Raw genomic sequence first — 72,089 nt, forward strand, 5'->3', positions numbered from 1 at the left:
AAACAAAATGAAGAAAGGCCCTCTTCTCATGGGGCGTCCATAGAGATTAAATCCGTGCAAACACAGTGATATAAACGATAAGCCTTGTTATGAGGCAACTACAATGTATTTGAGGAGCACCTTAATAAACTTGGGGGATAAAAGGAAATCTTCCCAGAAAGGTGACATCTCAGCTGAGATCTAACAGGTGAGTAGGAGCAAGTGGGGTGGAGTAGGCATTCTAGGTGGAGGTTGCCATATGTAACATCTAACTCATAGATGTTAATTATTAGTGTTACTGTTGTTATCTCATTCAGTGTCATAGGCTATAGAGTCAGTGAGATCCAGGTTCAAATCCTGTTTTTTTCACCTCAAGTTCTGTGGCCTTGGGTAAGTCACCTGATCTTCCTGGGTCTCTGTCTTGTTCTCTGCGTCACAAGGATACTCATACATAAATTGTAGTAATGTTACTGGAAGATGAGTTGATGGAAGCATGGAACCCTGCCCTGTGCCTGGCGTTTAAAAGTGCTACAACACATTTCTCTTCGTATTCTTTTCAAAGAGTTTAATGTTTTTCATCTCATGGATTCCAAAGTCTTCTTGGACACCCGATAACTTCCAACAATTAACATTTGCTAAAAGTGTGAGATGCTGAGCAAATATTCTATATGATTACATGAGAACAACCCACTGGCAGGCCATGCTGTGCATTCCTCCTGAGCCATTATACGGCGGAGCACACTGTTATTTCTAGGAAAACTCATAAAGCAAATTTGCAAGATGGTAAAAGTATGTTACAAATTACTAAGTAACCGTGCACTGCAGTTCTGGGCTTTGAACTCAAAGTCTGCACAATACCCACACCGCAGCTGACTTGAGGACTTTTCTTGAAAATGCATTGTCTAGATCATGAAGAAGAAAATAACTTTAAAATAGTTTTGATTCAGCACTTCAAGAGGATGGCCAGACCCCATCCAACTGGAGTAGGAATCTAAGCTTTCCCTCAATTCCCTTTAGGTCCGTGAGTAAATTGTAGTATGTTTGACACAAAATCAGTATCTGTCATGTGCTCTTAGGCAAATGATAATTTTCTACTGAAAACTATTTCCTTAGTGATGGTAAATCTTCAACTACTGTTGACAGATTCAATTTTTGCAAAGCACCCAAAAGTCTAGAACACATAAGGAAGTATGATTCAGCTTAGCGGATATTACTGAGCAGTCAACTACCTGTCGACTACCTGTCATTTGCTTGTTTGCGCTGATTCACCCCCTCCCACCAAACATGTTTGGCTCCCTGAGTCAAGTTCAGCCGGCGTGAGGCAGCTGAGGAGAGCAGCAAGTACGGAACGGCACTCCATTCAGATCCCTGGGGGATCTTTTCAGTTTGGGGTGCCCATCCCCCAGCTGCTGAGTACATTGACGCTGAAGGCACACGTTTACCATCTTCTCTGCTGAATCACCCTTTAGAGGCTGGAGCACCTCACCCAGAAGTGCCTCGGAGCTGTACAACCTTCCGGAACTCTTATCCGATCTCTGCCTTGCGTAGGGTATACAAGAGCCCACGTCCGTGCCTCTGGGCAGGACAAACACTGGGATGCAATTGGTAGCCCAAAGTCCCCTGCAGGGTCTGGCTATGCTTAGACCTCACCTGGAGCCCTAGCCCTGCTTGAGTCCCTCCTTTTTCCATCATGCTTCTCTGGCCATGCAGATTTCTCCTGAGAGGCTCTCCTAGTCGATGACCTGCACACAATTCCCTGCGTCAGGCTCTGCTTCCAGAGAACCCAGGCTGGGACCAGGGGAGAAACCCTTCAAGTTCTGCTTCAAGTGAGCCCCACACAGTGGTTCTGGCTCCTTCCTTAGTCAGCTCTCACCCTTGCAGCCTGCACTAGTTCCAGGTCCTCCTGGTCATTCTAGGTCCTACCAGGTGACTCTGTCTCCACGCCACTGTCAGCTACCTCCTGGAGGTTCACCTCTGCCAGGCAGCCTCGCCCGCTCAGCTGTTTGGCCAAATCCTTGGGAGGTCCCTCTTCCCATGTTCCGAGTCCCTGGGCAGTGCCGGCTGCAGGGCTTTGGTTCATCACGTGCTTTGGTTCCCAAGCCCGAGGAGTGGCAGCAGCGTCCTGTGGCTGTGATTTTCCAGGTTACCCCACCTTCCCCTGGTGTCTGCCTTTTCAACACCTCTGCAATTAGTTCTCTGCATTAGAGTCCCTCTGTTGAGCTACCTGGCGCAGGTTCTCTGTTCCTACTAGATCTGGACTGTTACACCAGAATTCTTGCCTGTGCTGGTTGCAGAAGATAGAACAACAATAAGACCTTTCTTTGCCTTCAGGTTATTCATAGGGGTTAACCTGACCCTTCCAACACAGGTGACCCCTGCTCTGATCAAAGGTCTATGGTAGGAATATGGAGAAGTAGCACACAAGCTACTTGAGTCAGGCTGGTAGTGAGGCGGGCACTTGGTAAGGAAAGATTCCCCTGGGAGGTGATGCTACAGCTGAGTGGAGAAGAACAAAGAAGATGCAGGATTGCTACTGTAAATTGGTTTTCCCCTAACTCAGAGCCAATTTTCCTCTTGAATAATAATAGAAAAGTTTGCGCATTCCACTGAAGCCCCACTTTATTACTTTCTCCCCTTGGCTGGTGGTTAGTCAATGAAGCTTTGAGCCATCCAGCACAGGGACATCAGTGAAGAGGGGGCGGAGCTTGTGAAAGTGAGCAGAGGCTGTGACAGGGGCACTGAGGGCTGAGATGGACGCGAGCAATTCTTGATGCTCGCCGGGGGAGATGGAGACGTGGCAGGGTTGGAGAAAACATTTCTGGATTGAGTGGGAAAGCTCAGTTCTACTCTTGCTGGTACCCTCTGGTCACTCTTTCTCCCTCTCTGTGTCTGAGCTTTCCAATCTACTGAAGGAGTGGTTTTATGGACTCTAGTGTCCTCCAGGTGTCGTCTGTGGCTGGACAGCACATGGGAACTTCTTATATATTCACATACCTGAGCCCCTCCCCAGACCGACTGAATCAGCAGGTCTGGGTTGGGTCCCACCGGATTGTGCTTTATTTAACAAGGCTCCAGGTGGCTCTGAGGCAAGCTGAAGTTTGAGACACCATGGTCTGGAAGACCTCAAGGTCTTATCTTGTTCTAAGGCTCTATCATAGAGCAACACTTGGTATCTGAAGTGGGAAAAGAAGAGCGACTTCCCAGCGAAGGAGAAGCGCTCGTGGTTATGAAAAGTTCACCATGTGCGCACCTGGATCTCTCTGCTTCATCTGGGTCTAATGATTTCTCCCTTTTAAAACGCCTACTTATGACCCTGAACTCTCCTAATTTTTCCTTCTAATTTGCTGATTCTTGCTCTTGGACCCCACCCAAAAAGTTATTTTTTTTGGTCACTGCTCAAAGTTTGGTTTTCCCAAGTCACCTGGCCTTTAGTGTCTCCCCAGCTCTCCAGCCAGCTTCGGGTATCAGGCTTGGCTCCAGGCCCGCAGTACGTCTGCTTCACCTGTCTTCATCACAGGGCCCAGGCTGAAGGGGCAGGAGCTGTCCTGGACCTGCACTTCTCAAGGCAAATCACCAAAGGCCAGGAGCCCAGCCAAACTGTGCCAGCACTTCAAATAATACCAGCATCATCTGCTCGTATTAAATACGCTCACTTCTTATTGCCCAAGCAAAAGTCAGTGAATCAGGAAAGTATAATCCACTCTAAAGGGAGGGGAAGGGGAGTGAAAATGTGCTGGAAAATAATCTGATGAAAGGTGCGGAACTTCACAGGATCATCACTGTCACAGCCCTTGGTGTGAGGTTCTCAGTTTCCTGCCAGGAATACTACAGGCCTCATCCTGCCCTGAAAGAGAGAGTTCAGTGAATTCCCCTCCTTCCCAGACTCTGCATTTCTTTAATTTTTCTGTAGTCCCCAGCCTTCCCCATCCCCAATGTGACACAAATTATGGAGGGCTTTCCCAAGCACAACCCGCTCGCAGACTCTGTTACAGATAAGGCAGACTGCGACCCCCATGTCACCATGGCCTCTAAGTCATGCTGAGCTAATTGTAAGCCCGCCCATTTCTCTCCCACACTAGAAAGCATATTCATGACACAAGTGTAGGGATTCAAATTCGTAAGGGAAATGTTCGTTCTAAAGCTTTGTGTTTTAACAGTAGTAGATGACTCTTAACACCTGTCATAACTGGTATAGGCACATCACAGTATTTTCTCACAATAGCAGGTGTAAGTCGCACTGACCCGTTCCTCTAGGAAGACCTCCTTTTTTACTGAAGTACGTCTACCTGCACAGTGGGGGAAGGATGGAAGTTGAATCAGAGTCTTCCCAGGAGCCCAGTTGTCTCAAGTTTCATCTTTACAGATTTCACAATAACTCCTAGTTCAGCTGATGGTGCACAGAAGCCGACTGAAGCAGAGATGGCCAAGTGTCACCCTAATACTTGTGTTTACTTCCTCTATAGCAGTTAATATTTTAGCTGGGCATGTGGTTGGTTTCTTAGTTTATAATAGTCAGGATTCTTCAGAGAAACAAAACCGATAGGAGATGATAGAGAGATAGATAGATAGAGAGAGAGAGAGATTATCTAGAAAGAGCTTTATCATAAGGTATTGGCTCAAACAATTATGTAGGCTGAGAAGCCCCATGATCGTTCACCCGCAAGCTGGAGACGCAGGAAAGCTTGGTGGTGTGATTCGAAGGTGTGAGAGCCAGACTAGCGATGGTTTAGATTCCAGACTGGTTCTGAAGGCCTGAGAGTCAGGAGCATAGAGGACAGGAGGCGATCAATGCTCCAGCTTAACCAGTCAAGCAAAGAGAGAGAATGAATCTAACCTCCTTCCACCTTTTTGTTCTATTCAGATCCTCAAGGGATTGGATGAAAACTACCCACAGTGGGGAGGGTCATCTGCTTTACTCAGCTCACCAATTTAAATGCTAACCTTTTCCAGAAACACATATCAAACATACCGGAAAAGAAATATTTAATTAGATATGTAGGCATCCCCTGGCCCAATCAACTTGACACATAAAATTAACCATCACACACTTCAAGATTTTATTTGCCCCTGTCTCCTGCAGCTAGTTCCTGGGCCATTGGGAGAAGTTGAAATAATGTAGCCACCTCCTCTTTCTCTTTCCCCATCCACTAGTACATGGGGTAGCATGGTGAGAGCTGGAGCAGCCATCATAGACCCAGACATGGAAGCTGTGTTGAGATGGCAGAACAAGAAGATAAAAGGAACCCAGGTCCCCAGTGCCAAGCTGCTTTATCAACCCTACACTGTTTATGCGCAGACTTTTGTAGGAGATAAAAGTAAATGTCTTTCTAATGTAAACCACATTTGTTCTATTTGGCCTTTCTTACTGCAGCCAGAACCTGTGTCTTAAATAATATACTAAACTTTGTGTCTCTTTATTCATAGCCAGTTACTTTGTATTCTCCTTAAGTATGAGCACTGGCCCTTCCATTTAACATTCAATGAAAAAATATTCATCGAGCAGCAAACACATGCAAGGCATTGAACTACGTGCTCTAGAGACAAGTGTGCCTGACCCTCCTTCTACCATGCTACCTGGGCTTTAGCCATGCATCCATCCCCAGCACACTTTCATGTCTTTACACCTTAGTACACACTCTCCCATCAGCCTGACATGCCTCCCTTCCCTGTTTTAGCCTGAAGTCTCTTAACTGTGAAAGGAAAATCAAAATGGAATCAGCATTGCTAAGAGAACTGTCTAAAATGGAGCCAAAAGCCACTGAGGATGCGTGACTTATGCACTTCTCAACCAGGATAGAATCTGGACTTTAGTCACTTGTTGTCTTAATGCAGGCGTCCAGAGCATCTGCACAATGTTCCAGAAACTCAAGATACTTATGGGACCCTTACACTAAATAACTCGTGATAATCATTATTCTTGCCAGACAATTTTAACAACCTTGTGGCTTTTGCCTTTATAAGTGTCTAGCTCTTTCTCTTCCTTGAACACTCTTTTGGTTTTATACTAATCAGTGTCTTTTGTATTGCAGTTCCTAAGATGCCAAATAAAGTTCTGGGTTCTTTGAAGCCTATATACTGATTATTGTTGGACATACCTCACCTGAACTTTGGTTTCCTCATCTGAAAAATGATTGCAAGCATCTTCTATATGTAAAGCCCACAGCTCTGTCCCTGGCCATAGTAGGTTTCAGCAGGAACTGGTGTGGGTTCATCCTTCCCCCATATGCTGTCCCCCGTGGTGGAGGAAGTTTCTTTGTGCAATTCTGGAGAGCTGGGATCTCACACAACTATTTTTCCAGGTGAAGCCCCCAAGCTAATGGGTGACTTACCCCACCTCCCTTCACAATGAAACTACGAAGATTTTTCTGATTGCTTTGTTCTTCCTTTTTATGAAGTAGCCAAGATAACAAACCTCATGCAATCTTGACTCCACGATACATTTCCAAGCTAATTAACAGCAGCCTCGATGGGGCAAGTTTTTTAGGAAAATAAATTATGTATATTCAGGTGTCTGGTTTTTACAACCATTAAACTGAACTGTTTGTGTCTCTTTATTGCTCTTCTTTTATAAAGACCATAAAAAAGAAGCTACAATACTTTAGCCAGGGGCCAGGAGGAAGATGCCTTTTCATATTTCTAATAGCTTCAGATAAAATATGTTCAAGCGCTCCCAGCCATCTGGCTACAAAATCTTGTTGAGAAGGCCTCCTTCTTCCCCACCCCTCATTCTTAAAGCATCAATTCTAGTTTCCAATTCCTTGGCTGGATTAAATTTATGAACTGTTCAGCCCTTTGGGTGATAAATTTGTTGATTGTGACCATTTCCTCTTTCCAGTTTCTAATTAACATGATTGGTATGGAATCTACAGGGACAGCTTAGGTCTTGAAACTTTCATCTTGCGCCTCAGGAGCTGAGTCGGCAAAGATTTCAGCAACTCCCTCCCTTTCTTTGATTGTTTCCCTACTCACGCACCTTTCGGAGCGTTTAACAATAGCTCAATATTATTTCCATCCATTTGGGAAAAAAGAAAACAAAACCCCGGATTTAAACTCTGCAGATGCAACTGGTAATTTTTCTTTAAAAAATTCCATCGAGTACAAGTAATTTTCTATAACATTTTCTTACTATGGGCAGCTTCATATTTGCATAGGAAAATAGACTGAGCCTCTAATCAGACGGTATTACAAGTGATTGCCATGCTTTTTACAAATGCCCAATGACATGGGAAAGGTAGAGAGTAATAAAGAAACGGGAACAGCTCTAGGGTGTTCACGAAGAGCTGATGGCCTTTAATGTCTGTGTTATTCTAACAGCCCACATCCCAATCCCAAGATGAGGGTGGAAGATCTAAGCAGAGGCCTGGGCTCCTCCTATTCCTTGTCATCCTGTCATCTTCCAAAATCTCTAGCCCGCCGCTGTCATCGTCTCCACAGCTGGGCGCTGTGGAGGGAATCCAGGTACATGTTTGTAGCGCCAAGCTTGCCTCTATTCTTGTCTCTGCTGCTTATAACCTTATTATTTTAGGTGGAGAAACTTCTATCCTTTACTCTAGTTCCAGCATCTACAAAGAGAGAAAAAAACAAAACAAAACATGGTACCCACCTCTCCCAGGTATGTCATGAAATAATACCAGGAAAATATCTAGCACAAAGCTGGCACACATGTTGCTGTCCAATGATGCAGCCGCTCAGGTCTGAGACTCTGGGTTCAGAACACCTGGGTTCAAATCCCAGCTTCACTTCTTCCTGGCTGTAGAGCCTTGGAAAAATTACTAAAATTACTTTAAAATTACTGGAAAAATTACTTAAAAATTAATTCTCTATAAAAAGAATAATAATCACAGAATGTCTTTTATTATTGTGAGATAAAATGAGGGAAAATGTGCTGAGGGCTTCAACTGTGCAGTGTAATGTGAATATAATTATCATCTAAGGCATTTTCAACAGCCTACTCTTACTTCCTTCAGCCAACATTTGTAGAACATCTGCTATGTGCCAAGCGCTCTTCTAAGTACTTGTCATGGCCCGAAGAGGAAGTAGAGCGTTCTGATTCAGCTCAGCATCTCTCATAGGGCAGCCTCTTCCGTGTGCTTACACTCTGGCCGGATTAAATCCCCTATCGGGAGTTCTTATTAAAACCGGCACCTCTTCTTTAAGTGATTGTCACTGTTAGAAGTTCCCACTGTACGAGCTAATTCAATTCCTCTTCCCTGTACTAAACCATATATGCCCCATGAGAGCAGGAACTGTGTCGGTTTTGGCTCAGTCACTGATGTTTAGTGCAGGGTTTGGGCACATGCCAATGGCTCAATCAATGTTTATTAAACGTGGAATGGAGGCAGAGTCTCCTCTTTTGAGGCCCTTGTATTTTGGCAAATTGTATGACAAAGTTATACATCAATCAGTGCTATCGAAACTCAAATGGTGAAGAACTCCTCCCTGGGAATTGAGGAAATCTTCTCTACATGCAGGATTTTGCTTATCTGAGATTATTCTTGTTTCCTTCTGTTTTCTTTCTCTTTTTTGAAGAAGGGAAGAAGCATTCATTTGGCTTTGCCAGGATGCTGTAATAGAAAGAACCAGGTTCTACTGTTGGAAAGAGAGGTTCAGACCTTATCTTTGTTGTTCATTTACTGTGTATCATCGAGCAAGTTACTTTAACGCCACACCCTCAGGTTCCTCTTATGTAAAACAAGTAATAAATCAACTTGGCTTTCTTTGGGCTTCAAACAAGACAACACAAGGGAGAGTGTTTGGAACTCTGCAAAGTCATCGTAAATGCTCAATAAATGTCCATCCCTTTCCCTTAGATGCCATCTCAACTCATAATATAATAATAGCTGCATACTAAAGTTTCTCATTATTTTATACACATTTTATACGATTGGTTTCATGCCATGTTATCTTACCTGGTTTTCACCCCAGTCTTGTGAGGTTGGCAGGACAGGAATCCCCACTTGCATGCATTAGTAATCACTCTGAGGTGTAAGAAGTAAAACGCCCTGTCTGAGGCCACAACAGCAAGTAGGGATGTTCCCAGGCCCCATGCCCCGAGGTACCAGGTCCACTCACTTTCCTCACCCCACATTTGCTACGTTAACAATGTCCACCCGACCTTCTTCTGTTCACACTGGCACCTGATACCTTTTCACTGCCCGGGTTTCCTCTTGTGCAAATGGAAACTGTAAACTCAGCTTTGCAGAATTATTGTGCAGAGTTCAACAGACAGCGTATGCAATGATGCCAGCACTGTTACAGGCCCGAGACAAGGCAGGATTAAACTTCTTACAACTTCACGTACTTGTAATTGTCCTGTGGCCAATACGTATCAGCGTAGCACTTAGCAGTGGTGTGAATATTCCCGTGTATAAGTGTTCCCATTGCCTACGTACATAAATACAGACACACAGAATTGGGAGGATAATTTTTTAAAGCAGGCTATTTGGGCATATAAATGAAAAAAATCACTCTGAAAACATTTCTCTACTTCCTCAAATTGAGGAAATTTTAACAAACGACGCTGCAAACTGAAGGAATAATGCAACGTCCCCTGAGGAAGCATTTAGGGAGTTGATGGGTAACCATCACTCGACACAAAACTCTGATTTGCTGAATGGTATATTCCTTCAGAAAGCAGGATTTCTCTCCAAAATTGTCAATGGAAGTGTTTCCACAATTAACAAGGTGCTGACACGTTGGCCAGTAATACAGAGAGTCAGCAGACACAGCTAACAGCTGGCCTGAAGACACTGGGCAAACAATTAATGAGCCCCTGCTCAATTCGGAAGAGAGAAGATGAGAGGAATAGCACGATAACCATATTTCTTACTGGCTTTGTCCAGAGAAAAAATCTGACCCCAGATTAAGGGGTTGTTTCTTTGATGCTCCTACATTCTGATGATCTCTGCAATCCAGTGGCTGCCGGAGAGGAGGCAGGCAGTTGTGTCCTGATGCCATGACTATCGGTACAGTTACGGAGCAACTCTACTGATTTTCACAGTTCAAAGGGCCCTGGAATCTGATTGAACATTTCAGATGAATGATCATGTGACTTCTGATCAGCTGATTATTAGGCAACCACTGGAGCTGGGTTACAAAGGAGAGATCAAACAGAAGGGCAAAAGGGAGGAAGGATGTATGTACTAGAAAGAGAGAGCACCTAACAAAGAGAAAAGAAGAGGACAGAGAAAGGGGGAGAAGCAAGGGATTAGAAGGAAGAGTAGGTCTCAGTTATTAAGAATTTCTTATGTACCAAGTTGTCAAGGATCTCACAAACATTTTCTCATTTAATACAAATAGAATTAAAAAGAGAATTCTAAGTAGGGACTGTTGCTTTAGATAGAAGGAGAGGGACCCAAGCAGGTTAAATAACTTAACCAAAGTCACCCAACAAGCAATTGGAGGAACAAGGATTAGACCCCAGGAGGGAGGCTAGGGGGAAGAAAAAGGAGAGGAAGGAGGAAAACTGGCTTTGGAGAGGGACTGATAGAAACCACCAGCTTCTTTGTTGGAAAATGAGTGGCTTTTCTGTCATAGGCAAATGGGCATAAACCAACAGCCACTTTAATTGCCCCAGAAAGTAAAAATTCCAATTAGAGGTGGGCTGGGCTAGAGATTCATGCTCACTGATAGGGATGGAGAACACCAGTTTGATGGGCCAGTTTGTTAGTAGGGACCACCGTGTGCAAATTCAAAAGACTGCAGAAGGATTTTATAAGCTGCCACAGCCCTGGGCTCTTTAACATGCCAGAAGGGAAAACTACAGGAAGCAGGGACATTAGTTAGGAATATGTCAAAGTTCTAAGTAATCACCCTTTTCTTGGGGCGGGAACTAAATAAGACAATAATACTGGAATCACAGTAGACGCATTCGTTTTCCTAAAAATAAATAAGAATGCAAGGAACAAAGGCAACGGGATTGCATAGAAGCCGCTCAGACTTCCTACAGTCCATGGAGGAAAGACTCTAATGGAAGGAGAAACACTGAAAAGGGACAAGGTGCAAATATGCCCCCTTATGTATTCTTCAAACACGCATGCCGGTCCCTATTGCAGGACCTGGGATCAGTCTCTGTGCTCAAGGATCTTATCATCCAGGTGAGTACGGAGCACCTGGGTGCTCGGATATCAGAGCTCGAGGATTTTGCCTCCTGACTGCCATTGTTTCTACTGACCCTAATGGTCAGCCTTGCTTCATCCAAATATTGTGGTTTGGGCGTCTTTGACAGAAGCTTCTTCTAAAACGGAAGAAACACATTTTCAAATACATCAAGCATGAGTGGGTTTATTCATTCAGTGCATGTCCACAGAGCCCTGGACAACGGGGCCCCAGCAGTGGACAAGGTCCTCGTCTTCATAGACGGGGACGCACCAAGGGACCCAGACAAAGCCCGAGGATCAGAGGAAAGGAATCGCAAGCCTGAACGACATGCCCGCAGCTCTAGGACGGAGGCTAAACGGGGCAGGCGGGCTAAGTTAATAGGGTGGCACCGATCGTCTCTCTGTGGAGGGGACATTTAATGGGTGCCACTGGGATGAGAACAGAGGCTGGGGAAGGCCCCCAGGTCGCGGCAACCGCACGGATGTGGTCCCCAAGTTGGAGACGTGAACACGTGTAGCGGGAGCCAGAGGCTGTGGCCCTCTATACATTTCTCTGCTATAGTCCTCACATCAATTTAAGCACAGAGATGACACGAAGTGAGGGGCTGGTCAGAGTATACAAGTTTTCCGTGAACACCCTGCAGATCACTAACCAGGCAATGCTGACAGTTGGGAAGCGATTTTAGAAGCTGCTGCTCTGTCTAGGCTCCTTGGTCGCCTCCAGACCCTAACACTGGGTTATTTCACGTCAAGCAGCCCTGCCTCACAGGGCTATGTCGTGTCACTGTACCGGTTTGGAGGTTGGGGGATGCTGCCTCGGTCCTCAGCTGTTTCAGCCGTCCCCTCTCCAGCCACACCATCTCAATTCCACCCCTGCTCCTTTCATCTTCTCTGAGCGCCTTGTCTGCTCCTGAGTTCCAAACACGGTGCATGGCTCACGGCTGATTTCCAGCACAACTCTGGGAAACGAGGAAATAAGGAGCATGTGATCCACGACTCCGCTAGCCCAGTCCCCTCCGCCCTCTCACTCCCCATCTCTGCCCCCAAGGCTTCCTCCTGTTATAGGGAAGAACAAATCTGACTCCATAGTAGATCTGTTCCTTTTGCTTTCACCTTTGTGCATTGTTGCCAGTACTTATTCATGTTGGCTCTGCACCTTTTTGTAAAAGAATGTTGCCTATAGCCTAAAATATACAAGATAGCCTATTCTCAAGGCTCTGACCTTTAAGAGTCCATTCATACGGAGGTCAAAACCTTTAAAACAGAGAATAACATTTGTTCTCTTGGAGGTTTACAGGACTTGACCTACAGTGGACTGCTGCAAGCAAAAAGGATTCCGGAATATGCAACCACTAACCAAGCCACTCCCTCACCCTGACTTTAAAAGTGCTTTGCTGAAACACTTCAGGGACTTTGGGATTTGGGGGGCACAAGGCACCCATCTCCTTGCACGGCCCTGCAATTAACCTTTCTCTGCTCCAAACTCCGACGTTTCCGTTTGTTTGGCCTGACTGTGCATGGGGCACATGAACTTGCATCTAGCAACGATCCTTCAGAAGCTCCTTCGTGCACCAGGCAGAGAGAGAACACTGGGAGGAAGTAAGCATGGCCAGGACTCGTCCCCCACCTGGACCTTTCCCAGGCGCCTCCCCACATTCCCTCTCTCTCTGCCTCCAAAGCGCAGGGCTGCCATGCTAATGAACATGTTCCCTTTGTCAGAATCAGCTTCCAAGTCGAATGTCACATTCACATAATTTGATCTCTCACCTTAAGAGGTGTTGCACATTTGGTGAGCAGGTTAATGGCATCCCTGGGGACTCATTCATTTGTACCATTAGAGAAAGCCAGGAAAGAGTTCTTAGCACAGTCACAGGTTCAGGGGGTGAGACTCAGAGCTCAGCCCCTGCGAAGGTCTCATAGTACGTTGTCAAAGCTCCTTTGCCCAGCAGGGTGGCAGGCTGGCCCCTTTTGTGTCATTGGCTGCAGGTGGTTCAGGAAGGGCTGTGGGCTGTGCGAGTTGCGATAGGTAGAATAAAGCCCTGCCCCCACAGGTGTCCAGAGATGTCCAGGTCCTAATCCCCCAACCCTCCCAAAGGATGGTCTTGATGCCCAGAACCTCGGAATATATTACCTTACATGACAAGAGGGACTTTGCAGATTTTATTGAGATGAGTAAGTTATCCTGAATCCTGATGCTGCTGCAGCTGACCCCTGGCCCACACTCTGAGTAACAGTTAGATCATTTCACGTGGACTTCACTCTAAACTGGGCGGACGAGTAGAGCTATCTCAGAACTTGGTCGATAACATGGCTAAGGTAACTGGATCCATTACTCTTTGGACTGGGCTGATTTTCAAAGTGAAGTTGCCATTAGCACCTGGGGAAAGCAAAACACATGAATGAATCAAGTGCAGAAACTCAGATCTTGTCAGTCATTTAGATGTTGTCAGTTCCTCCCTTTCCTATTCTCACCCAGCTATAGGTGGTCAAGGCCTTTCCCCTGCAGACACTGCCCCAGCTGGTCCCTGAGCCAATATTGAGCAAAGTGTATGCAAGATGGCAGTGATCTCCATGCCCCCAGCAGACGGATCCCAGAATTAGATCTCTGTCCTCAGACGGGGGCTGTTTGCTTTTGCTTGGCCTCTTGTGGTATGTCTGCACCAAAGCATGACCACCTGAATATTTCCCGAGGCTTTGGTGAGTTAGTTTCTAACTTGACTCTTGTTCACTTTGCCTCTTGCTCCTCCGCTGTCTGCACCTCCCAGCACAGGCCTATGTTCTCCACCAGGAGCCATGATGCTGCTTCGTGCCTTTGCTCAGAGCATGGATTCCCAGCTGCCGGAGTCTCTTGCTGCCAAGCTAGATCCATTATATCAACTTTCTACACTAAGGAATGTTCATGCCTCCTTGATACATTGTTACTGGGACCACCCATTCCCTCACCAGCCCCATAATAAGCTGTGTCCAAAACACTAAGTCTACCCATCCTGGCTTCTCCCTTCTCCCCAGCAATGTAACCTTAAAGTTACAGCAGTCTTGGTGGTTGATGTCACACCCCAGGGTCTAATGAAAGAAGCTTCCTTGTCCCATTGTGGCAGATCAAATGAAAAAAATTAGAAAAAATCCAAACTTCAATTCCTTTAATGGATGGAAATAGCTGAAAATCATTCTTAAACATGAAAGTAGTGATATGATGCATGGTAAAGTCTAAAGGAAGTTAAATTTTATTTATATTTAGTTGCCATGACAAGTTTGTGTGCAAACAGAGATTCAATTTGTTGTTTTATAAGATAAAGACATCTAAAGTCAGTACCTCTGGACATGATTGACTACATTCCTTGCAGTAAAATATTAATGTTGTTAGACCAAAAAAAGGAAATAGGAAAGGAATGTTGTTTTTTAACTCTGTAGGTACCATATCTCATATTTGATTAATTTATGCCTAAAAGCAAATACGATAATAGGATGAAGAACTACTGAATGCCAAGCTACAAATCCAGAAATTATTTTAAGCTTAGGTAATTCTCACTCCACTCATTCAATTCAAGTTCTTAGTCATTCAGTTCAAGTGTTGTGTCCACATAGCTCTGCTTCCATGGTTTGGCCTCACAGGGAAAGAGAATAATAAAAGGATTGAGGGCTTGAGCCTACCTATCGCCAGAACTTGGATTCAAGTCCTACCTTGCTTCTAGTAAGTGGGATCATCATATCTAAATTATGCAACTTCTCTTAGCTTCAGTTTCCTACTCCTAAAAACCAAAATAATCATATAACCAACCTCAGTGGTTATTGTGAGTGTGAAATGAGATTTTTCTGCAGAAAGACTCCAGACCACGTGCTGAGACTTTGCTAAGCCCCATCTAAACGGTTTTGTTTGGATAATCAAACCATCGTTTTATAATTTCTTTTTTCAGGCAGTCTTAAAGCCAGGGACACCTGAGGTGGGGTCCTAGATGTGCTGGAGGTGGCAGTGATGTGAAAGGCTCAGATGGGACTCTGACAGGGCCTAAAAGGCAGCCAGGGTGAAATCTATGATCATTACTCTTTTTGACATGGACAAGCCATAGTTTGAGTTTGGGAGCTGAAATGTCAGAAGGCTTTTGCAGCACATTTAAAACATGGAAAAGCGCATTCTGGAAGACTGAGAGCCCATGAGAGGTACGGAGCAATACCTCCTTGTCCAGTAGAATTTTGTGTGGACTTCTGTAAGCATGGTTGTGCTTGCCTGTCTTTCCTTGCTTACTTTTTTTTGCTCTCCCTTTATCTCTTAACTCATTTCTAGCAGCTCAGAACCACCTATTCACTCATCCATCCAGTCAATGAATGATGATCAAACGTGCACTACCAGGAAAGGCAGTGTGGCAAAATGGCGAGGAACATGGACTCTGGGCGCTGAGTGCCTGGGTTCAAATCCCACCTCTCCCAGAAGTTGCTGTTTGAATCCTTTTCAGTTGAGCTCCTCTGGGAGACCTTAGCAGGTGCGTTTCGCCACTAGCACCCAGGTGCCGTCTAGACAATCTCCAGACACACTGGGCCCCTTGCTGTTATTGAACGTACCCTCCAGGTGTATGTTCCATGTCCCCTCCTTTGGGAGGCCTCTTCTTGCCTATTTCAGCCACATGGAAATCCTCCTTTGCTAAAAGGCCCAGCTTAAAACCCTTCCTCTATGTAATCCTAGCTCTTGATTGAGTCTCCAGTGAAACTTTAGCCTCATTGGGTGACGATCATTCTTACCACTGGGAACAATGGGTGCCGCAGGGCCCAGTCCCTAGCTCACCACTGATCACACCACTGAAGCCACAGCACCCCATCACTTCTCTGCGTTCTCTCTGCAGCAGTTTTGTACAGCTTTTCACTAGACCAAGAATGATTTCCTTGTTCCTGTGTAGTGGGGTCAATAAGTTAATGAAGTACAAACTAGGGAGTTCGATAGACATATCTTTATTTTCCACATCTGATCCCCTTTTATTCTTGGCCTTCATCCCACTGGGTAGAGGAAACACACACTCACTTCACACACTTACACTTGCCAATAATGGGTAATTCATCCTCGAATTTTCTAAAGTCTCTGCTATGTAGAAAACTCCTTAGTTGTGCCAAGTTCCCCCTTTTCTCCCAGCCACAACGGGGTCTTGTGGAGAAGAAGCATCAGTGTTTTAGTGGTGATGCAGGTAGAGAGAATTCTGGCCTTAGCTTGGGGCCCTGTGTTTCTCAGGGTCCCCACAGTCTAGCTGGGGAGGTCCCTTTCTCTGCTCCTTACCAGGATGACATTTGTTGCTAAAATCCGGACTGGTGACACATAAGACACTAAGGAGGCTTTTTGTCATTCCCTGTCTTCTTTCCTCTGTTTGGTTAGGCCCATCTCAACACTGCTTCTCAGCGTTTGTCTCAGGACATCAGCCAGCAGCCGGAGCCTCAGCAAGTCAGCCTCATGCTAGGCTCCTGGCTCTCTACCCTCAGCTACTATGTGCCTCACTCCCCTGGGAGCCAGCAGAGATGCAGCAGACTAAGCCCTCGGGGGTGCGCTCTCTAACCCTCTCCCAGCCCTTCCTGAATCTGTCACTCAGCCCTTGCCATCCTGCCCAGCTGCCCCTGGTGCTGGTGTGGGGATATCCTATGAGGAGTCTTGTCCCAAAGTTCAAATGGACCAGTGGGTCCCAAGACCTCTGAATCTTGCTTTCCCTTCAACCTCTCTGTGTTTTATCTCCTGGTATGGCCATCCTGGACTAAGTTCAAAGAAATGAGGAATGCTGAGCCCTGGGATATAGGCGAACCCTTCCCTGACTCTCCTCTGAATGCCCTGATACCAGAGGCTTCCCTCTTGTATCCCTAGCCTCCTTAGGGTCAGCAGATACAATTTAACTGGATGTGCAAGTGATTTTCTTTCTGATATCTGACAACTTTACTCACCCTTCTGTGTGTGTTGGGGTGAGTGGGGGACTTCTCCTAAGTCCTAAGCATCTTCTCCCCCGATTTTGTTCGAGGTGGTGTCCTTCTTTTTCCACGAGTCACTAAACGTCATACCTTAACAGTGGACATGATACAGGAGAGAAACCAACTTCCTGAGAAGGTCAGGCACTGCTGGAGGTAATTACAAAAGTTACAAATAGCCCTGTGCTGCAATGTATGAAAGCTAATGGGTGGTTAATCTAAAGCTAGCTCTTTGGAATCAGACACATCTAAATTCCAATCTCAGGCAAATTTCCTCTTTTTTTCTGAGCCTCAGTTTTCTCAACCAAAATGGAGATAATTATAGCATTTATCTAGTAAGACTGATGCAGGAACTATATATATAAATATTAAATATATATATATATGAAGAAGTTATTGCATAGTAGGTGATCAATAAATGCTGTTGAATGAATTAATCTTCCTAATGGCTCTGGAGTCTGTCCCAGCCGTGTTAACAGGGGTAGTGTGACTTAGTTCAAGCTTCTATAGACTAAAGAAGACGCCCCTTCAGCTATTTCCTTGAGTGAGACTTTCCAATGAGCTACAGAAAGGAAAGAGAAAAGACATACACTGACCACCTATTATGCACGAGGCACATTATATGCATCCCTTTGTTTTATCCTCACAGGATGAACAGTGTTACTCCACTTTACAGATGGGAAAACCAAGGCTCAAGGAAGGACAGCTGGATGACTCCCAAGCCTGCACACTCCACCTGTGCTCCAGAAGGGCAGCCACAGGGCTTCCTCCCCGTGACAAAAGCCTACAGAGTGATGAGATGCAAAACAGGTGAACCTGCAGAGCAATTCAACCGGTGCCTTTGTCAAAAAACATCCACAGCTTAGCTGGTTGAGAAGCTGCAAGTTTGCAGAAGAACTGACGCAAATTGAGAGACCCGCAAAAATTCACTCCTTACCCAAAGTCCCCATTCTCTGCCTGCTGATCACATGGGGCTGGTCTCTTTGCCCTGCACTGTCCCCTCTTTAAACCCAGTCATACATCGTCTTTGTGTAACTGTTTCCATGGTGTGTCTTCAACCTGAGCACATGTATTTATTTATTTTTCTAAGTGAGATCATGTCTCCTCAGCTCTAAATTGAAGACAAGTTCCTTCTGTGAGTTTGTCTTCTCTACTGGCCCTGAAAATCCGATGTAATCATAGGAATACTGAGAGCCAACACTCAAATAGCTCTTACCATGTGCCAGGCATTGTTATGAGCCTATATAATAACTTATGAAACCCTTATGTCACCATGTGAGATCCTATCATTATCATCCTCATTTTACAGATGAGGACAGAGAGGCACAGAGAGGTTAAGTAATTTGCCCAAGGTCACACAGTTAGTAAGGAATAGAGCCAGGAATTGAACCCTTGGAGCCTGACTCTGGCTTTGTGTTCTGAGGGGTGTGAGGGATCCCCGGAAGCTTCTGGGGTGGGGTTTATGGACAGGTTAGAGTCAGACCTTGGCCTGGCCCCTCCCATTAGTGAGGAGCTTAACTTGTAGAGCCATGATCTAATCATTACCAGTACAGGCTTACTAGCTCAGGGCCCTGGAAATCTTGCTATATTATATTAATGCATTTAAAATGGCTTTCCATTATCTTAGAATAAAACTTTAGCTGCTTCTCATTGCCTTGGATACTTTGAAGTATCCCTTGCCTCCAGACTCTTTCATTTCTACTCATTCTCCCGCCTTGCATTGAACTATTACGCTGGGAACTCACGTCCATTCCATTATTTGTTTTTTGTTTGTTTGTTTTCGGTACGCGGGCCGTTCACTGTTGTGGCCTCTCCCGTTGCGGAGCACAGGATCCGGATGCGCAGGCTCAGCGGCCATGGCTCATGGGCCCAGCCGCTCCGCGGCACGTGGGATCTTCCCGGACCGGGGCACGAACCCGTGTCCCCTGCATCGGCAGGCGGACTCTCAACCACTGCGCCACCAGGGAAGCCCCCCATGTGTATGTATTTGACTAATATTTTCCATCCTGCCTTCTCCTTTTTTGTACATCTCGCACAGTTCTGTGCCCAGAGTTATCCCTCACTAAGTGTTTGGGGTGGATTCAAGGAAGGAAAGATATTGGTTTCTCATCACCAGGTCTGTTCTCAGGGATTTGGGGTCTCCAATTTGAGAGATGTTCAGAACACCTCATCAGGACTGGAGAGCCCAGAACAGACCTACACTCCCCAGATGAGTGTTTCCAGAATGAATGGAAGGTGGGTGGAGAGGTACTAGGGTGAGGCAATGTCTATTATTCGAATTTAAAAAGACAAGTAAACACTTAGTTCACACTACAAATAAAACCAGAGACACTTCCTCATCAGCAACGTTCACATTGTGAAAGACATCCCACAAAGCACCTGGGAGACCTTCCCCAATCAGCTCTGACATAGAAATCTCTCTGCACGGACCACTTTTGTTTCCTCCTTATCACGTTACCAGGATGGAGATGAGGCATCAAATCTGAAGCTCAGCTAGTGGCATCCCCACAGGGAGGCACCATGGTCCAGGATGAGAGTGTGAATTCTGGGGCTTTGCTAGGTTGGTCAGGACTTCCCAGGAGCAGCAGCGGGGCTTTCTGTTCCTTGTCAGTTCCCAGATGAAATGTTGCGCAATCTAGCTGTGTTTTCTGAAAGAGCTCCCAGTTGGGCAGTCCGGAGAATGGGTGGAACCCAACATTTCTACAAAACCACAGGGGAATGTCATGGTCACCAGACTCGGTCTTCTTCACCTGAAAGTCAGAAGGCTTGTCTCAATAATATCAAAAATATCAAGTGGGAAATGCTTATTTTCTATCCACACCTACCTTCTGTTTATATGCCTTTCAAGGAAAAAAAAAGATACTTTGGTCTAGATAATTATTATCATCTTCATCATTATAGGAATTAAAATATCACAGTGATGTATCTCAGCTGAGTCTTAATGACTGAGGAAGAAACATCCAGACAGGCAGACTGAGGGCATTAGAAGGCTGAAAATATCCCAGGCAGATAGTACAGAACGAGCTAAGGCATGCTGTTCCTCTCTTTCTCTCTCTCTCTCTCTTTTTGGTTACTTATTTTTTCCCCACGTCTTTCAATCTCTGCTTCAGCTATTCAACCCACTTTCTTTAAACTAATATGTTTCTGTGTTGATACTTAATTCTTTGGACTCCAACTTATTTCTGGTTAGCAGATGCTGTACTTGCAATTCATTCATTCATTCATTCATTCATTCAACAAGACATTAGTGTCTGCTACGTGTCTGTTACCTGTGAGGCACTGTGATAGGTACTTAAGGCAGACAGAAGAATAAGATCTGCTTTATGACCCCAGGAAACTCACAGTCTAGTAGAAGAAGCTAACCTGGATCTGCTAACTGTGATTATATGAGCCAGCCAATCAGTCATTCATTTATTCATGTATTCATCAAGTATATGTTGAGTTCCTACTGTGTACTGGGGATTCAATGAATGGATAAGAGTTAAAGTCCTTGCCATTGTGGAGTTTACAGTCTCCATGGGGAGAAGCTCAGGGGGTGATTGGGATCTGGGAAGATTCCAAGAGGATAGCTCATGGAGAAATTAGGGGTTGTGACAGAAGATTCTCTTCTCCTTCTTTGCCCACCTTTCTGTAAGCACTAACATCAATTTCTAGAACAGATATTGGTTACCCATAGCAACGTCTTAAGCAAGCAATGAAGAGTGGAGGAAAGCACATGTTCAATCCTAACATTAAATTATCCACACGGCCCTCTGAGTGTGCTGATCAGGAACATCAAATGAGCTCTTGGTTAATTAGAAATGCTCTAGTGCTTCATCACTAGAGTGGGTGTGTTGGTGTTGGAAGAGATCTTTAAAATTTTTATTTTGCCCTAAAATTTTCAAAATGTGTTATTTGCATAAACTAAGTTATTTATAATTTTGGAAGAAGAAAAGTACTTGGATTTTTTAAAAGTTTAATACAACGATTCCTTATCCTCTAGTTATCTTAGAATGGAGTCCAAACTTCTTAACAAGACTTACAAGTGCTTATATGATATAAGCTCAGTCATCTCTTGATCCTAACCCTTTCCAATGGCTTCTTTTGCCCTCATTTTATCAAAAAGCTTTCATATTCCTTGGTAGACTTTGTTCTCTCTTTCTCTTGGGACATTTCACATGCTCTCCTTTCTTTCTCCCTGTGACGTCCTTTCTTCCCATAACTCTCCTTCCCAAGTGTCCCCCTCTCCTGACTAACATTAATATCATTTTCTCCTCAGGTTCAGATGAGATTTTGTGTCTCCCAGAAATCTCTCTTAACCATAAACCCACAATAGGATGGTGTCCTTGCTATGGTGTCCATACCCTCTTATGATTCCTCATCAGAGTTCTAACAATATGTTTTTATAATACTTTATTGAAATACTTCTTTCCCCTACTAGGCCACAACAACAGGACTGTGCCTATCGTATTCATAAGTTTATTTCTAGGGCCCACTACAGTAACTGCTAACTAAATATTAGTTGAAATAATGAACACATCAGGATTATCAGTGAATATAATGTATACTGAAAATAATTGCACCAGTCAGCTACTACTGCATAACAAACTACCTCAGAACTCAGGGGCATGAAATGGTAAGTGCTCATTCACACATTCACACCTATGCAGGTAGTTGTGGTAGCCCTGCTTCAACCTGCAGGTCACGGGTCAGTTGGAGCAACTGTCCTCCACATGTCTCCCACTTGTTTGGGACCAGCAGGTCTCCTGGGATAGGTTTCTCTAATGGTAATGGTAAAAGTGCAAGAGGAGAAGCCCAACCATACAAGGACATTTCAAGCCTTTGTTTGTTTCATGTGTATTAACATCCCAGAGTCAAAATAGGTCACATGGCCAAACCCAACATTAATGGGTAGGAAATGTACTCTAACCACAGTGAGTGGATGAGGGGAATAGATAATGCTCAACAACAGTCCAACTTATTACAATCATGAGGGCTCAATCTATGATCTAGCCAACATTTATTCAATAGAACTTCCCTTCTTCATAGACAATTATTAATCAAATTTCACTCATAATGTACTATGCTAGGTTGCATAATTCATAATTAGAAAATACGTTTGGAATCTGCCACCAGCAGCATGCATGGAGGATAAAACATGTGTACAAATTATTGTTCTACAAGAAAGTGTAGGATATCCACAAAAAAGACTACATAGCATAATCATCACAGTAGAGATGTGAAGACTTTAGCATCAGGCAGAATCTTGGCTTCTGTCACTTGCCCCTTTCCCTATAAAAGGGATATGACAACAGCACCTATCTCCTAGGGTGGCCCCAAGATAAAGTGGCACATGGTGTGTGTGATGCCTAGCCCAGCATAAGTACTCTGAGCACGTCCTTTCTCTCTTTGCATCCTTCTGCTCTATAATGCTCTCACTAAGGTCCAGCTACAAAGTGCATAGCCCATAATATGGGAGAAATTGCGGTGTCATTCCCTGCTTCGTTTTATCTCTGTTCTGGGGACCACTTTGACCTGTAGTTCATTGGGATGAAATCTTCAAAGAACAAGACCTCATTTCTTAGAGTCTATTATCGTAAACATCTAATTTGGATTGCTTTCCCCCAAGCACATTAACTATCATTTAATGACTTCAAAGAACTTCTAATACATCTGTTTATTTATGCCTTTGTGTGTTCACCTTGCCATCTATCCCTGGGTGGTCTCACCCATCACATATTTTCAATTCTCACCTTCAAGTATGTGATCCCCCCATCTATGTCTAAATCCAGAGACCCATCTCTATTTGTCAAGTCTGCTGGGACATGATCACGCCCCTCAGATTCGTCCACTGAAGGGTAAGGAGGCTGAAGGATTCAGCTACAGGATCCTGCCCACGCTTCTGGACTGCACTTGCCTTCAGGCTAAGAAGGTTCCTGCAGCGTCAGAGAAGGCCTGGGTCAGAGAGTATGCAGACTTGAGCTCTGTTGGGCATAGTGCTGAAACATGAAAACACACCCTTAAATGGGCTTTTCTTTTTCTTCCTTTTCATTCTCCCTATTTCCTCACTTCTTCCTGGAAGAACATTCCAAACTACCCTAACCCAAGTTCTCATCTCAGGCTCTGCTTTCAAGAGAAGTCAAATTAAGACAGATGACATGAGGATATGGTTTTTAATCATCTCTCAGCTCTGTAGTCTCAGTATTGGTTCCATTCCAAGAGGTCTCTTCTCAAGAGCGCCTAAAAAATAGTGTGAGTCACGCTGATTGGTCCATGCCCATCCTGAGTTGAGTCTGGTGGCCAGGGTATCGGAATATGGTGATTAGCCAAGGCTGAGTTACGTGCTCACCTAGAGTTAGAGGTTGTGGTCAACTCCATCAAGGTCACACGTGCAGATGTATAGGGTATGCCTCCATGGAAAATCAGAATTAGATTACTAGAAGGAGAGAGAATAAATGCCAGGTAGATTAAAAGACAGATATTCATTAAGAAAGTCACCAAAGAGTCCCTTCATAGATGGGTACAACAGGTGACTCTGATAGCAGAAATGAATAAGGAGACCACAACATCTTTACCAGGGGAGTGATATTATTGGAGACTAAGGTTTGAAATGACCCTGAAAGTAATTGCATCCAAACTTCTCAAGTATTGAAGAAGTTCAGAAAGACATTAAGCCCACTTGTTTGATGTTTTCCAGCCAACAATTGCTAGTTCTGGATCAGGAACGCAAGACTCCAACCTACCGATGCTGGGCTAATTACACTGCAAACATTAAAGTGCTTATGATTATGCATCCCTCCCTTACACTGGCTGCTTCCTCAGGGAGACTGACAGCTCTGAAGTGTAAGGACTGCAGAATTATGCTTCAAAAATACCACATGGTTAAAAAATGATAGACCTGGCTCTAAAACAGGTCCATTTCTAGATTGACTAATTCAGCCCATTAAGTCTAATCTGTGTCCACAAAGAAAAATTTTGACTCCTGATTTCCCTAGCTTGCACAACTATATTTCTTTTCCTACACAGAGTGCCTGGGACAGTCCCTGACCCAGCTCTCAGCTTTCATGATGTACTTTCATGATAATTTAGGAAATAGTAGAGAAAGGAGGACAAAACAGATCTGGCTGGAAGCTTTCACAGCAGAAAAAGGTTTTTCTTTGCTTTTGAAGGACAGGTGAGCAATGGGTTGCCTGGGAAGGAGATGTGTATTGGGGGTGGGGAGACATAAGTACGAATGTTTGGGGTGGGCACCTGGTGTTGCTTTAAGAACAAAGGAATTGAGCTGAATGAATAAATCAATCAGGGAAGACCAGATTAGGGTGAAAATGTAATATACATAATGAACATCCTTGTCAGCAGAAAGTGTAGTCTGCAGAATGAGGCTATGGGGGAGGGGGGAGGGAGAAGGGGAGGAAAGGAAAGGAGACGCTAGCTTTAAGAGACGCTATCAAAGGAACAGAAACAAAAAGGAATTTGAGCTTTTTCTTAGAGTTATAAAGGCAACTGACAGAATGTAAAGCACAGGAATAGCACCATCAAATGCTGGGAAGAGGATAGGGAGGAGGAAGAACAGTAAAGCAAGAAATACAGTTCCAGGCTTCCCTGGTGGCGCAGTGGTTGGGAGTCCGCCTGCCGAGGCAGGGGACACGGGTTCGTGCCCCGGTCCGGGAAGATCCCACGTGCCGCGGAGCGGCTGGGCCCGTGAGCCATGGCCGCTGAGCCTGCGCGTCCGGAGCCTGTGCTCCGCGACGGGAGAGGCCACAGCAGGGAGAGGTCCGCGTCCCGCAAAAAAAAAAAAAAAAAAAGAAATACAGTTTCTAACATTGTACTTAGGGTAATGGAGGCCAACAATAGAATAAATAAAAGCGGAAATTGTATGAAAAAGAGGCTGTTTCTGAGTAGTGGCTCTAAAGTGAAAAGGGGGGAATATTCATTCCACCATGAGTTTTTCTGTGTTATTTGAATTGTTAACACGTGAACAGGTTGCTTTGAGATTTGAAAAATAAATCCTATACTTCAACAGCTTCCGCATTAGCATGGAGTGTGCCCCTCCACCGTGTCAGGCACTGTACTGGGATTTGAGAATTCAAAGATAAATAAGACAGAACAAAAGATTAAGTGTTAGAATGGAGAAATCTTTCGGGAGAAATACAAGACTGGCATTGGAGAGATTTCCCAAAAAGGTAAAATAGGAACCGGGTATTGAAAAATGAACAATTCAGGAAGGATACTCCTGGCAAAGAGACCAGAATATTCCAAATAGCAGAGGCATGGAATGCAATGAAACCTTTGAGCAACTTCAAATTATTCAATATCGGGGGTGCATTTGGCGCTGGATTTTATGGTCGCAGGGACAAATAAGCCCAAATCATGAAAGATGCATTATGCCACACTTGAGGGTTTGAACTGTGTCTTGAACTGTAGCCAGGGGCTACAAACTCAAATACATAGAACAATAGCTGGACAGATAATGAAAATAAGAGGAGAAGGGAAAAGACAAAGTGGATGAGAGCACAAGTCCCAGTGGGCACAAGGGGCAGCACATTGCTGCCTTCTGGGTGTTCAAACCCAGTGTCAGAGATTTTCTAGCTTTTCATTAAAGCTCAGAATCAAGATTTTCTGTGACTTTTTAAATGTTAGCAACTTTATTAGTCAGGCTATGCTGTGCTGTGCTGTGAAAACAAAGAGGCCCCCAATGCTCAATGGTATAACCTAATGACAGCTCTTTTCTCACTCCTACCAAGTCCAATATGGGTAGAACATCTCTCTTCCTTTTTGTACTTTTGTCAACAGAATCTCACGGTCTTCCAGGTCATTGAAGCAAGAGAGGAGGAAGTACGCTGCTGCTTAACCACCTTGGCAGCAGACGTTCATTAGCTGGAATGAGTCACTTGCCCTCAATATAACTTAGAGGAAGACTAGGAAGTATCACAGCACCCAGGGGTATTGCATGAGCACTTAACTGACAGAGCAACTAATGCAAATTTTATTCTTAAATACCACATGACCCTATTTGTAATGACCAGTGCTGGCAGAGAGGTGGCAGTTGAAGGAGACCTCTGCCCTAGTCAAAGATCAAGGTTTTGCAAAAAAAGTCACATTTTCATTTGCCAAAAAATAATTCCAGGAGCGATGTGAAGAGTTGACCGGAAAGGGTAATACTCTACAGGAAGGATAGTTTTTGAGATTGCCTTGAGAAGCAATATTGAGGACCCGAAACAGGACGGGAACAGTAGGAAGAGAAGAGAAGGATTAACTCTCTCACTTTACAAATAAACAGTAGGATGCCTAGACATGGTTTCTGTGAATTGCTCAAGGTTGCAAAGTTAATAAGCAGCTGTCCAGCACTCTTTTTGTTACATTGGTAGAATGGTAGAAAGGAAAACTAATGGAAATGTAAGATCTTTGAGAATTAGGCTTTGGGGAGCTTATCTAATGCAAACACTCAATACCATCAGATTTTGTTCATAACTGATTTTAAATGTGAACCCCCTCAAAGATATTACTTTCTTCTTAACTTGTAAGATCTTCCAATGGGTAAACATCAAACAGATAATGTATTCTTTTTCTTTTTTAACCATGATTTAGACTCCTTTCCTATTACCTTCTGGGAAATCGTCCACTTAAGAAAGAAATGTTTTTATCTTTCTCACCTCTAAACGTGTCCTAGCGCTGGAACAGTAAGCATTCTAATCTGCCTGGCTCCGGACCATCTGTAATGAGATTTTCTACTGGAGGATTCATCTCAGTCTCTAATGCTCAGAAGTAGTTAATCCATTTGAGCCTAAAGCAGAAAGAAAATAGAGAAAAAAGGAAAACTGTTGGAAAGAAGGGAGTGTTTGTGTGTGGGCGAGAGGAGATGGATTAAACGGAGCAGTGCTTTTCTGCCCTAAATCTTCAGAAAATGAGAACATAATGCATCTGTGTAAACGCATATTTAAAAAATTAATGTTAATTAAAAAGATCTAGTATTAATTAACTTTATAGCCAGCACTGGACTGGTCATTTTGCGTGATCACTTCAGCTCATCTGTGCTATTTCCCCATGTGGTGGTTAACACTATCCCCATTTTACAAATGAGCAAACAGAGACTCAGAAATGTACCACATCACAATTTAAACCCCAAATCTGAATTTTTGCTTCTTTCAATATCTTAACAGTAACAGCCTTAATATTCGGATTCAATAAATGTTTATCAAGTGTATACCTTGAACCCACGAACCCCAAAGCTGACACAGTTTATTTCATTTAATCCTTAAAATAACCTCGTGAGGTCATGTTATTCCAATTATTACAACAAAGGAAATTCAAGTGCAAACTAAGGAGAATGAGATGCCTGGTCTTTGTTCTGGGTGCCAGTGGAGATACGGGACTGGAATCAACTTTCTCAGGAAATGGGACTCTTCATTGTGGCATTTTTCTACTCTCTTGGGGGAAAGTCTTTCTGGTAATGAGTCTTTCTAAGTTTCCTAGTCTTTCCTGGTCTTTCTGTCTTTGCCTAGAAGACCTACTGAAAGAGAATATTTGAGAAAAATCATTTTGACAACCATTTGGGGACATATATGTCATCAGCGTGTATCTTTACAACAACAGCGTAAGGCATATGTGAACAACTTCCAGTATATTGATGTCCTTAAGGGTCATTGCTTGGGTGAAAAAGTAAATAGATTTGAGGGTGAAGTTGGTCTCTGGGGTATCTTTGTTATGAGGGTTTGAGCAAACATCTGAAACTTTCTGATTCTCATATACAAATATCCTTGTTGGAACATAATCCACATGGATTAGACACCTGGATGATGTAATCACAAGGTCAAATATACAGTTAAAAATATATACTACACATGTCAAGAAGTGGGAAAATGTGACCCAGAATCAAAACATAAAGTAGTCAATAGAAAGAGTTCTGAGATGATTCAGACGATGGAATTAACAGACAAGAATACTGAAACAGCTATTGACGTTATGTTCATGGAAAGGGTGAACATGTGAGTAAATGGGTGGGGAATCTTAGCAGGAAAATGAACATTATAGAAAAGAGCCAAATGGAAAATCTAGTACTGAAAAGTATAATACCTTATCAGAAGTGGAAAATTCCCTGAATGATTATACTGAGACCCTTATCTACTTATAGTACAAAATACAGAGAAAAGGGCGATAACATCTCCAGCTATCATTATAGATAGGTATATTTTTAACTTTAGTATTACCATCTTTTGCTTTATAAAGTCTGGAGCCCTATTGTTAGATGTCTAACTGTGATGGTTAACTTTATGTCAACTTGGCTGGACCATGGGGTGCACATATATTTGATCAAGTATTTACTCCGGTGTTTCTGTGGGGATAGTTTTGGATGTTTATCATTTAAATTAATATACTGAGTAAAGGAGGTTGCCCTCCTTAATGTGGGTAGGCCTCATCCAATCAGTTAAAGGTCTGAATAGAACAAAAGGGCTGAGCCTTCCCTGAATAAAGGGGCATTCTTCCTGCCTGACTGCCTGATCTACTTCATATTGATCACGAGAGACACAGCTAAAATAAAACTAGAGACAAGTTAGAACTACAGGTAAAAAACTGTGTCCATATTCTAAGCAATGGGATGTAGACCTAGGCATACCACTATTTTTAAAGTTGAATTTAAAGCAAATAGCGTCAATAAGAGTGAAGATGTTCACTCCTTAATACTGAAAATTACAAGACCAGTATTTGACACATAGTGGACATCAGTTAACATTGTTTAAATGAATTAAAAATATAGCAGAAGAAATAAAGAACCATGATTTTTTTTTACATCTTTATTGGAGTATAATTGCTTTACAATGGTGTGTTAGCTTCTGTTGTATAACAAAGTGAATCAGCTATATGTACACATATATCCCCATATCCCCTCCCTCTTGCGTCTCCCTCCCACCCTCCCTATCCCACCCCTGTAGGTGGTCACAAAGCACCGAGCTGATCTCCCTGTGCTATGCGGCTGCTTCCCACTAGCTATCTGTTTTACATTTGAAGAACCATGATTTTTTAATGCTTCCATAAAGAAACAGGTCAAGAACACTGAAGAGCTGGAAAGTATGTAAACTATGTGAACAATAAAATTAATGTAATGTAAAATTTTATACCCAACAAATAGAAACTAACAGGTTTTATTTCTAATGTACACATGTCTCTCCGAAAGTTGACCATATACTAAGTCACAAAAGAAGTCTTATAGTCTTAAGAAATTCAAATAATCACTATTATATACACCAGTGTTTCTCAACGTTTATTGTGAAAAAAAATCATCTACTAAACTTGTTAAAACACAAGATATCTGCCTCAATCCCTAGAGATTCTGATTCAGTAGACCTGAGGTGCAGCTTTTTAACTTACATTTCTAACTCTTACCTGCTGACAATGGTACCAGTCCCTGGACCATAATTTGATAGCACATTCTCTGACAACAATTTACTCCAAAATCAGTGATGAAAAAAAATATTTTTTAAATTAATATTTATTTATTTTTGGCTGCATTGGGTCTTCGTTGCTGCGCATGGGCTTTCTCTAATTGCGGCGAGCGGGGGCTACTCTTCATTGCAGTGCGTGGGCTTCTCATTGCAGTGGTTTCTCTTGCTGCGGAGCATGGGATCTAGGCACGTGGGCTTCAGTAGTTGTGGCACGCAGGCTCAGTAGTTGTGGCGCACGGACTCTAGAGTGCAGGCTCGGTAGTTGTGGTGCACGGGCTTAGCTGCTCTGCAGCATGTGGGGTTTTCCCTGACCGGGGGCTCCAATTCGTGTCTCCTGCATTGGCAGGCGGATTCTTAACCACTGCACCACCAGGGGAGCCTGAAAAAAAAAAAAAAAAAATATATATATATATATATATATATATTTTTTTTTTTTTTTTTTTTTCGGTATGCAGGCCTCTCACTGCTGTGGCCTCTCCCGTTGCGGAGCAGGGGCTCCGGACGCGCAGGCTCAGCAGCCATGGCTCACGGGCCCAGCCGCTCCACTGCACGTGGGATCTTCATGGACCAGGGCATGAACCCGTGTCCCCTGCATCGGCAGGTGGACTCTCAACCACTGCACCATCAGGGAAGCCCAAGGAGCGTGGTCTTTATGATTCTACCAACATATTTTACAAAAATAGGCAAAACTAACTTGTGTTGCAAGAAGTCAAGATGGTGGTTACTTTTACAGAGGAGGAAAAAGAGTGATTGAGAGGAGGTACAAGGGCAATTTCTGGGGCTGGTGATGGTCTGGTTCTATTTCCTGATCTATGTTTGTTGTGGTTATTAGCATATCTTCATTTTTTGAAAATTCATCCACCTTGCCTTAATAATTTATGCACTTTTCTGTATGCATGGTATACTTCCATAGGAAAAAAAATGCTAGAGAAAGACAAAATCTAAAGGATGCAGAAGAAGAAAATGGTAAAGATATGAGCAAAAATTAATGTGAGGAATAAACAAAAAGTATAAAGAAAATTAATAACCAAAAGTTGCTTTTTGAAAGAAGAAGAAGAAGGAGAAAGAGAAGCAGAAGGAGAAGAAGGCAAACTTGTAGCAAATCTGCTCAAGAATTTTTTTTTTAATTTAAAGAATAAATTTTGTTCCAGAAATAAAGGAATATTTATTTTTAAAAAGAATATTTCTTGGTCCTTCCCAGCTCGTGCTATAGCTGTATTTATTTGAGATCTATTTTCAAGTGCTTTTAAACTATAGCTAAGTTTTATTTTCATCCTTGTCACTAATCTGAAAGGCAATGATCTACTGTTTGGGACTCAACATTCTGGATTTGCATAATTAGAAAACACGATTTTCTTTAGAACCTCAAGATAAATATTTCAACACATTTGTCTTTTTCAGAATCATTACCAGTTTTGACACTGATGTCATGAAAAATACTAACTCTAAAATAATCACAGATATTTAATTTAACCTGCAATACATTTGCATCTAATCAGCAATAGCTATGCATTTAGCTCCTGGATTTCATTTGTAATTTATTAATTCCATCAGCATATACTGAGTTTCCAGTAAATGCTGGCCACAGGTCTAGACCCTATGATGCAGCAGTGCATAAAACATGACTCCTTCCCTAAAAGAGCCCTCATTCTATGGGGCAAAGACATCAACATACATAAATAATTACATTACAAAGTATTACGTGCCACCATAGAAATTTGTGTGGGGTCATGTTGTGGCTCAGGGGGGAAAATAATTGTTTAGAGGATGAGCTGAGTACTGCAGGAAGAAGAATTAGCATGCTGTCCTCAGCAGGTAAATGGTGTGCAGGAAAGCTCAGAGATCATTACAGGAATGTTCAGAGGACTGCATTTGTGAAGGACCCGGCAGCCATGCTAAGACACTCAACTGCAGCCTACAGGCAGAGGACAGCCTAGAGGCTCCTAAATAGGTGGGAGAGAAGGTCCAATGTGATTTTGAAAGATAATGTTCTGTTCATTCTGTTCTCCAGGCCCTGTGCGTGTCTCACCATTACCAGTCTACACTAGGAATGTTCTTCCCTTCTTCCTCCTCATGGCCATGCAATGGTCGGTGATTAGTTAGCTGTTTAACTATCGGCTGCCTGTCAGCATAAAAGCCGTACATCCAAGCAGCTATTCCTGAGCCTCCGACATTGTTTCTCCCACCAGAGTATTTACATGTTGTCTTATACCTATGCTTTGACAAGACCCACCCCACTGAATTGTATTCCTCTATTAGTCATCCTCGCTGGACTTGGGATCTCTGATGATGGTAGGCTGCCTTTTTATTTGTAGTCTTAGTGCCCTGAAGAGTTCTAAGTACATAGTGGGTGTTTGATCAAAGTTTGTTAAATGTACATGTCAATCACACAGTTTAAGCAAATGTCCTCTCAAATAACCATAGTCAGCCAGGCAAATTTTTATATCCTGAAATATCATTCAACAATAGTTTTGTCTGATGATTTTGAGTTCTTTTTAAAAATTCAGTATCTGTCTATATTGAAAGAAATTCATAAAGCTTTGAAAAGAAAGTCAAGAAAGAACTCTAACATTTACTGGACACGTAGTAGAAGCTGGCACTACGTTAGGAGTATTGCATGCTGTGTGATGGTGAATTTTAGGTGTCAGCTTGGCTAGGCTACGTTGATTGATTAAACAGCAGTGTAGATTTGCCGGGAATGTATTTTTTAGAGGTAATTAACATTTAAATTGGAAGATTTTGAGTAAAGCAGATTAGCTTCCCTATAGTAGGTGGGCTTCATTCAATGAGTTGAAGGCCTTAAGAGAAAAGACTGAGGAAAGACTTCTGCCTTCCAACTCAAGCTTGTAATATCAAAAGCATGGGCTCTTACCAGAAATTCCAGCCTGCCCTGCCAATTTTGGACTTGTCAGGACCCACAATTGTGTGAGCCAGTTCCTTAAAATCTCCCCGACACATCTCTTCTCTCTTTGACTCTCCCGGTTCTGCTTCTCTGGAGAATTCTGACTAAATCAACATGATGTCTTTTAACCATCACTACCAACTTGTGACAGCAGTATTTTCATTTGCCACACAAGGTCACTGAGGCTCAGACAGTTTAGGCATCTTGCATAGTGAGTGTGGCAGACTACTGTTCACCAACACCCATTTTTCCCAGGGTGACTAATGATTCTGGTTTGCTTGAGACTATCCTGGTTTTTGGATACGAGGCACCTTCAGTCCCAGGAATCCACCCCCCGCCGCCATCAGGTCATCTGGGAAAAGTGTAGTCCCTGCCCCTTGCAAAGGCCATGCAACTCACTTTGGCCAGTGTAACAAGGGCAGAAATAGGCTGCGAGTCGCTTCTGGGTGGAAGTTTAACTACCAGTGTTTAACTCTCCAGCTTCCTCTGCTGCCGTGGTGATAGCTGATGAATGTGTTGCATTAGATGTGAAGGCTGAGCCGTCATGGAGGACGACTGCCCTGGAGTAGCTCCCGGATCACCACTTATTACTTTGTGATCAGCCACGGAGATTTTTGTGTTGTTACTTCAGACTATGCTGCTCTACCTTGAATGGTGTAGTGGAAGTCTCTGCAATTTTTCCATAGCTATTCTATAATCAAGAGAAGGCGGTTTTGTTTATTTTACAAAACATAATTTTATAAAATATGTTGGGGAAGAAAACATATATTTTTGCATACAGCGAGAAAGGGACTAGTAGAAAAACAGAGACCACAGATGCCAGAGAAAGGAAGTGTTGGAGGGCAAGTGTAGTTAAAAGATGTGGTTAAAGAATGTAGTTAGAGAAGGGAGTGTGGAGAGAGCATGGGCTTACACCAGGGTTGGAGGACTGACAGCTCTGTCTCTGAAGGTCTGGGGAACAGCTGAGAGATAGTGACCCTCTTAGGACGAGGGAGGAGAACTTGCCATAAATACCAGTGTGCTCAGATGAGCACTGGACGGGGAATCCTTGGTAAAAACCCTTAACTAATTCTTTTCTTTGTGAAAGTCTAGGAGGTAAAGGTGCAGACAATGTGCTCACTGATATTTGACATTTTATGACTGGCAAATATGACCCTGGTATCATCACATATATACCCCCTAGATTTCCTTTATCACTGGAAGGCAAAGGAGAAAGTTTAAGATCAGTTCACAGAGCAGACACACACAAAAGATATGAACAGCTGTGTTATAGGGATTTTTAATCAGCAGAATTCATTATGGTAACTGAGTGGCTCTGTAGAGTTCCTGATTTCCTGCTTATCCCATTAACTACAGTATATTTGAATCATAAATGACTTGACTTTTAGTTTGTCGACAAGAATAGACGCCTAGTTAAATAATTACAGACAGTAAATGCTCTTTACTGCTAGTGAGGAAGATATGAGGCAAAACGATGTGAAGACAACACACCACCAGCAAAAGCCCTGTGGCTCTTTCATCCAACAGTTGGGAGAGAGTCCATGTCTGGAAGAAGACAGCTTTATTTGTCTTAATCTGAGAACCCCATCTAAAGGCAGGTGTCTTTCATTGTCCCCTTGCTGCCAGCACCCAAATAGATTTGAGTTTCTTCTGTTGTTTTTGCATGTTAACAGCATTTTTATTTACTTATTTATTTATTTATGGCTGCGTTGGGTCTTCGTTGCCGCGCACGGGCTTTCTCTAGTTGCAGTGAGCGGGGGCTACTCTTCATTGCGGTGCGCAGGCTTCTCATTGTGGTGGCTTTTCTTGTTGCGGAGCATGGGCTCTAGGTGTACAGGCTTCGGTAGTTTTGGCTCGCGGGCTCAGTAGTTGTGGCGCACGGGCTTAGTTGCTCCGCAGCATGTGGGATCTTCCCGGACCAGGGCGCGAACCCGTGTCCCCTGCACTGGCAGGCGGATTCTCAACCACTGCACCACCAGAGAAGTCCCTTAACAGCATTTTAATTAACAATTTTCTAAAAATGTAGTTGAATTTTTCACACTATGTGCTTTTATGTTGGGATATGCACATGTACTCAGGTTGAATTCCTGGAGGTCAGAGTTGGAAGAGTTCTTTCTAGATGGGCCAACATACTCGGAGAGTTCAGTATTTCATCTAAAGTCAAGTAGCCGTTTATTTGCCAATACTCGATGCCTGTGCGCTTCCATGCCAGGGGCTGGAGATGGAAGAGGCAGGTAGCATGTTTTCTACCCAACTCTGAGGCTAGTGCTGTAGTATCTTAACTGAGAACCAGTTCTCTGGGCCAGGAAGAGAGAGCCACTGCCTAAATTAGGTGGTGTCAAAAGGAAATTTGGAACATGGAAAAAAAAACTTGAACACAGCAGAGAGAAGGGCGTTTCAAGCAGAGAGGGATCATATGCAAAAGCCCACAGCTGAAAAGAGCGTGGTTTTCTTAGGAGGTAGAGAATTTTGACTATGTGTGAGAACTCTGACTACACATTGCAATAACCTGAGAAACTTTAAAGCATACGGATGCTGGGATCATCCTCAGACCTTCCTGCCTTATTGACACGTAGGTTGAGATTCAAACTTCCTCATACTTCTCAACAATAAACATTGAGTATATAGGGCTTCCCTGGTGGCGCAGTGGTTGAGAGTCCGCCTGCCGATGCAGGGGACACGGTTTCGTGCCCCGGTCCGGGAAGATCCCACATGCCGCGGAGCGGCTGGGCCCGTGAGCCATGGCCGCTGAGCCTGCGCATCCGGAGCCTGTGCTCCGCAACAGGAGAGGCCACAGCAGGGAGAGGCCCGCGTAGAAAGAACAGCCCTCCCAAAAGTCCCAGCTATGTATAAAACTTTGAAGGTCTTCTTATCGACGCCTGTGATTTTACAGAAAAAGAAGATGAGAACTAAAGGGAATTGATCTGCTCATAAACATACCAAAAATTTCAATCAAAGCTGGCATTTTCTGAAAGACATGTTTTGCCCTCTCCATTTATAGGATTAAGTACATTAATTGGGGCCCCGTAAGTATTAGCTGATAAACAATATTTATTGTAGAGCATAAAATATGTAATCTGATAACCAGCCACTTTTAGCCAATACCTATGTTCTAGGTCAGCTGTGCTTTTCTTGGTCTTGACTTAACCCCGCTTCTCTTGGAAAAAGTTGTTTCCACTGTGTATTGGTCAGCTCGGCCTGACAGAACGAAATACCACAGACTGAGTGGCTTGCAAAACAGGCATTTATTTTCTCACAGTTCAAGCCCGTGTATTTCACAGTGGATACAAGCAGATCTTTCAGCACAGGACTTTAAAAGGAGGTAAGGGTTAATTTCATTTGGATTATTGATTGTGTGATTTACCAGCTGTATACGATCGCCTTCCACTTGATGGATTAGGGTGTGTTTTGCTTAAACACACCTTTGAAGTCTGGCTCCTGCCCGACGGGCAGGAAGCAAGATGTGAAATAGACTCTATACACAACAGATCCATTTGGCTTTTCTTTCCTGGATGATGGAGAGTTTAAAAATAAGGCTTGAGTTATGAAATGCTCCAAGTATTCAATACCAGACTGTTTAAGAAATTAAAGATTCATAGGGCTTCCCTGGTGGCGCAGTGGTTGAGAGTCCGCCTGCCGATGCAGGGGACACGGGTTCGTGCCCTGGTCCGGGAAGATCCCACATGCCGCGGAGCAGCTGGGCCCGTGAGCCATGGCCGCTGAGCCTGCGCATCCGGAGCCTGTGCTCCGCAACGGGAGAGGCCACAACAGTGAGAGGCCCACGTACCAGAAAAAAACAAAACAAAAATAAGGCTTGAGTTATGAAATGCTCCAAGTATTCAATACTAGACTGTTTAAGAAATTAAAGATTCATAGCAGGCAACACAAAATAGAGAAATCATTCTGACTTGGGAATAAACAAAACAGATTTCTAACCCTGACTCCCTCCCATACTCGGAAAGAAGGTGGAATTGCATGTCCTCTTTGAGGCTCAATTTCCTTATCTGCAAATATTAACTTCATTTGTACTATGAGGATAAAATATATTCATTCAACCCTCCTGGATACCTAACCAGTAGCAGTGTTTTAAATATTTAAAAAGTAGTAAAATACGGGCACTGCCCAATCAGAATAGATGCTGCCCATTAAAAAACAACACATACATACTACTATATATAAAACAGATAATCAACAAGCACCTACTGTATAGCTAAGAAACTCTACTCAATACTCTGTAATAACCTATATGGGAAAAGAATCTGAAAAAGAATAGATACACGTCTATGTATAAGTAAATTACTTAGCTGTACATCTGAAACTAACACAACATTGTAAATCAAATATACTCCAATGTGAAAAATAAATTTAAAAAAAATTTTAAAAAAACAAATAAACAAAAAACCTCAAACTCCAAAAAACTATAGGTAAATTTCAGCTGACTACAGCCCTGGCCTGAATGAGCGTAAGAATAAGTGCTGGAAATACAGAAATTAATGGGACAGGGTCCATAGCTTCCACACCTCGAGACACTCAAAGTACTTGAGAGAACATCAGACACATGAGAAAATCAATGCAATATAGTATTCTAGACAGCAGGAGAGATGCCGTGTCACGGGTGAGAGCACCTGGCACAGATCTCGTTACATAGCAGGCAGTCTTCCCTCCACACTGGCCTCAGTAGGGAAATCAGTCTTTTGCATGGTGAGATCAAGTATCATTTTATGTAACATAAATGGGAGGAAGAGAGAAAAATAAGGAGGTGGAGAATACTCACTTAGATTTTGAATAAAAGGAAATCCATTAAAAAAGTTGAACCATCCAAGTCTTTACCTTGCACCATAGTGTATTAGCAGGTTACTCCCCACTCACATGTAATTTGCCACCGTTACCCAAACACAAGTTGTCTCAATAATCTAAAAATACTAATAACCTTTGATTACTAGTGATCCAGGCATTGCACTATTTTATATACATCATCTCGTTTAATCCTCTTTGAACCCACAATGAAGGTACTATTTTCTCTTGTTTATCAGATGAAAACTGAAGGTCAGAGAGGTAAGGTGAATTGGCCAAGGTCACTTGACAGAAGCCATTAAAGATGACTCCAGGGAACTTCTCTGGTGGCTCAGTGGTTGAGAATCCGCCTGCCAATGCCGGGGACATGGGTTCGAGCCCTGGTCCAGAAAGATCCCACATGCCATGGAGCGACTAAGCCCGTGTGCCACAGCTACTGAGCCTGCGATCTACAGCCCGCGAGCCACAACTACTGAGCCTGCATGCCACAGCTACTGAAGACTACGCGCCTAGACCCTGTGCTCCAAAACAAGAGAAGCCACCGCAATAAGAAGTCCACGCACCACAACAAAGAGTGGCCCCCGATCACTGCAACTAGAGAAAGGCTGTGCGCCACAGTGAAGACCCAACACAAACAAAAATAAGTAAACAACTAAAATAAATAAATTTCTAAAAAAAAGAAAAAATGGCTCCAGGTCACCATAGTGGATAGACCCAATGACCTCCTAGAGGTTTCAGGGCAGCCAGTCCCTTGCCTTTTTCTCATATAATGAGGATCTGTTGAATCAAAAGACAAAGACTCTTCTCTAAAATGGGGCAGAAGACAGTGTGATTCCAACCTTAAAGAGGAACCGTGTCGTACTAGGAAAAGTTGTAAGGAAATAAATATGTTGTTGTATCAGAAATGATGACTTAATTCCTCCCATTATGTGAATACACAGGAAGGGAGAGAGGGAGGGAGGGAGAGACAAAAAGATCTGTTAGGAATGGGGGGATTTTATTATTATCCTTGTATGTAAAGTGATTTATAATCTGCCCTGCTCCAAAAAATTATCTGAAGTGCTACCAACTTGGATTTCTTGGGTTGAATGTAGCACAGAGATATGCTTTTTAAATAAAAGTGCTACTAAATAGGAAAAAAGCACTCTTTATGGTTGCATGCTCAGACACCAAGATAAGTCCAGAAACTCTTCATCTTACGGTCTGTTGTGGACGTCAGGATGCTGCCGGCAGGTAGCAACGCAAGAGCACTGCCTCCTATTAATTCTAATCCAGATGTAAAACCAAAGTCCATTGCCACGTATAGGGCGGAAGATGCAAAGAGCAAAGCCGAGCTAGAGCTGGCATAGTAAACAGCGGCAAGGAGAAATAGGGTTGGGAAAACATTGGGGGGAGAATCCCACCAAAGGCTGGCTTGGCTGAAGGTGTAGCCTTACCATCGGAGGTTTCTTGCTGCAAGAGGTTTTCCGGTTCAGCTTGTGGACTTTGTCAAGCCTGCTGCCCATCAGCTGATAGCAAAGGGGAAACCAACGGTACCAGGAGCTTCCATTCCCAGCTGATTCCTCCCTTCATCGAAGTGATGAAATGATGGGAACATTCTGTCTTTTGGCTGTATCGTATAATACTAAAATTGCGCAAGCAGGGATGAATAATGATGAGCAGTTACATTCACACACATTATACCAAACAATGAGCACCCTCCAAAGCGGTGTGAAGCTGCTTAGAGTAAACATTCCAGCTACAATGAGTCTATTCAAATAAGATCAAAATGAACACTAGAAAATAACGGACTAGCCTTAGAAACAGAAGCCCAGAGCGTGCTTCAGACCTGAGCTTCCTGGCAGCACCCGCAGAAGAGATGATGGGCATAACTGCCAATTAAAGGGAAACATCATTATACCTGGCAAAAGGAAATCGTACTGATGGAAAAACTGCTACATGCCAGAAACTGACTACTTTATGCAATCATCTCATCAGACCCATATTTTAAAAAAGAAGATGGACCATTTATCCCAAGTCAGAACAGCAGTAAAGGAAGAGATAGATTTGAGAGAAGAGCATTCTGATTGTAATGTCTACCTGCTTTACATCACACAGAGGCTGTCTCTTCACAGGGCTGTAACCCAGCCATGACACAAAAACCAACTTACAAAGGTTAATTCAGTTATCCTAGTTGTCTTAATCTCATTGACTTTCAAAAGCCCATCTGTTAATTCACTTAACAAATATTCATTCAGTTTCTAATATTTGTGCAAGGAATACATGGATGAATAAGACAGTTTTGCCCTCTACCCTCAAGGAACTTAGAGTGTAGTGGAAGGAGAGACACAATGAATCAATTAGAACAGATAAGAAAAGTATGCTTTTCCTGATGATGGCAAAAATGAAGGAGAAGATGGAGATAACAAAGGAGAAGGAGAAAGAGAAGGAGAGGGAGGGGAAGAGGAAGGGGAAGACTTTCTGGGGTCTCTCATTCGCTTAATTTTTCATTTGGATTCCAGCAACTAATATACAGGCTCAAGCTCAAAACACTATCTCAGCATAACTACATGACTTCAGGTGGGACAAAATTCTCAAATATATCGCCCCTACTTTGCTTGGCTTTCAGAAACCCTCTCTGTGAACCGGTCTTGTGAACAGGAGGCTGTGCTGTGACTGAAGCAGAGCCTGGAATAGATGAGGATGAACTTCAGTTGAAGACAAGCTTGAGACACGGAGGACGGTCTCCTGGCTGGCGTCACCTTCTCACCCCTCAGCTGCTGCCGAGCGCGGGAGCATCTGTTCCTCGGTGGGGAAGGATGTAGCAGAGGTCAGAAGCAAGTGAACAAACACGACTTTGACAAGAAGAAAACCCAATTTCTTTCCTGGCACCCAGGCAGCTGCATCAGTAATGGCAAAGGGGATGGATAACCAAGATTCATTTGCCGCTTGAGAAAGTGCACACAGAATGGTCAACACACTTGTTTGCTTTTAATAATGATTAGACGCAAAGTGGAGAATGTAAAACTCTTGAAGCTGAAAGAAAACAGTTGACATTCTACCTGCTGTGAATTCGCAGTGTTTTTATTTCCACAATCTCTTCTGGAAAGAGTCCAGAAAGAAGTTGGAAAGCAGTGAGTTCTTAGAGCCCTGCAGGGAGATGGGCTGCCCCGCTTCCTCAGGGCAGCCAGAATGCTGATGTGTAGTGTCATGGCTCTGACCCTAGCGCCAGCCACCACCTGCACCCCCCGGGAAAAATGGTACCCGGCTGAATCTTGAGTAGACAGAACTGCCTTTTAATTCTGGGTCTACTCCCTGATGACTGTGTGACCTTGAACAAATTACTTGACGTCTCTGAGATAAGATGAGTCCAAAATCCATGGTAGCAGTGGCGCTGGAAAGAAGAAATTACAGAAGTGGGAAGCAAAGTAATAATAGTATGCAATTAACTGCCTCGCAGTTGGCTTACTGCCGTCCATTTATCAGTTATAATAATCCTTGTACCTAAGATAAACATCTTTAGCTTCATTTTATAGAGACTGAGACTCAGACAGGGTCAACAGTTGCCCAAGGCCACATAGTCAGTGGTACGGTCAAGATTCGAGCCCTAGTTAAAAATATTTTCCCTTGTTCCATCCACCCTTGTCTAATGCTCCTGCTTTGGGACTTGGTCACTGATTGAATGTGGAGGGAGTGGGTGAGAGGGAGGGGCCCAGGATACCTCTCAGGGTTCTGGGGTCAGTGGGGCGATTCTCTGGGAGGACGGGAAGGAGAAATGCAAAGTCCACATGGGCACCTAGGGTGTGTTTTGCTGTCTGATGGATAGCCATGTCTCCGTCCTCCTCTTTATTTCCCTAGCTCGCTTCTCCTTTAACATCAGCCTTCCCCAAAAGTTAGCTGTGCTTCTGGTCTCTATTGAGGCAGCTCCCGCTGTCTCCTCAGTGGAATGTAGCCTGGTTTGTACGTTCATCACTCTACTAAAGGTACTCAGCGTCCCCAATTATTGGAATATCATTTCCCTTTAGGTTGCCTGAACCACACTGTGCTTTTCTCTTTCTATCTCGCTGACTCTTCCGATGTCAGTCACCGTCTGTAGCTCATGATCCGGCTGCATTTGATCATCATCTCTAGGGTTTTGTTGTGAGCTCTCTCCTCTTCTCTCCCTTCTCTCCTTTTTTCTCTTCCCTTTTCTTCTGTTCTCTTCTCCACTCCTCTACCTCCCCACACGCTCTTACTAAGTGATCTCATGCACTTCTATGGAGGCAATTATTCAATTACATGCTAAAGGATCCCAAACTCTGACTCCTTGTCATGTCTAATTTACTTTTCCTTCGTACAGACACAATGGACCCTCTAAAAGGCAAATCTAATCATGACTGCCCTTAGCCCCAAACAGATCATGGCTCCTCATTGCTTAGAATAGAGTCAGTCCCTGAGATCTGGGCCAGGAGTCGCAGAACGGCCATATACCTCCCCACGTGCTCCCTTGCACTTTGCACTCTAGCCAGCTCGGTCATGTTGCACACCAGGACATGTGCATGTACCTTTGCGCTTCATGTGTGCTGAAACCATCTTTATCCCCATCTTCATCTGGCTAAATGTCTTTCAGGTCTCAGCTTTAAGGTCATTTCTTCTGGGAAGACTTCTGCCCCCAACTTTCTCCAAGACTTGGTTACGGCCCTACGTGTGCTTTCTTAATCATCAGAATCCTTATCCCAACACAAGTAATTGTCTATTGTTTTCCAACCAAGGCAACTGTACCTTCTTTTATAACAGGGATCAGGCATTCCCATCACTGCTTCCCAGTGCCTGTCTGGACTGAGAAGTCAACATCATTTTTTAATTTAAAAATAAATAGGACAATAATCAGTAGATGTTAAGGACTGAATTGTGTTCTCCCAAAATTTGTATGTCGAAACCCTAACCCCAAATGTGACTGTATTTAAAGCTAGGGTTTTTAGGGAGGTAATTCAGGTTAAATGAGGTTATAAGAGGGGGGCCTAATTCAATATGACTGGTGTCCTTAGAAGAAGAAGAAGAGAAACCAGGAAAGTGTGTGGACACAGAGAAAAAGGAAAGTGTGTGAACACAGAGAAAAACGTCATGTGAGAACACGAGAAGCTGGCCAACTGAAAACCAAGGAGAAAGGCCTCAGGCGAGACCAAGTCTAGGAGCACTTTGATCTTGGACTTTCAGCCTCTGGAACTGTGAGATAAATTTTTGTCTCTTAAGCTACCTCATCTGTGGCATTTTTTTTAATGGAAGCTCTGGCAAACCATTACAGTTAGTAAATGAATATAGAAGTCTGACAACGAGAAAAGGGCTCCGAATCAGAGACGTGCATTGGAGTTCCCTGTATTGAGATGATGACTGAAGCCAAAGAAATGGCTGAAATGACCCAGGCGATGTGTGTGAAGTGGAGAAGTCTTCGGGAATGCTGACGGTTACAGGTAGAGCAGAGAAGGAGGGTCCCTTGGAGAAGACTGAGCCATAGATTCCAAGGTGATAGGAGTGAAACCAAGAGGGTATGTCATGTTAGAAGACAAGGGACGTAAGGGTTGGGCTTGGTGGCATCTGAATCCCCAGGAAAGGCACAGAAGCATGTCCTGAAGAAGGCTGATGGGAAGGACATGGCTGCCTCGGAGTGGGTGGTTTCAGTGTTTGCTCTTCTCCCAAAATCCTGCCAGACACTTTCACACCACTAAGCCTTTGCCCATGCTCTTCCTTGTACGTGGAACACCTCTCTCTGTTGGTTTTCCTAGCAAATTTAAACTCATCTTTCAATGTGTGCTCATTCAGTCCACAAATACTTGTTAAATGTCTATAATGTTATAGATATTGTTTCAGAGTCACTTAAATGTCATTTCCATCATGAGGCCAATTTCGTGCAGATGGAAAGTCCTGTTTCTCTGTGCAGTCATAAAATCCCATCACAGCTTCCAACCCCCAATCCACTGAAATATGGACAACTGTTTACTCACTGTCTCTAGAATAAATTCTTGTTGTTGTTGTTGTTGTTTTTCGCTGTGCCGTGCACTTGCAGGATATTAATTCCCCAACAAGGGATCAAACGCAGGGCCCTGGCAGTGAAAACGCCAAGTCCTAACTACTGGACCGCCAGCAAATTCCCTTCTAGAATAAATTCTTGACAGTAGGAAATTTCTTTTATTTATCTCTGAATTTTTTATGGGTTGAGTTGTGTTTCCCTAACATTCATATGTTCAATACTTAAAATGCAACTTTATTTGGAGATAGGGTCTTTACAAAAGTAATCAAGTTAAAGTGAGTTCATTAGGTTGAGCCCTTCCAATTACAACTGATATCCTAACAAAAAGGGGAAATTTGGAGACATACATGCACACAGGGAGGATGTCATGTGAACATGGGACCCAAGCAAAGGAACAACCAGAAACTAGAGGAGCGACCTGGAATAGATCCTTCCCTCACAGCCCTCGGAAGGAGACAATTCTTTTGAAACCTTGATTTCAGACTTCCAGCCTCCAAAACTGTGAGGAATTCCTGTGCTTATCCACACAGTTTGTGGTACTTTGTTACGGCAACCCTGGAAAGCTAGTGCTTAATTTATGACACTGCGCTGTCTTTAAGTCAATTTACCTACTGACTCTGCCTTTTTATTTCTAAAGAAAATGTTTTTGACCTCTTATTTCATAACAGGAGTTGAGGAGGTAATGATGACCATCCATGGTTCCTGTTACAAAAGTGGTTACATTTACCTTGGTTGGAAAAAATAAACGTTATGTTGGGAGTATCGCTGAATGGAGGAATGAATTGAGTCTACACATGTAAGGCAAAGAACTTTCCATCCTTCTCCAGTTGTTATCAGTTAGAGAAAGAAAGGTCAGTTACCTCTCTCATGATAAGAATGGCAGTCTCATTTTATACTCACCAATTAATTAACTTTATAAATTGGGCAGAGTTTCCTCCAAAAAGTTCTGCAGTGATCCTGTCCAATTCCTACAGGTCAGAGCTTTTCTGGTTCCAACATCTACCCAATCAGCTCTTCCTAAAATTTGGAGAGATTGTAAATAATGGGGGTAGAACCACTCACAGAGGCATGAAATGACGGCCAAATTGCTCTTCAATTTTTAAATTGCTTTGACATAAGCGGCAACTTTGAAAAGGACAAGCTTAGTACGTGTCAGACCACCAGTGTACTGCGAGAAGATTTCAGGGAACATTTGACGTATGACATACCACGGTGTAGCTGGCAGCTGAAACGCGGCCACAGGAGAACCTGGCAGTAAGGGGAATTACTAAAGTGCTATGATTTGAGACGGATGGCTTACTCTCTTCTCCTCCTCCCATTGCAGACTCTGCTAACCAACAATTTGAGTTTATCTATTTATCCCCTGTACCAGGAGTGTCCTAAGGGAGAGCTAAAGAGTTCCTAGGAGATAATCTCATCCTTTGCTTCCTTCCTACCTGATTGCTTTCCACATTTACTAATTTTTAAAATACCTACCGTAAGGTTCTCTCTGTGCTAAGTTATGTGGACACAAAGGCAAATGTGACCCAGCGTCTGATCTCAAGCATCTCATAGTCCAGCTGGGAAGCAAAATAGTAAGTTTTCTCCCACTCTTGCCTCTGTGCGCCTGTGGTGAGGGGCACGTAATTGTGTTACAGCATCATTCATCTACCACTTTACGTGTGGTAGAGCTACGGGGAGGTGAATCCACCGGACAGCACATTCCCTGCCGCCTGGAGACACCTATGAGAATAAAGATGATCTCTAAAGAAAAGTGGTGATGAACTCCATACAGAAAGATATCAACAGTACCAAGTCACTTGTCCCTGCACTGATATACCTGGGATTCTCTAGTCGGCATTCTTTTTTTTTTTTTTTTTTGCGGTACACGGGCCCCTCACTGTTGTGGCCTCTCCCGTTGCGGAGCACAGGCTCCGGACGTGCAGGCTCAGTGGCCATGGCCCACGGGCCCAGCTGCTCCGCGGCATGTGGGATCTTCCCGGACTGGGGCACGAACCCGTGTCCCCTGCATCGGCAGGCAGACCCTCAACCACTGCGCCACCAGGGAAGCCCTCTAGTCGGCATTCTTACAATAAATTTTTAGTTTTGGTTTTTTGGGTGTTGTGGTTGTTTTGTTTAATTTACATTAGGCTGACTTTTTTTTTTTTACATTTCAAATTGAAAGAACCCTGGTTAATATGAGGATTGTACTGGAAGTTGGGATAAAAGTTTTCGGAACCAAATTGTGCAACTGGCTTCGTCCAGATAGGATAGGGGAATCTTCATCCCTCCTTCCATCCTCAGCAAGGATGCTGCAAACATTTTGTTGCAAGATAGCACAGCATCTGGCTACAGGTTTCTTGTAGTATCTTGGGAGCACAGTCTTGTGCCCCCCCAAAACTGGAACTTGAATGACTGGGTAGAAAACTGTCAGCATATGGGGTTGTAGGCGCTGTTTCTGAGTCTTCAGTAAACTTCCACCACAAGGAGACAAATTGGCCCATCTGAAGGCAGAAAGAAAACTGTATGCATCTTGGTATAAGAAACACTTTCTTGACGGCCTCAGCAATGCGAAACGGTAAAGGTCAGACAGTAAGGTATCCTGTAGGATTGCAAAACTAAGTTTTCTACCCCATGATAAAGTTAGCAGGAGCAAAATCAGGGCAGTGAGAAAAGTGACCAAAGATGAGTTTCTGAGGCCAAGGAGGATGGCCAGAATGCCAGGTCTGTTGATAAGCAATCAAAAGGGTAAGGTCCTGCTTCAAACATAATGACCAGACAGAGTTGCTGGCATCAGTCCTATAGTCTTTAGAAAATGAAACAGTCAGATAGCTGACTGGGATTTTAAGGGATATTTATGGCAACAAATATCATACAACAAGGCCTGGATTGCTAGTCCCTAGAATAAACCCCAGGCTCATTAAAGTATGTCAAGTAAAGGTTCAGCCTCAGATTGGGAATTCTCATAGTACTGCTCCTCTTAGAAAAGGCCAGAAATGATGCTAGGTGAGAGGCTTCACCCAGTAGGCAGGTCCTGTGGCAGCCACGTTGGCTGAACGAGGAACTTCGTCTATTGCAGACAAGACAACAAAGGATGAGCATTGCTATCTCTATGCATTGAAGTATTGTGGCCACTGCATTTCACTTCCTCGTTCTCCTTTTTCTCCATGGGATTCTTATTTTGACTATTCTCTTTTACCTCAGACGTGTATACTACAGGAAGCAAATAGTTATATTTGTCATCTTAAAAGCCTAACATTTGCAAAATCTTTGTAAGCTCTAACAAGTTAGAGAGAGAAGGGCAAACCATTTGGACTTGGGGATGTAGGCAACATCTGGACATGGTCTTGGAAGCAGTAATTCTGTCTATACTCAGTGTAGCTGCATTTTAGTAGGTGGGAGCATCTTGGGAATTTAATGCATGCTAACAAGTATTTGTAAGTATGCTGGCGGGGATCAAAAACTAGATTGTATACACTACACAAGTGTTCTTTCCTTCTGGTCATTAGAAATCACTTCTTTTGATCACCGCAGATAGGGGCACAAGTCCAGATGGAGTCCTCTCCTATTATTCTTCCTCTCTCGGATTATTTCAGGACCCATCTGAGTCTTTCTTTGGGATTTTCCTACTACAACCATTGAGGAAATTTGTTTTCTTGTTTTCAGGAGCCTTGGAGCTTCAAGGTTGAATCCCTGGACAATTTGATGACCAATTTATCCTTTTAGGGAAAGACAGAATTGAGAAAGGGACAGAGACAAGGTGAGTCCAACGTTGAGTTTCCACTTCTGGTCTCTGATGCCCTTGGAACCATTTTAGTTCTTGTGGCTCATCCTATAATTATGTGAACCCAGCAAGTAGCTTTCCAGTTAATTCCCTTTTTCATTAAGTTTGTCACTCCCGGATGAAGGCGTCTGGAAAGGTACCCTCATATTTTCTATGGTGTCATTGAACATTAGTGTAACATACTGGATTTTTTTTTTTAACTAACAGAAAAAGTTAATCCAAATTTGTAACTCATGGACCACTGTTAATACAGAGAAAAGCACCATAAAAGGAAGAATTTATATAAATCCCTATTAACAGTTTTCCAATTTAAACACTTATTATTCTCACAAACATTAGGACTCAGTGAGGTATCCTATACATTCACTCAGATAATAATATAATATTATACGGCTGAAAGGCAGGAAAGCATAGTGGTTAAGACCCTGGGCTTCACAGCAGACTAGCCCTGGGCTGGATCCCTACTCTACCATCTACTTATGTCATGGCTTTAAACAACTTAATTATCCTCTCTCAGCTTAATTTTCCTCATCTTTAAAATTAGCATGCTTTATGAATGTTGCAAGGATTCCCACATAACATAAGCAATACTTACGAGTAACAGAAGCAATACTTTTAGCATCACTATTGCACAGAGTTCATGATGAATAAATGGTATTCTCATGAGACTCTGTCATGTATTGAGATGTTGCACACGCTGTCAGAGATTCCTGCGGGCATCAGCAGCCACACATCCCTTCACGCAATGCTCTCTGGTCGTTATTCTGAGTTTTATAATATCTTGGTACTAATCAATAACAGAGCCTCTGCAACCCCTCTGTGCAATGCTGAGTGATATGGGCATCTCCGGATGATGCAAAAAAGGCCTGAAGCCAGTAGAGGCGCAAATAATTTAGACACTCAAGGACTTGCTTTCCAACTCACCCTTCCTCCTTTTCCATTTCATATGTAACCAGCATAACACAATTATGAAAAACTCAGTTAAGATAAGCTTGTCTTTAAAAAATAAACACACAGTTTATACCATTTCTTAGAACTAGTTTAGCAGAGGAAAAAAATTTCATAATACTATTAAATTTCCCATTCAACTTTCAGCCCGAGAACAAGAGCTGCTGGCAATAATTGCTTTTTTAATGGCTTGCTGCAACTCAGGGTAAACTCTGCTGTAATTATAGTCTTGCAGGGGAAGTACCTGATGATAAGATTTGCGGACAGAGCCAAAATATGATTTGTGCTTTCTGTCTCTTTCCATGGAAGACTTTCAGTCTTTTATTTCTGACATTTATCTAGTTAAGTCCATTTAGAGAAATGATCATTTTCCCCGAAAAGCTAAGCAGACGAATTGTAAGGTAAGAGGGCCACAGAATTCTTCTTCAACTCGATTTGGAGAAGCTCATTTACCTGCAAGTCGCACCCCTGCCCCGCTCTGCGTGTCTGCTTCATCTCACTCCGCAAACCTGCTTTTCAGGTTTCTCTGTGCACATGGCAAGTAAGCGGCCTCGTAGCCCAGACGTGAAATGACCTTAACTCTCAGTAGGCATATGCATCCAACTACATGGTTTCCAAACACAATGTTCCAGTTCTAAATGCCAGGGAAAGAGATCTAATTAGCCCTGTGTGTGCTAGGACCTCCGCTGTTCAATCAGTTCTGGCCAGGGAGGAAAGCTGATGGAGTATAAACATGTCTGCTTCATGAACAGCAGGAGAAATAGTCGTTGGATAAGAAGCTACGAGCTGAACAGATTCCCCAGAGAGGTCTCTTTCAACAAGATTATCCCAGTTCACTAAGGAAGAGACTGACACCCAGAAAATTTCAGTAAGTTATCGTCACCCAGTTGATGAGTATGTAGATTTGATCTCAGGTCTCTCTGACTATGAAGGTTGTGATTTCTATGAAATTAGTAGTTTTTGAAGGACACTATAATCCATTGGGTTTTAAAAGATTTATTTTTAATGGATAAGTAAAAAGTAAATTAAGGTTTACATAGATTTAATATGCAGACTCACACTGAGCCTTTGACTTGGTTCTTATATCCAATGGTAACAGTATCATAGAGACAGGGCACAGATCTTCCGCTTAGGGAACTTAAAAGCGGCACCCGTGGGGAACTCCTTGGCGGTCAGTGGTTAGGAATCGGCTCTTTCACTGCCGGGGTCTGGGTTCAGTCCCTGGTCAAGGAACTAAGATCTCGCAAGCCTCGAGGCATGTCCAAAAAAAAAGGTTGCACCCACTCATTTATTTGCTTACAGGTTATTCCAATGTATTTCATTTGTGTGCCTACAAAGAGGCTTCACAGATTATATGTAGTTTTGAGTAACTCAGCACCATGGATAAATGATGTAAAAAAAAATCCCTGCAAAGAAATCATAACTTGAACATAATGATAACAATGCCCAAAAAGGAACCAGTGAGAAAATGGCTCAGTTATTTGAAACGTGGATTGAAAAGCCACTATTCTTTTTTTTTTTTTTTTTTGTGGTACGCTGGCCTCTAACTGTTGTGGCCTCCCCCATTGCGGGGCACAGGCTCCGGAGGCACAGGCTCAGCGGCCATGGCTCACGGGCCCAGCCGCTCCGCGGCACGTGGGATCTTCCCGGACCGGGGCACGAACCCGTGTTCCCTGCATCGGCAGGCGGACTCTCAACCACTGCGCCACCAGGGAAGCCCCGAAAAGCCACTATTCTTACTGATAAATCAAGTGTAGAGTTAGCCTTGAGATACTAGCTAAAAAGAGCATAATGCCATCACAGTTAGGAAAACATTGAACATCTAAGTGTGCAGAACATTATTAATAATAATATGCTTCAGTGAAGAAAATGTCTCCCTGTACTAGGAAAAAATAAAGTAAAAGGACATTATTTTTAAAACATTATTTATTTCATATTTACATCATTCATTTTCCATTTATATTTTGGGCATTATTATAGCATATTAGGTTGAACTAAATGAAATGGCCACTTTTCATAGGTCAAAAAGGTGGAACATTGGCAATTTCATACTGTTCAACCTATATATATGTATATAGATACATATATATATAAAATAGTTGTTACATATGATTTGGAGTAAATAAATATGCATCTATTGGGGGAATTAATGGAATTTTAAAAATTTATTTTATATTGTATAGTAGATTAACAATGTTGTGTTAGTTTCAGGTGTACAGCAAAGTGATTCAGTTATACATATACATGTATCTATTCTTTTCAAGGAAGTAAGTCAGAGAAAGACAAATATCATTTTATATCACTTATATGTGAAACCTAAAAAAATTATACAAATAAACTTATTTACAAAACATAAACAGACTCACAGAATTTTTTGGATAGATGAGATTTAGGATTAACAAAGTTTGTGGACCCCTGTCTTACCATGTTAGACTGGGGGAAGATTCACTGAGATGACAGCATTGAATGAGAACTTAAAGAATAAGCAATTAAGGTAATCCTTTCTTTACTACAATAAAGTGTCGTCTTTATCGTAAATCAGATAACTGTACACATGTTGCTATGTTTTTAGAATCTCACTTCTGTTCCACGGTCAGTTTTATTTACCATTAACATAGTTTCTTAACTAATACAGTTTCATATTAGATCTTGATATCTGGTAATGAATAAACTCTAGTTTTGTATTCCTTCCAAAATAAATAATTTCTGAAGAGATGAAGAATTACTAAAAGTCAGAGAGAGGACATAGGTTTCGGAGCAGTGGTTAGAAACCAGACTGAGAGATTCACATCCATCAATATAAGAAGGCATAAAAGTACATGTGGGGCTTCCCTGGTGGTGCAGTGGCTAAGAATCCGCCTGCCAGTGCAGGTTCGAGCCCTGGTCCGGGAAGATCCCACATGCCGCGGAGCAAATAAACCCATGTGCCACAACTACTGAGCCTGAGCTCTAGAGCCTGCGAGCCACAACTACTGAGCCCGTGTGCTGCAACTACTGAAACTCGCGTGCCTAGAGCCCGTGCTCCACAATAATAGAAGCCACAGCAATGAGAAGCCCACGCACCGCAACTAGAGAAAGCCTGCGCACAGCAAAAAGACCCAGTGCAACCAAAAAAAAATAATAAATAATTAATTTTTAAAAATATAGTACATGTGGACAGGGAGGGGGGCAAAAAGACTAATTCTCTTTGGCAAAAATGGAGAAGGTAAGGAGACATTTACTGTTAAATAAAGCCTCTTTCCTTACACTGAGGACAGTCATCAAGAGGTCAGCAGGAAGGAGGCAGATGTTAAAGGCATATTGTCACTGTTCCCGCCTGGGTCTTAGCACAGCTCGTTGTCCACTTCCTGTGCCACTGGGGACCCTCTAAGTCATGTGGAAGGACAGTGGTGGATTTCAATGGTGATCCCCTGCTTTTCCCATAAACATTAGAAGTTTTGCATATTTATCTGGATAAGATACAAAATATGTTTCTCACTGCCCTTCTAAGATCTCTTCCCTTTGGTGCCCACCAGTTTTCTGCCCTCTGCCAATATACCATTATACCTGTTATCCGTGCTTGAAATAAATCCAAATGCTTTGCCCGCATTATCCTAATCAGAAGGCACTTAATCCCTAGTGTCAACTAGCAGAATGATTCATAGGCGTGCAGAGGAATTAACCAACTGTTCCTCAGAAGACCAAGCTTCCTCAGAAGACCTAGCCCTTCCCCGTGACAGAAACATCACCTTTAAGAATCATAAGCATCGGGCTTCCCTGGTGGCGCAGTGGTTGAGAATCTGCCTGTTAATGCAGGGGACTCGGGTTCGAGCCCTGGTCTGGGAAGATCCCACATGCCGTGGAGCAACTAAGCCCGTGCGCCACGGCTACTGAGCCTGCGCGTCCGGAGCCTGTGCTCCGCAACAACAGAGGCCGCGATAGTGAGAGGCCCGCTCACCGCGATGAAGAGTGACCCCAGCTCGCCGCAACTAGAGAAAGCCCTCGCACAGAAACGAAGACCCAACACAGCCATAAATAAATTAATTAAAAAAAAAAAAAACAATTATAAGCATTATGATTTCACAGGAAGATTTATATCAAAGACATGGTCAATTCTTCCAGCATTTACAGAGCTCCACTTCGTCTGATTCGGGAAAGAAGCTCCAATAACTGACAACTGAATCAGTACTTTCAAATGGCTCTTATTGCATAGTCACTCATTTAACCCACAAAGCCTCTTCATGAAAGAGGTTGTTTATTATTATTATGGTAATTATTCCCATTTGGATTTTACAAGTAGAAAAACTGAGGGGCCAGAGAAGCCAAGTATCTGTTTTTTGTTTGCCTAGTATCTTAAATAATGTTACACAGCAAGAAACTGGCAGAAGCAGAACTCTCACTTAACCTTAGACTCCTTCCCTTCACTATGTTTATAACTACAAGAAGAATGTGCCTAAAATTAGCCTCCTAAAGGAAATATATATGTACATATTCGATACGAATATCTATGTATATATACATGTATATATATCTTGAAAACATATGTATATCTTAACCATATATTTATATCTTTAAAAAGCCACAAGTTTTGAAGTGTAGAAAACGGATACAACCTACAAGTTTATCATAAGGAAATAGCTGAATATCTTTTGCTATATCTAGTGTCAGTCAGTTTTCGGTAGGTTATGATATAGTAACAGATGATCACAGAAATCCTAGTAGCTTCCAACTACAAAGATTCTGTGCATATTCCTGTCCATGGGAGTAAGATACAGCTCTGCCCCACCTCTTATTCCAGGATCCAGGCTGAAGGAGTAGCTTTCAGCTGTGATTTGGTGGGCGGAGGCAAAAATAAAACACCAGTCACGGAACCACATGAGGACCCTGGAAGGTTCTGCTTGGACATGGCGTAAATAACTCCCACTCATGCAATGAGCAAAAATAAGGCATATGGAAAAATCTAATGCCAACGGGAGGTGAAATCTTCTCCTACGAAGAGGGGCTCCAGAGAGGGGCTTTGTAGATATGAACCTCTTAGAGTACAGCAAATCTTTTAATCAACTGAAACTATATTACACATGTACATATTAGGTAATATTACACAGGCTTTTGAAAATGAGATATTTAATCTGTATGTAATGACCTGAAGAAATATTTAGGATGAATATTCTTCCATGATAATTGCCATTTGTGTCCCCCAAAATGAAAACTCTATGGGGGTAGAATTTTTCTCTGTTTTGTTCACTAATGAATCTTAACTGCTTTGAGCAGTCTTGGAAAAGCATAGACCCATGCTAAAAATGTACTGAATGAATTAATAAATGAATTTTCTTCTAAGCACAATTTTATATTCATATCAATTGTATGCAATATTTAAATCACCTCTTAGTCCTAAGTATTTTCTTATTTCTCTTATTTTATTCTTTGACTCATTTGTTGTCTAGAAACTGTATTAAATTTTCAAATGTATCATTATTTTAATTTATACATTAATTAAATCAAAATTATAAAAATGATGTTTGCTAAAGAACTTTTGAAATATGTTGAGGTTTTCTTCATAGTCTCATGGATTGTGAATATTCATAAATGTCCCCTGTAAATTTTAAAAGTAGTGTAGAGTCTCTAATTTTTGGATATAAGGTTTCTTTCCATGTCCAGTACATCATTTTATAAACTGTTATATAAATCTTCTATATTCTTGCTTAATTTTTTCACCTTGAATATAATTTATTACGAAAGTGTTGTTAAAATTTCACACTATTTATTTCACACTTGTACATGTGTTTTGTAATTCTGTTTTATATATTTTAAAGTTATATTGCCAAGTGCACATAAGTTTAGAATTGTTATAACATCCTGCTAAGTTAAACTCTTTAATGCCGTAAAATAATGTCTCTCTACGGATACTTTATCTAAAAGTCTCTTTTGTTAGATATCACTTTGGCAATAGCATTCCCTTGGTTTTTGTTTACCTTTGTCCACCTCTTTCCTTTTCTTTACTTCATGTGTTGTTACCCTTTAGATCAGTCTCTCTTACAATATTGATGGCTAGTCTTGCTTTTTCATTCTGTCTGGAAATTTTTAATAGCTTGTAAGTTTTGTCCATTATTAGAGTAGGCCAATCACATAGTAGGCTCTTAACAAGAAGTATGTTGAAAAAGTACGAGTAAATAATTGAATACATTTTTGTGATTACTGATATACATATTTTTTTAATTTTTTATTTTATTTTATTTTTTATTTTTGGATGCGTTGGGTCTTCGTTGCTGCGTGCAGGCTTTCTCTAGTTGCGGTGAGCAGGGGCTACTCTTCGTTGCGGTGCGTGGGCTTCTCCTTGCGGTGGCTTCTCTTGTTGCGAAGCACGGGCCCTAGGCGCATGGGCTTCAGTAGTTGTGGCACGTGGGCTCAGTAGTTGTGGCTCACGGGCTCCAGAGAGAAGGCTCAGTAGTTGTGGCACACGGGTTCAGTTGCTCCACGGCATGTGGGATCTTCCTGGACTAGGGCTCGAACCTGTGTCCCCTGCATTGGCAGGCGGATTCTCAACCACTGCGCCACCCGGGAAGTCCCGATTACTGATATATTTGAATATATTTCTATTATTTTATTTTTTACTGGCATTATGTATATAAATGATATCTATATGCATATAAATATTTGGATTTATTTCTACTATTGTATTTTGCTTTCTGCTTGACTTGCTTTTCTGTTAATTTTTCCCCTATTTCTTGTTTTATTTTCCATTAAAATAATATTTTTACTATTAATTTTTTATTCTTTCTACTGCTTTAAAATGTTTGTATTATATTTGCTTTCTTTTAGCCATTACTCTTAAAAATTCGACTTACATAATAAATTAAAACCATATCAATTTAATCATGTATCCAGTATTCTATCACACAATCCAAGAATCAGTTCATCTCCTTCCATATTTTTAAAAATTTTGGATATTTCAGTTCCACCTTGTTTTTTCAAGCCACTATTAACTGCTGTTATTATTGTTTTGTATAACCAATGTTGACGTAGATTTGCCCACAGACTTATACGTTCCTCTCATCACCATTCTTTGTCACTTCTTAAGCCTTCTTTCTGAGATCAGTTTTTTCTTCATGAGATATCATTTCCACATTTCTTTCAGCAGTAGTTTGTTCATCTCACCTTCACTTTGGAATACTAGTATTGCTGGTATAAAATGTTACAGTAGTAGCTATTTTATTTCAGCACTTTGGACAGATTTTTTTCACTGTCTTCCAGATCCCATAGAGAAAACTATGAGTCAAACTGCTATTCCTTTTTTGTAATGACTTTTTTTTTTCAGGTTATCTTTAAGATTTTTGTCTTTATCCTTGATGTATAGTGATTTGACTCTAAAGAATCTAAGTTTGGATTTCTCTTCCATCAAATCGACTACCTAAATCTGATGGTTTGTGAATTGCATCACCAATTCTTTTTAAAGAATATTTTCCTCCATTGTCCTTTTTTTTTTTTTTTTTTTTTGCGGTATGCGGGCCTCTCACTGTTATGGCCTCTCCCATTGCGGAGCACAGGCTCCGGACGCGCAGGCTCAGCGGCCATGGCTCACGGGCCCAGCCGCTCCGCGGCATGTGGGATCTTCCCGGACCGGGGCACGAAACCGTGTCCCCTGCATCGGCAGGCGGACTCTCAACCACTGCGCCACCAGGCAAGCCCCATTGTTCTTTTTTTTTTAATTCCTGTAATATCTAGATTAGGCTACAGTTTTTCATTGTACTCTGCTTTCCTTCTAATTCTCCTTCATATTTACATCCATCTCTGTTCCACACTCCTGTTAATTTCTTCGTCTCCATCTGTCAAATTCCTGTTTTAACTCCCTGAACTATGCCTTATCCACTGCTCTTTACATTGTCTAAAATACTTTGTAATTTTAATGATCGTGTTTTCTTCTTTAGAAGTTTAAGTTGTTCTTTTTAAACATGCCTGAAATTTTATTGGTAGTGTGTGATTCCTTTCTCATCTTTTATTTCTTTCAACATTTTAAACACACGATTTAGGTTACTAATGATTTTACTGTAGTTCTAGGGAGTCTAATGCTGGGATTGTTTCTGTGACCCACTCTCACGGGGTGATGCAAATCCTCCTGTGTTTTGGATTGTGAGGTCATCTTCTGAGAGACTTTATCTTCAAGAATCCTTGGAGGTCTGGGTGGCAGAAAGCGTTTTCACTTGTTTCTGGCAGGTACCCAAGGGTACTACTAACCCAAGATGACTTTACTTAATTTCTTAGCTTATGTTCTCCAGTCCACATAAACGAAGGATAAACAAAGGGCAACACAAAGCTCAAACAAAGGGTAAACTGAAATCCAAAACATACATGAATTGGGACTTTAGGAGCCTTTCTCGCCTCCCATAGATAGATAATCTTGCTTGTTCTTTTGATTTGCTGGTGAGCAGAATCTTTTTCGCTAGAAGCTCTTGGAAATCCTGGCCTTATTCAGGAGATCTCTTGTTTTCTCTCTCTCTCTGACTCTGCATTGCAGGCTCCTTTCCTGCTTCTGGGCTCCTCGTGGTAAGCAGGCTACTTGGGGTCTCCACCTGGCGGTCCTAACCAAGGCTATGTTCCTCTATTCCTATTTCTCTAACTGTCACCAGGACTAAAGTTTAGATTAGCCTTTCTGCAGGTCTAGTATCTGGAGTTTGGTAGGCTGAGAACATCTGTCTACCCCTATTTTGTCCCCCATCTAAGCTTCATCCTTCACACAGCTTAGCAAAATAATATGTGTGGCAATACTTAGTTGGCTCATTTTTCTTCTTTTTTTATACAGTATGTTCTAGAAAGCGTGAGGAGAAGAGGGGTGACTGACACCTATAACCTCCATCTATTTCACCTTTAATAGCCTTGAGGAACAGGCAATAGATTTTAATATCAATTTTTCCTTTTATCCCTTTCTGCCATTATTTGAAAATGATAGAGAGCCACGTAAGGATGAATGCACCAGTGATAGGAATTACATAGCCCTTGAAGGCAGAAGTAGCTCCCTGCCACTCAAGTGTTTGCCTCTTCCACGAAGTGTCTGTGTTCTTTCTTTCCCAGTTTATAAAATGATAAATACATGAGAGATCCTGATGGCTCCAGAGGGAGCAGGGTGTCTAAGGTGAAGACAGATAATCTAGTTCATTTTTTTCCATTCAGCATTTACTTACTGATAATGTCTTATGGGACAGACAATGGCCTAAATGCTATGGTGACAAAGATAAACACGACATCTCTGTCTCTTAAAGAGATCTCAGTCTGGTGGAGACAGGGACATAAATAGATAATTTCATACAGAATCCAAATTGCTAAGGAGAGAAAGGTATTTTCTGGGATGTGCAGAAGACCTTCTGGAGGATATGAAGCCACAAATGAATCTCCAAAACTTACTGAGAGTCAGTCCATTCCTTTATTTATTGATTTTTGATTATGTGTTGGGCATTAAGATAGGCCCTGGACAAACATCTGTTAATAACAAAGACATGGTCTCATCCACATGGGCTTGCATGCTACAACCCTGTACTTGCACTTTTGAACATTTATTCTACAGAACTAAAGAGGTACACTCACAAAAGCCTACGCATAAATGTTTTATCAGTTTTATTCATAACAGCCCCAAACTGGAAGCAACTGTTTTGCCCTCGAATGAGGGATGGGTTGAACAAAGTGTGGTCCATCCACACCGTGGAATACTACACAGTAGCACACAAGAATGTACTATTGATAAATACAACCGCCTTGATGAATCTGCAGAGAATTATGCTGAGTAAAGAAAGGCCAATCTCAAGAAGTTACATTCTAGTTGGTTCCATTTATGTAACATTTGTTAAATGACAAAATTACAGAAATGGAGAACAGATGAGTCGTTGTGGGGTAGAGAGAATGGAGATGGGTGTGATTTAAAAGAGGGCAACAGGAGGGATTCTTTTGGGGATGGCCTTTCTCTCTGTTCACTGCGGTGGCGAATACACAACCTACACAGGTGCTAAAATGACACAGAACTATTAAACGCATGAGTAGACATAACACTGGGGAGATCTGAATAAGTTTAGGGATTGAATCAATGTCAATATCCTTGTTGTGATACTGCACTCTTTTTGCAAGATGTTATCCTTGAGGGAAACTGGAAAAGGGGTACACAGGGATCTCTCTGTATTATTCCATACAACTGCAAGTAAATCTGCAATTATCTCAAAATTAAAAAAAAAAAAATTAACACAATCTTTGAGGAAAAGCGACAGGGCTATTCCAGCTTAAGCTGGTGCCTGTCCTGAGCTGACATTTCGAGCTCATCTACAAGGCTGTCACCCTCTGTGAGCACATCTTCCTCCTGCTGCTCTTGGGAAACACTGGGCCTGTAGAAATGTTTTGCCTGAGGCAGAGAAGGCAGCCCTGAGGCTCAGTCTACTGCAGGGCTGTTTCCCTGCAGCCAGAATTCTGTCCAAGGTCCTCAGCACTCATGCATGAGTCCAACCTCACTGCACTGCAGGCCTGTAAGGTTGGTGGATATACCCACCCATCGCACGTACAGTAACTTCCTTCACACAAGTGGAGAAGCTGACCAGAAACAGGTTTCCTGCTTAGAAATGGCAACTGCGTGTCCTGTTCACCAGTGGTCTTCAATCTTGGGGACCAGGCTGGACCCCTCAAATTTCTCCTTTGGGGTTCATCTCTCTCTCATATTTCACAAATATGTGAAAACGAGGATTCGGAGACCTGAGAGCCCAAAGTCCCCCAACTCCTCCTTAACTGCACAGTGTGATGAAATTCCTCCTTGTGTTTTCAGGGGAGTGGGAGGTGATGGGAGGGTCCTGGAAATGGGGGTCAGGGAGGTGAGGGGACCTGACCTCTGGCCTCAGTTCTGTCACTTCCCGACCACGTCACTGTGGGCAAGACATTTTAGTTCTCAAGACTCAGTCTCTCCAACGGTCAAATGACGAAACCAGAATCACAGAACTTCAATGTTTGAGTTGATTTTTGAGATCTTCAGGTTTGAGTTGCCTCATTTCCCAGGTAAGGGAATTGAAGCTCAGAAATGTCAAGTTATCTCTCGCGGGTCACACAGCCAGTGCAAGATCAAGGGGCATGACCTCAGGCCCTGATAACCCAAGGTCAGTTTTGGTTCTATCTTAATTCCTGGGAGCAATTTTCAAAATGTTTTTCTGTGTTAGCAGAACAAGCTTGAAGCCTGCAGAGTATTTTCGGCTACAGTGGCTCTGGCCCTGTTATCAGCACCACTTGTTCACCCATCCATCCTCTCTCTACAGTTAAACAAAAGGTTCCTACGTATCTTGACTGACTTCCTCGTGCCCCAAACCCCAGTATGGGCATCTTCTCTAAACTCACAAGACCACAGGACAGTGGATCCTTCTTATATGAGCTGCTCTCTGAGGACCGGATGGGAGCCCATTGCCGACATAGTTGTAAAAACAATCACTCAAGCGAGGAAATGCTTAATGGATACTGAAGGAAGCCTCACATTTATTTGGTTACGGCTGAGTCATTAGACCCCAGAGAGTGACTTGTTTAGGGAAATGGTGTTTCCAAACAAAGAATCAGGAGCAGGTAGAAACCAGGAGATTCAGATGGGGGGGGGGGGGGGCGGGGTCACAATTTTTGCCAGCTTCCAGTGCTGTCATGTCCCAGTGATCCCAGGACTTGCCTGATAATATGTGTTCTCGGATAACAGAGAGGTGAAAACAGAAGTCACTTGTGCCCTGGGATTAGGTTTTGGTCTGTACCTCCAGAGCCAGCAAATATTAATAAAATCAAATAACATTTCCAGAGTCATTGAAATGCCCTGTTTGGGGGGTGAATCAAAGTTAAATCCTTGGACATCCCTAAGCTTGAGACTGGTGGGCTGTTCAGTCACATCATGTGCCACTTTAGAACTATCGCCACATTTTGGTAGGGAAGAGGCCTTCCACAGAAAGGCCCTTGGGGAGAAAACACAGCAGAATGTGTTGTCAGGATGGTTTTATCAGTGATCTGAGATACGGCATTTCACTGGCTAAGGCCAATTTGAACTTCAAACTTTCTTTCCTGTTCACATATTTCTTTTTCCAATTGGATACACACTATGAACAATTCAAACCCTTTCCTTAGAGCAACTGGCAAACGCTCAGCCTTGGAGAAACAGTGTGACCCTAAATTATGCCATGAGGCAGGTGGCCTGTGGGATCTCTGAGGCCCTATTTAGTTCCAATGTTTTATGATTAGTCAGAGAAATATATAAATTCTGATTTAGTCAATAATGATTTAGGAATTACCAAACTGCAGCACTTAAAAGCCTGTAAAGACATGCCCTCTGGAAGAACCAGGATTACATTTAGTTTTTCTTAATTAAAAAATTTTTTTTGCTTGATTTTGGCAACTTTTTCAAAGAAAGCATGAAAATAATGCACTGGTTTCGCTCTTTTTTTTTCCTCATTCCTTTTCACATTCAATATACATACATCCAAAGAGCATCTGTCATGTGCTAACACAGTTCTGCTACAATGGGGTTCGAGATCCCAACTGTGTACAGAGTCCAAGATTCCCAAACTTTAAATATTATCACAAATACAGTCAGAGACTTGTAAGGCCCCAGAAACACATGGCAAACTGGTCCTCAAATCTTCTCTGGAAGGCATACTCTCAATCCAGTTCATTCAGGATTCACAGAAATGAAATCAGAATGAATGAGCTCAAAACTGAAATTATAAAACACAAGAGGATCTAGCCAGTGAGAGTGACAGTAGCAGAATACAAAGCAAACAAACAAGCAAGCTATTTAGACTCCCCAGACTTTAAGATAATATTTTGATATAGATTAAAAATAAATATATTTAAAAAATTTTAAATTATGAATGACTAAACAAGTGAGACAGAATTGAGATCTTATCTGGAAAAGCCAGTCATTTTTGTAAAAGAACCAAACAGCACTTGCAGAAATGAAAAATGTAGTCATTGCAATTAGAATCACAATGGACAAATTAGACAGCCCAAATGTACACAACTGAAGAAATAATTAGGAAACTAGAACACGGAATTGCATGTATTTACCCAGAATGCAACACAGAAAAACAACATGGGGAAAATATAAAAGAGAGGTCAGGAGATGTGGAAACTAAAATGAGCAAATCCAACATATATCTTACAGGAGTTCAAGAAAGAGCAGAGTGGGAGGGATTAGAGAGAGTGGGGCTGAGACGGGCTCCAAGGTTGTGAATTTCCAAATTGATGAAAGAGAAGAATGCGTCATTCAGGAGGCGCATCAGGTCCCAGGCAGGGATGGTTAATTTGATTTTATATCCGCAGACTTGTTTTATAGGACTTACATAGAGCCTGACTCTAAGCAGAGAACATACATTCTTTACTAAAACACTTGGACAAAAATGACTACCGGCCAAAGAATCAGTAGCATGCAGACCATTTTTTGTGACCTCAATATGATTAAGTTAGAAATCAACAATTAAAGTATAACTTGGTAATTGAAATTATAGGAATATTAGTATTGTTAATGTTTTTGCAATAAGCTTCTCACCGATGGCCCACAGACATGTGATGCTTAGGATGTATTGCTGTCACTCAGGCTCACCGAGCTTGACCTTGATATTTGGTTATTGGGAAGGTGGGGCTTGGGAGGGTTTGTTTATTCCTTCCTAGATATCTTCCTCTCACTGCTTATCAGTTAAGAAAATGTTTATATTGGAGCTAAATTCCATATGTTTGAATGTATATAAAAGCACCACCACTTACCAGCTGTCTTACCTTGGGTGAGTTAATTAAATTCTCTGTGCCAAGTTTCCTCCTTCGTAAGGTACCTACCTCTTAGAATAGTTAAAAGAATTAAATTAAATATTATGTGTAAAATATTCAAAACAGCGTTTGTCACTACTTTAAAAATATTGACTATTGGGGCTTCTGCTGCAGGGGACACAGGTTCGTGCCCCGGTCCGGGAAGATCCCACGTGTCGCGGAGCGGCTGGGCCCGTGAGCCATGGCCGCTGAGCCTGCGCGTCAGGAGCCTGTGCTCCGCAGCGGGAGAGGCCACAACAGTGAGAGGCCCGCGTACCGCAAAAAAAAAAAAAAAAAAAAAAAAAAAATTGACTATTGTTTTAAAGTGACATTGATTGGTTCACCCTTTCCTGCAGTCAGAGATTCTGGTGAGGATGGCCTGCAGTATATGGGGAAGAGGTGAAAGAGGGGACTGGGGTGGGGAAGAGAAAGGGACCACGAACGAGGTGGTGCGTATTCTCTGAGCTAAACCAGCAGAAAATCTGGGGGAGAGGCTTTTACAGAGGTTGCAGAGAACCTGACTGGACAGAGCTCCATGCTGGGACCCATGATGGCCAGGGTTAAGGTGACAATCCAATCCCTCCATTTCTCTGCCTCACCGAGCCTTTTGCTAGAAACAGAATCTGCAGATAACATGTAGGGTTGCTCCAGGAATGCCTTCTGCAGCTTATGAGTTACAAGTCACAGAGTGGAGAGGGTGAGGATCTGGCCGGGGGAATAGATGAATGGGTTGGATTCCAAGAACAGCAAGGGTTGCAAAAGAACGTGGAGAAAGGTAAAGGGGAAAGAAAAACGCACGACGTTATTGCGAAAGGAAGTCAGTGATGAGGACAGACGACCAGGAAAAATGTGTTCTCGTGATTTGTTCAGTTTTATAAACCTTAAGGCAAGTTGAAATAATTAGGATTCATCACACGTGTATTAGTCAAATTTTTAAAATTAAACCATAACACCTGCTTATAACATGAAAGATTAAAGACAAGACACAGCAACAAAAATCTTTCCAAATGTTAACTTCCTCGCCTGTGAAATGGAATATGAAATTTACTCAGCTGGGGTGTTCCAAGCTAACATGTGGATTGTATCTGGAATAGATAAATTCTCAGGAAATTTTGGTCATTGCAATTAACAATAATCCAAGCATCCCTTCTTAACAACATACGGTGAATTTTCTCATGGACTGTTTCCCACTGCATTGCTCTTTTATATATAGTTGTCATCATGCTATAAGTGTAAATTTAGATGATGTTTTCTTCCTTTAAGTCATGTCCTACTTTTGTTTTTAAAAATGCCCATAAGCCTTCCTTTAAACTCTGTCCTCCAATTTCAACTTGCCCTTTGTACTTCTGCTCTCTGCTGTCTGCCCTTTTTGCCTGAATAAAACAATATTCCTTCAGAAAGAAATGATTCTCATTTTTGTCACAATGCGCTGTTTGTTCTCAGGAGTGGAGGAATTCTGTCTAGGAAGTTAGCCAGCCAGGCAGCGAAGGCTCTGTCCTAACGACCCTTCTGCATTTTCATGAAAGATTTACTTCATCCGTGTCCTATTTTCCACTTGTGTTTCTCCCTGCTGTTTGCATGTTCCTTCCCCTGAGCAAAAGGCTCAGATACAAATTACCCACAATCGCTGCCGTCATTCATGTCACAAGGAAGAGAATAATGCTAGTAGCTTATAACGTACAATTCAGTGTATTCTCATGGAACGATTCACAAGTTTATTACCACATTAGATTTCCAAAAGCTCTATAAGAGTCAGAGAAAACAATACTATGCACCATTTAAAAATAAAAAATATTAAATATATACACAATACTATATATAAAATAGATAACCAACACGGACTTACTGTATAGCACAGGGAACTATACTGAATATCTTCTAATAACCTATAAGGGAAAAGAATCTTACAAAGAATAGATAAATATGTATGTATAACTGAATCACTTTGCTGTACACCTGAAACTAACACAACATTGTAAATCAACAGTACATCAAGAAGAAGAAGCAGGAGGAAGAGGAAGAGGAAGAAGGGAAGGAGGAAAAGGAGGGGGAAGGGGGAAAAGGAGGGGGAAGGAGGAAAAGGAGAGGAAGGGGGAAAAGGAGGGGAAGGGGGAAAAGGAGGGGGAAGGGGGAAATGGAGGGGGAGGGGGAAAAGGAGGGGGAAGGGGGAAAAGGAGGGGGAAGCGGGAAAAGGAGGGGGAAGGAGGAAAAGGAGAGGAAGGGGGTAAAGGAGGAGGGGAGGAGGAGAGAAGAAGGAAAAAAAATTATTTAAAAATCCAGATCTGAAACTTGGAGAAGGAACACAGTCTCCCTGGTATCCCACAGTTGTCACCTTAGCTCAAGTGTTCTGACCCTCATTTAGCTCTTATCTTACCCAAATCAGAGACCTACTGAACTGCACGAGACTAAAAAATCATGTCAGCCAAAGGTTTGAATTTACATATAAAGATGTTAGTGCTAGTGAATTTCTGAAATGGTATAACTAGCATTTATACAGAACTTTGTATTTTATGCTACATTTGCATTTGAAACTCATTTTACCCTCTAAGAACTGAGTAATAATATTATCCAATGTGAAGATTGAAAGAGTAGGGTTTTCCAAGGGTGACCACAGAGCAAATCCAGAACTGATCCTGCAGCCAGGAAACCAACCCAAAGTTCTACTACTTGTGATCCACGTGGCCCTGGAAATACCAGTATTTTGCTAAACCTCCATGTTCCTCACCTTCAAAGTGGGACTTAGAACCATAACTAAGTCACAGAACTGTTGTGGAGACGAAAGAAGAATATATGACAGAAACAAAGAAATCAGTAGGAAAAACAAAATGTATTCTGCAAAATAGGCTTTGCAGAATGCTTTATTTAGTGTTTGGGAAATGCTTACATACAGTCCTGTAGAAATAATCCCAAATAAACCTGGTTGAGCTGTTGTTTTATACCTTATTTCACCACAGAAACTTTTCCCAAAAGACACTATTATTGACATCCATGAAACAATAATTTAGTGGAACGTGTCTTGTGGAACATTCTTCCGAAGCTTTAAACTAATGCTGTATTAATTTTTTGCTTTCTCAGCTGGAGACCACAGACCACCCCTATACATGTTGACCTTCTAACTCCCCCCGACCCTCTGCCCTTCCATCTCGCAGGCTGCTTCAGGTGAAGAGACAGACCCCTCCTGCTGCCCTGCCTTGGGGAATTGCAATATCCTCTCTGAGTTCTGACAGGTATAAAGTGTCAATCATAAGTCAATGTTATGCAGAAGGGGCGATACATTGATGGATTTTCAGTAGCTCTCATCACCTTAACTGACAGAATGGAGGCAGCAGTGAAAGTAGAAAGGATGGAGGAAGAGAATACACTTGAAGTTCAGTCACTAGTGAGCAATGCCATTTGGGTGTCCATCGGCTTCAGGGTATGGGTGCTCCAAGCTCCAAGGACCTGACTTTCTGAAGGAGGATTCCCAGGTCTCCCAAGAAGATGGCCAACATTGTGTGGTGCTCTATCTCTGATTTGAATTGCTTAATTTATTTAAGGGGAAGATACTGTGTAGGCAATGAAGAGTCATAAAAGAAGACTGAATTTTGAGGTCAGAGGCATAGGTTCAGTGTTAACTCCAGAACCCACCATTGATGATCTCGTATGGCTCTGGGCTATGCCTGTTTCCTCCTTGACAGGCAATCATGGGATTGGTTCCATCAGGCACCACTAGCTCCAGAGGCACAGCAAGGGCACCAAAGCAGTGACTTGTAAAAGACTGGACGGCTTCACCCTGTGGCTCATTTGAGTTGTTGCAGTCCAAGGTGAATCACGCCACGTTAAAACTCAGTGAGCATCTCAGGGTACCTGGCTTGAATGGCACCAGTAACTCCAGGTGGTACCCAGAGTGAGACGGCTAATTGGCATCCTGGTTGGGACCTGGCTGCCTGTATTGCTTCGGGAAGGAGATCTAAGAAACTCCTCGGGACAGAATCTCGGGAGAAGAGAAGAATCAGAGATAGAAGAAGGGAGAATGTTTAGAGGCCAGATACACCTAACCAAGGAATAAAAAAGCAAAGCAAATCCCATAAATGGGGGAGGAAAAGACGGTTTCCAGGAGGGTGGGTTGCCATGTCTGCCGTGGTTGATTAATGAGTCAGGCTTTCAATTTTCTGTTAAGAAAAAGCTCAGAAATGTGATGTTTACAGTTGCTGTGTGAGATTTTCTTTTTTGAGTAAAAAAAAAATCTTATAAGAGTTTGGACACAAGGATGCTTCGTGATGGTGCTGGCGCTGATGGTCTCATCAGCTTCACGCTTCAAATGTTTTTCAGCCAAATAAAGAGGCCTAACAGCCATCAAAAAAAAAAAAAGAGTTTGGAATTTTAAAATATGAGAATAATTTGTTTGAGATTCAAGTCATATTTAGAGAGTCTGATTAAACCTCTAGCTTTGACCATGACCACGAAGCCCAGCGTCTTGTAGTGCCTTCTGCTAATTAGAGCTATAGAGACTTTGAAATGTATTGCTTTAATCCTGTGGTTGTTCTGCAGACCTGCATCCCCTGCAGCGGAGGTGATTTCAGGCAAACATGTCAGCTCCTTGTCTGACATGGAGAAAAAGAGAAAAGAAAGAGAGAGAGCCTTTTTCTGTTTTCTCTGGCACCTGTTTCTCTGCAGGGCAGAGGAAACTTTCAGCACGGACCACTCCCTTGAGAGCATAAGGGTGGGGATTAATCTCCTCCTGCAGCCTCTGCGGACGCTGACAACCTTTGATGATATTAGCTGGTATCCAGGTCCAGCTGAAGATGGAGAAGCAGCAAGTGACTTGACTCTTCTTATGCCCATGACTGCAGTGAATACAAAATGTTCTGCTGCTGCCCTAAGGAGCATCTAAACTTAGTGGAAGGGAGGCATTTACTAAAAATGGGGACTCGATGTGACAAATGTACAGCATCCATGTAGGTGACTAGTGATGGGGCAGGCTCTGCCACGACACTGCCCTCCCACGTAGAAGTGACAGGAGGTGGGATCTGCAGTTTATATCTAGGAGGGACCATCCTCTAGGTGACAGTTCTTTTCCTTTCTCAAATGATGGAGCATCCTGAAAGATAGAGGGTCAATAGACCCTTCTATACCCAAGAGTGGCTCAGTCAGCTGGGAACAGACTGAACAGGTATATCTGCAAGGAGTGGGGTCTTCAGAGCGTGGCACATGCCAGAGAAGGAGAGCCCCTCCCAGGGCAGAGCAGGGGAAGGGGAGAGGACTCAGACAGGTGCTCAGAGATCAAGCATCAGGGGCTCAGTAGAAGGCAGACTGATAAAAAGATCTGTTTCATTTCAAGAATTCTCTGGAAGTAAGCAGGGTAAACATAACAAATTAAAGAAAGAATAAACAAAGTGCAGGAGTCTGAGGGGAAAAGCAGGTGATCAGAGATTACACTCTACATGAAGTCTGCAGAAAAATGATTGTAGGTAGATGAAGACAGAAAAGAAAGTAAGTCCAGGAAGAAGGTTGAAGGAGAAATTGAAGGTGACAGTAAAACATTTGCAACTTTGGATGTTGAGCCCAAATAAACCAATAACTGGACTTCAGGAAGTTGCCGTCTCTCCCCTTTTTTGTCTGAGAGGATTAAATAGGAATTTCTACGTTTTTTGCCATCTTCTCTTTCCTCTTACTCACTACCCCCTCACTGAGCAATCTCAACTTACAAATAAAGTTATCACGAGGCATCTGCCCCTGTAGAGCTAGCCACATTCTCCAATATAGATGGGAACAGGAAACTAGAGAGATTCAGGAGGGAAGTTTGGAATAAAAACTGAGTAGGTAAACGGAGCTGATTATCAAATAGAAAATAGTACAGAGAGAAGTTCATAGATCTGGGGGAGGGCGTTGAGGGCAAGAATTAGTGATCAGTGCATAGACAGCTACTAACCACATAAAATGAGAAAATAGTTAACTTTTTTGTAAAACAAAAAGTCGTATAAAAATAGAAACATAATGGTAGTAGACTACGTGACTCAGCAGAGGACACTATTTACATGGTCATATTAGTGTAAACATTAAATATGGACTTACTTAAAATTATGGTGTTATTATTTTGAGAATTTCAGATAAAGAGAAGGCTCTGTGCCTCTCAGAGGGAGTTAAAAAAACTAAATTCTCTACCCCAGATGGAAGATAAGAAATATATTAAAATATATAAAAGATGAAATAGCAGTATAAGCATGTTATTTTTACATATGCAATTAACTGCTAAATTAGACAGTCCAAAGTCTAGAAAGTGGCTGCCTCTGGGAAATAGGGGTGTGAGGGTTGCTAGGTGGAGTGACTGAGGCCTGGGACTGGAAGACACACAGTACTACTTTAACACAGCAACAAAACTATGTGCAAGTGTTACTTCGGAAATAAGAAAAACCAGCCATAAAAATACCTTCTGTAGCAAGAATGTCTTCCTGCTATTTCTATTACTGTTTGTAACAGGCTTTTCTTCCAGCTGACCAAATCAGCTTTCAAAGCAGAGATCATCATGGAATTAATTCTCTCATCATAAGATTAATTTAATCGTGAAATTAATTTTTGAAATTAATTTTTCCTTTGGAAATATGGGACGTGTTCTAGTGTACATCTCATGACCATGAATAGAGTCCAGTGTCAGAGAACATTATACTCCTGGAAAACCCCCCTGTGACCAATAATGTCCGGTTTCCTAAGAATTTTATAACTTTTTTTTGATACAGAATCCATCAAATCTATATTCCATGTCTCCACTCAGACCCCTCTCCAGATAGCAAAATCAGCTCATCCAATAGTCCTTGGACCTCTCAAGCTGGAAATTCCACCAGCATTTAAAACCAAGATGCCCCAAATCACTGCCATATGTGTGTGTGTATAGAGGCATTATATTCATTGAATAAATTTCTTCCTATATTCTCAGTCTATCATTTTCCTGCCCACTACCTGAGCCAGCCACCAGGGTGTCATCCTTCTTCTCCTTCCTCCGGTCCCTCCACATCACCAAGTCTATCCCTCCAATCTTTTAAGTCTGCATTTTTCCTCCCTCCTCACCACCCCTACTTTAGTTAAGACATATGTTATCACATTCCTGTACTATTGCAGGAGCCACCTGGGAAGTTTATCTCTACTCAGGCCCATTCTCATCTATTCTCACTAAAGCCAGAACAACGTTTCTACAACTCAAATCTATCAATATACTTTAGCAAAAGGGAAATTACTTAGCCCTGCATACAAGGTTCTCTAAATCCCTGGCATTCTTTCATTATTTCCTTTGTCACATCCTGTAGTCATATGAAGTAGCTCCCAGTTTATCAGCGGCCAGGTCAAGGGAAAATCCTACCAGGTCTATAGGGCTGGTCCTATGGTTTAAAATGCTAATTACACATTAAGCATTACTGCTGTGTTATTAGCTGGCCAAATAAATTTGCACTGTTGACCAACTTTCACCAGAAGGACCTAGAAAAAGAAAATCAAATTAAACAGAAAGAAGGAAAAGGAAGGAAAAAATTAATATACCAATGTAAGTCAATGAAATAAAACATGGACAAATGAAAATTCAATGAAATCAAAAGCTAGTTCTTTGGAAAGATCAATAAATTTGATAAGCCAAGAGACAGACTAATCAGGAAAATAAGAGAAAAAGAGAAGACACACATTGCCAACATCAGGAATAAAAGAGGGGGTATTACCTTAGGTCTTAAGACATTAAAATTGTAGAAAGGAAAGATTATCAACAACACAACAACAAATATAACAAGCTAGTCGAAGTGAATACATTTCTTGAAAGATAAAAATTATTGAAAAGTGACAAAAATATAGAATATCTGAAAACTACAGGCCATGACCCCTTATGAACACAGATGCAAATACGATTTTTTAAAACCTAGCAAATCAATTCCAACAGTTTATAAAATGTATAATGCATTATGACCAAGTAGTTTTACTCTGCAAATGCTAGGCTAGCTCAACATTTGGAAATCAATCAATAAGACTCACCGTATCAACAGAATAAAGAAGAAAAAAACATGATAATTTAGTAGATGCAAAAAATAAAAGCCTCTGACAAAATTCAACATCATTCTTGATTTTTAAGAAATATTTCTCAGCAAAGTAAAAATATAAGGGGATCCTCAACCTGATGAAAGACACATACAAAGAAAAGTAGAATTAACATCCTACCTAAAGGCAACTAAATTCCTTCAACCTAAGAACAAGGCTACTCATGACTCTTATTCAAGATCAACCAGAGGTCTTAGTGCAATGAGGCAAAAAAGAAATAAAAAAAAAAAAACACCAAAAAAACCCATAGAGCTTGGAAAGGAAGAAATAAAACTGTCTCTTCATATACAATGTGATTTTTTTTCTGTGTAGAAAATCCCAAAGAATCTGCAAAATAACCTCATAAAACTAATAAATGAAGTTAGCAAGATCGCTGAACACCAGATCAATTTACAACACATTTTTATATCCTGGTCATGAACAACTGCAATGTGAAATAAACCCTTACCATTTACCATAGAATCAAAGAACATGAAATATTTAAGTATAACTCTTACAAAATACCTGAAAGGTCTTTGTGCTGAAAACTACAAAATCTTAATTAAAGAAATCAAGAAAGACCTGAGTTAATGGAGAGATATACTATGTTCATAAATTGGAAGAATCAATTTTAAGATGTCAGTGCTCCTTAAACCAATCTACAAATTCAATGTAATTCCAAACAAGCGTTTTTGGTAGAAGTTGATAGACTGATTCTAAAGATTGTATGGAAAGGAAAAGGAAATGAAATATTCAAAATAATTTTGAAATATAAGAACTATTTAGCATTCACACTAAATGTTTCCAGACTTACTATAAAGCTACAGTAGTCAAACCAGTGTGGTAGTAGAGAACGGATAGACATATAGATCAAAGAAAAAATAATTAAAAATACAGGAAAAAATTTACAAGTATTTGGTCAATTGATTTGCAGTAATGGTGCAAGAGCAATTCAATGAACAAAGGATAGCCTTTTTAAACAAATAGTGTTCATATAATTAGATACCCATATGCATAATAATGAATCTTATTCCATACCTTGTAGCCACTGAAAAAATTAATTCAAAATGATAACAGACCTAAATGTAAAACCTAAAACAAGAAAAATTAGTTGTGTGCTTCCTGGGTACCAGGCACCAGACTTAGCACTCTCCAGGCCCCCTCTCGCTCACTTAATCATCGCAGCAAAACTAGGACGGAGGCATCAAAATCACCCAAGTAGCCAGTGAGGGAACTTAAATGCAGAGAGGTTGGATGCCTCCTTTTTCACTGGAACAAGGTGATCAGAGCTGTTGAGATGACAAGAATCATGGCTATGGCTCATTCTAGAAAGCCATCTTCCTAGCAGCAGAACAGAGATACAAAAATGATTCGGGAAAATATAAGTTTAAGGTATGATGTGGAAAGACCATCATAAAGCATTCAGAGTTTTACAATGATCGTGCACAATATCAACAATAGGGTTTCCCCCGCTAAGTTTCTTTATGTCCCTCAGCTCTCACGTTGAAAAACATGACTAATAAACCATTTGGCTCCCAGCTCGCATCTGGTGCCTGGAATCAGAATGTCAACGTGAATATAAAACCCGAAGGAATTCCATTTGACATCATCCCCATCAATCTGAGGTTTATTTGCCTGAAGGCCTATGATAGATATAGCTATCTCAACTGGGTTCTGCAATTTTATGAGGCAGTTTTGGCGAGAAATGCTATTTTAAGCACCATTTAGGCTTTGCTCAGACTGTTTTTATGGGAGAAGTTATGATTCTTGGTAATTGCTGGAGTTTACTTTGAACGCCTCCTCCTCAGATGTTAGTGAGGCTTTCGTTGCCTTTCTGGACCATCCCATCACAGCTGCTGTTGCATAGCGTCATCCCTTGGTCTCTAGGTTGACATTATTTATAAGCTAATGTCAAAACAATAAATATGGTAGTAAATAGTTGTGGGGTGACATTTGCTGAGCCAAGTTACAGGCAGCAGGAGAGTGTTTCAGTGTGAAATTGCTTTCACCGGTCTTCCCATTATGATGACCTATGATGTAGATTTAAAAATGCTGCTGCCGGGAGGGACCTTCAAGATGGCGGAGGAGTAAGACATGGGATCACCTTCCTCCCCACGAATACATCAAAAACACATATACATGTGGAACAACTCCTACAGAACACCTACTGAACGTTGGCAGAAAACCTCAGACTTCCCCAAAGGCAAGAAACTCCCCACGTACCTGGGTAGGGCAAAAGAAAAAAGAAAAAACAGAGACAAAAGAATAGGGACTGGACCTGCCCCTCTGGGAGGAAACCATGAAGGAGGAAAAGTTTCCACACACTAGGAAGCCCTTCACTGGCAGAGACAGCGGGTGAAAGGGGGGAAGCTTCGGAGCCATGGAAGAGAGCACAGCAACAGGGGTGCAGAGGGCAAAGCAAAGAGATTCCCGCACAGAGGATCGGTGCCGACCGGCACTCACCAGCCCGAGA

General features: G+C 42.3%; 2 long non-coding RNA genes across 4 annotated transcripts; both read right to left on the reverse strand.

Moving 5' to 3' along the window:
- Nucleotides 1–7,252: 7,252 nt before the first annotated feature.
- LOC117199616 (uncharacterized) lies at nt 7,253–13,554 on the reverse strand. Of its 2 annotated transcripts, none has more exons than XR_007472713.1 (3): nt 13,210–13,554; nt 8,889–12,037; nt 7,253–7,541 (listed from the first exon to the last, which is right to left on the reverse strand). It is a non-coding gene; the product is annotated as an uncharacterized LOC117199616 (long non-coding RNA). The 2 variants fall into 2 exon arrangements; XR_004480881.2 differs by lacking the exon at nt 7,253–7,541 and adding an exon at nt 7,582–8,543.
- A 5,237-nt stretch (nt 13,555–18,791) lies between these two features.
- On the reverse strand, nt 18,792–40,167 carry LOC125961731 (uncharacterized). 2 transcript variants are annotated; one of them, XR_007472663.1, is made up of 3 exons: nt 38,561–40,167; nt 23,338–26,772; nt 18,792–19,759 (listed from the first exon to the last, which is right to left on the reverse strand). It is a non-coding gene; the product is annotated as an uncharacterized LOC125961731 (long non-coding RNA). The 2 variants fall into 2 exon arrangements; XR_007472664.1 differs by lacking the exon at nt 18,792–19,759 and adding an exon at nt 21,832–22,987.
- Nucleotides 40,168–72,089: the final 31,922 nt, after the last annotated feature.

The sequence above is a fragment of the Orcinus orca genome, chromosome 17, assembly GCF_937001465.1.
Source record: "Orcinus orca chromosome 17, mOrcOrc1.1, whole genome shotgun sequence".
In the NCBI taxonomy this organism is placed as follows: domain Eukaryota; kingdom Metazoa; phylum Chordata; class Mammalia; order Artiodactyla; family Delphinidae; genus Orcinus; species Orcinus orca.